At 42.2% G+C, this 53,719-nt stretch overlaps 1 protein-coding gene across 1 annotated transcript; it reads left to right on the top strand.

The window, feature by feature from the left end:
* The first annotated feature begins 8,171 nt into the window (after positions 1 to 8,171).
* LOC115799322 (NACHT, LRR and PYD domains-containing protein 14-like) lies at positions 8,172 to 47,273 on the top strand. The gene is made up of 9 exons (XM_030756421.1): positions 8,172 to 8,288; positions 15,401 to 15,611; positions 17,384 to 19,152; positions 22,034 to 22,210; positions 23,465 to 23,638; positions 27,234 to 27,407; positions 32,124 to 32,318; positions 37,611 to 37,787; positions 47,093 to 47,273. The coding sequence occupies exons 1-9, from the start codon at positions 8,227 to 8,229 to the stop codon at positions 47,271 to 47,273; spliced, it is 3,120 nt and encodes a 1,039-aa protein (XP_030612281.1). The 5' UTR covers positions 8,172 to 8,226.
* Positions 47,274 to 53,719: the final 6,446 nt, after the last annotated feature.

The raw sequence follows: 53,719 nt of genomic DNA, 5'->3' as shown, positions 1-53,719 counted from the left end.
CAACATCTGGATAACTTTCCTCTTAGTGGCTTTATACCCACATGACAGATGATCATGTTTCATGATCTCTGGGTCTCTGGTTTTGTGAGTTTTGAGATATGATTTAAGTTCTAGTTCCATACCTGGCCCTTTGCGTATATTATTTCCTGGTGCCTTTTCTTGGTTCCATGTTTTATGATGTTGGTTCTTTTTAATGTTCAGTCTGTTTGAGTCTCATCTCTGTGTTCTATCCTTTGTGCAGGGTTCATATGGGTGGTGGAAATCCTTGAACATGCTTGGATTTTAATATTGTGTATTAAAAGGTTTGAAAAGTGCTTGAATATTGGATATAGTGCTTGAAACTGCTTGAAATTCTTTTTTTTTTTTAAATTAAAAATAACTGATTGAATAGTTCCCTTATGAGACAGAGGAAGAAAAGGAGTCAGAAAGTCCAAAGCAAAAATTTCTCTGTCTGGCCTGCACGTCTGCATGTGACCAGTCAGTCTGGTTGTGACCCCAGCCCTTCCTTGAAGACGGAGTGTCGTTGTTTTAATGTGCTGGCTGGAAACCTGAAAATTTAAATTATGGATAAGTTGAGTATGGAATAATATTAAGGTCAAAAGTCAAAAGAAAAAAAAAATACATATCCCACACAAATGTCACTCCAGGAGTGCAGATTCATTCCTCACAAGTAAATTTAACAGTTCACATGTCTAAAACTTTGCAGCTGCGCACAAAGAAACATCATGTGTGCCCGTGTTGCTGCAGCTTCACGCTGTCGTGAGTAAACTTTACACAAAAAGCTTCACAAGCGTAGAGTAAACTGTACACTGACTTTTGACCGTTTGGGCGGAGCCTATGGAGCCTAATGCGATTCGTCACTTTGATGAATCGCTCAGAGTGAGTTACACCATGGCAGCAACATAAGAGCTGTTTTAAACTGGATTTGCTCACAATCTGGAGAATAAAGTTTCCAGAATTAACTATCAGTAGTTATTGTTTTCTGTCAAGTGATTTATTGCACGACACCATCTTTTTAATGTGATTAAAAAATGTAAAAATATCTAATATGTATATGTTTGTATAAATATGTATCCCAGTGTTAATGTGCTGGAAAAGTTTCAAAATAGACCTTGATACACCTCGGAAAAAGTGTATGAATCCTGTTTGTGTCTCCTGTGTGAAGTCAGTTTTGTCTCTGTTTAACTTTCTGTGTCTGTGTCACGTTCAGATGTTTCAGTCTGTATCTCAGTGTTGGTTTCTTCCTGTCTTTTTTTTCTTGTGTGCTTTGGGTTTGGTCTCTTTATCTGTTATTAGTTCCAGCTGCTCTTCTACCTGTTGCCTGTTCCCTCATTATCCTGTGAATGTATTACCTCTGTTTCCTGTTGGTTTTTTTAGCACGAGAGCACCCTGTCTGAGTGTTAGTTTTGGAAATATTTGCTCTAGACCTGTTTGTTTGTTTGGATTAAGACCTCAGCCTTAAAGCTGCTCTTCAAGTTTAAACCTTTTCCCAGTCCTACATTGTGAGTCCATCTCCTGCCTGCCACACTGCCTGTCCCTGACACCATGATGCTCGATAGAACATATATACTTTATATATGTTGATTTTAGCATCCTGGCCTCATTGTGCTGGACATGAATTGTGTAAGAAAAAAGCTGCACAGAATCTGAAGGAGAAACTGAGGGGTCACACCGAAGCAAGGACGGGCTGTTCTGCCTATCATGGATATTGTACCTGTCTGATGCACCAGTTCATGTGAATTAAGCCTGTCTGATAAAATGTGTGCACTTCTGTGTTATAAAGGCTCTGTGTAAATGTTATATTCTGAGCATTTGCACTGCAGGTTCTCTGCATGTCACTGCTCCCTTGCCAACAAGTAATTAAAATTTCCTGCTCTTTGAGTCTTAGATGTTTTCTGTGTCTTTTATAGTCATTTTTTCCAACTATTTGGTCCTTTGAGCTGATTCTCAAAAGCCTCTCCACCACCCAGTGGGACCTGAAACCGTGCACTGTGGAGTCTGGGACTCTTCCAGGAAAGACCTCAGTAAAAGGAGTCCAGCTGCTGGGATCTGGAAGGGGACGACATACAAGAAACACGGGCTGTCTGAATCATCAGGTAGGATAAAAAAATGTAAGTTTGATGGCAAACATAGTGGGACCTCAATAAAAGGGTCTGGGACCCAAAAGAGACCTCAGGCTATGTGAGAAACTTTCAGGATTAAATAATAAAAATACAGTATGATTAAAAAAATACAAATAAAGTTGCAACAAAGAAAACATAAACCAAAAAAACAGAGTTAGGAACATTTTCTGGAAACGTGGTGAGAGGGGTAACCTCACAGTGTCAACACTCTGAACAGTCACAACACATCCACAGGACCACGCTTCTCTGAACTTGACAAACTGTTTGGCCATAAGTAAGAAATTTTAAACAAAAATACTAAAGTTGAGGATTAATGTTCAAGAGAGATCTTAATACCATCAAATATTTAAAAAATATGGGAAAGAAAATACTGATTTGAAGAGAAATGTGACTAAAGATTTAGTAGAAAGGAAATGAAAGGAAATGAAAAATCACACAAATGGCTGTCAGCAAAAACGAGACAAGAAGGAATGAAGAAATGTAACGAGAGAAAGAAAGCAGAAGCAGGTGCTGAAACAAAGACATTAGCTCTGACTGACAAAGAGGATGACGACACTGGCAGGCACAGACACACACACACACAGCAGATCCTCCACCCCACCCTGATGGTAAAACTGTAACTGACTTAGGCCAAATAGAACAAACTGGCCCAACAACTCCCCCAGAGCCAACACGCCCAGCTGCACCCACACTCATTCCAAAAAGGTGAAGGGTAAACCAAGCAGAAGAATGAAGATACTCTAGCCTGAAAGAACTCCTTGACAGCCACACAGTAGAGTTAATCCTCCTGAAAACAGGAATGATAATCCATATGAACAACAGCTTAAAAACTGTTATGGAAATCTGAAATAAATCAATCTGCACAAACAGGATGTCAAACAGCAGTCTGCATGGTTTTTGACAAAGAATAGTTAAAGCATAGAATCATTCATAGGAACCAGTTTTCTCCCTGCCATGGTCACAGAACACCAACAAAACATGCTTTGGAAAGGAAAACTTGAACAGATGAATATATCTTATAATAGAGGAGGCGAAACATGATACTGTGCAGCCTTCCATTCAGTCGGGTCAGCTCAAGACAGAGAACAGCAGAAGCTTAATATTTCCATCACATCCTCCCATTTTGATCATCTATTGATCACACAGGTGTAAACATCTGACCTAAAGATATAACCAGGTTCGACCAAGGCCCTCACTGTGTCATACAAAAAGCATGTCACATGTTCTTCAAAGCACAGACAACCCTGGGTGTACAGGAATCAATAAGGAAAACTCAAATTAAAATCATAAATCAATTTAATAGTGAACATTTTTTCTTAAAATCAAAAGAAGGTAGAATCCAACCAGGGGTTGAGGACCTGTCACTCTGAGGCTGTCGCTTGGGGTCAGATGCACTCTGAACCAACTGACCCAAAAGAGAACAGTCAGTCAGTCGTGATACTACACAACAGAGAAAAAAAGCCAAAATCATGAGAACAATTAACACTGGAGCAAAGCAGTAACGAATTTTCTCTACACCGCAGGTCACAATAAAATTCCTGTAAAGGGAATCAATTTATTTTCTGCACAGCTGCCATGTTAGTCACAGAGTTGATATAATTACTGACAGTATGAAACACAAGCAGACCCTAATAAGGAGCAATACATGTGCTACTGAGGCAGCTGTTTGGTAAATGAATTAACTGGTACAATAGACTTATTTCTTCAGACCTGAACCATCCAATCCAAAAAACGACACCAAACAAGAGTCAGTGGCAGAATCAGCTGTTGGGCATTGGCCAAGAATCTTTGGTAAGTTTATCGTGGGCGCAACCCACATACTCAACTCTGCTGCTCAACCCACAGATGCATTTTCCGTACAAATATGGCTCCATTTAAGAGGAAATAAGCAGGCTTTCCAATAGTATAAGAAGAATTGTTACACCAAAGAAAAAACAGACCAGACACAAACTTCCTTTTTTTTTAAAAAAAAAATTAAAACTAAGCTACAAACTAACAAATGATTTTGGAAAACTAACTAATGCTTTTAGATTGCCCGATGAGCCTCTGATGCACATGAGACTTTAGATGTCTACAAGTTTTGAGTCAGCTGTTGCATTTATAATTACTGCACAAAGTATCTTAAATCTTGCCTGTGGGGTATGCCCTCCATAAAACAGCAATTTACAAGACTAAAACTAAACATTTTCAAACCGACTGAAACTAAATTGAATTTGCACAGAAACAATAAAGTCATCAATCATGACTTTATCAGAGATGGGTTGGGGCAGCGGCATGCCTCGCCCAGAATTATGTTTCTCAAACAAGGTGTGACTGGAAAAAGCTTTGTGCATACTGTCAGTAGTGAACCAGCTCCGCTGTATCATGGGGGAAAAAATGTTCCAGCAAACATAGCAGTGGGTGAGGCTGGTATACGAGTGTAAGCAGAGAGGTGTGTGTGTGTGTGTGTGTTCCCACTCAACTGCTACCCAAGCAGGTGCAGCCGCTCTGGCACTCCCTGTAGCAGCTGGGTCAGGGTTGTTAGTGTGGGCTTTTGTCAGCAGGACAGGATCTGGCAGCACAGCCGTTTTGTCATGATGCAAATAGGTTTACCATCAGATTTCCATAACGCACCAAAATCATGTACAATGTTAAAAGTGTACATATAATCAGTGTAAGTATTTTTTTCCAGCCAAGTTACAGTCTTCAGTGAGTGTAACTGGGTAAAGAAGGGCAGAGATAGTATTGCAATCCGAGGGGAAAACTGGTGTAGATTAGATTAGATTCAACTCATTGTCATTGTGCGCACAAGACACACAACGAAATGATCGTTCCAGATCACTCATCCAGAGATGAGCATCTGCGGTCATGCAGCCAGAGACCGGCGCACACACAGGTGAATTGTCACATGGAACAATTAATCCTGCTGCCCTCAAAGACTTAAAACAGGAATAACACCAGCAATGGCTTCCTGAATTAATGGGTATTTCTGTTGGTGAGGCCTATAATCAGATTTGGAGGTGATCACCACTAGTTAAAGATTTTTTAACCTACACACTGGGAGTAGAGTTAGACACATCAAGCATGTTACATTATTAGGAGTTCAAGTGCTGTACATTTGTGATTTGACCAGAAAAAGTGTGTGTGTGTGTGTGTGTGTGTGTGTTGGAAATTCCCCCACCCTTTACTAAAGAGTGTGTAGCAAATTGCTTTTCAACACAAAAGGTAATAAGTTCACTCTTCAACTCACAGACATCTGGAAGAAAAATGCCAGTCTGGCTCGTTCTGGTTCACTTTAACTCTTGAGTATAGGGCTATAAATGATGCATAAATATTAATTATTGAAACAAAGTGGTTGGTTTTGTTTCTTTCATCTCTTTTTATGTGATAAGCCCCAGTGATGGAGGATCCACTGATACGATCATCTTTTATGAGTTATTGTTCCTCCATTTAGGCTCAGATGGTTTGAAGCGCAGTGATGGGAACTAAACTTAAAGTAACGAGTCTGTTCAGAAATGTAAGGAGTTCAAAGTACAAATATTTGTGTAAAAAATTAGGGAGTAAAAATAAAAAGTAATCAGAAAAATAAATTCTCAAGTAAAGTACTGATACCTGAAAATTCTACCTCAGTACAGTAATGAAGTATTTGTACTTTGTTACTTCCCACCTCTACCAACAGTTGCAGTACCACACACGTTACTGAATGAATTAAAGCCTGAAAATAAATATTTTACTGTCTGCAACATTGGTGATGCATTTTCCTTCACTCCAATGAAGAGGTAAACTTACAGGAACAACTCAGACAGTACAAATGCCACAGGATTCACCGTAGTAACACAAAATACGACACTTATGGCTAAAGCATTACCTAAACAATCTGCACGAGCAGCAGAGTTGGTAGCATTACAGAAGCATGTAAGTTAGCAGAAGGAAAAACTGCTGTGGATGTACACGTTTACAAAATTCTGTTCAACATGTGAAGTCTGGTCAAAACATAATCCAAGACTCAAGACTCGTGATTAAAAGTTCAAAGGTTTGTTTACAATTAGGATAATCAATAACTGCACAGGGTGAGTGTTCAAGAGGACGAGGAACAGGTAAGTCCAAAACACACATCATACTCTCTCTTCTCTCTCTAAGACACAGACAGGAAAGAATACAGACTGGCTGGCAGACCATGACATTAAGACCAAAAAGGGGACAATTTCTAAATTTCTACCAAAATGCCCATTTCAACACTCCTGTATGGATTTTATTGAACTGAATATATATGAAGGAAAGAATATTTCCTTGTGTGCATCCAAATGCCAAACAGTTGCAAAAGCCTTGGTTAAATAAAAAATAATTCACTTATTTCTTATTTAATATTAAATAAGAGCACTGCTGAGAGGGAGCCAACGGGTGTTTTGGATTCATAAAGGGGGAGAGTGAAGTTTGATGGGTCTGGCATGAACAGCACGCATCTATGGTGTGAATATGAAGACCACATCGTTATCATTAATGCCAGCGTTAAAGCTTTTGTGGAACAGCTGTTGAAGAAACTGTTCTTGAGTCTGTTTGTTCTGGCTTTGATGCACCTGTAGCGCCTGCCAGAGGGCAGCAGGTCAAACAGGTCAAAGCCAGGGTGTGAGCTGTCCTTGATGATGTTCCTGGCTCTGCTGATGCAGCGGGAGGTGTAGATGTCCATCAGGGAGGGGAGAGGGCAGCCAACGATTCTTTGTGCTGTCTTGACTACCCTCTGAAGCCTCACCCTGTCTGCCATATCATACTGTGATACAGTACGTCAGCAGGCTCTCAATGGATGAGCGGTAGGTCATCAGGTCAGCAGCAAGTTTGAGTCCAAGTTGTTCTTCCTGAGGACCCTCAGGAACTGAAGTTGCTGCTGAGCCTTCTTGATAACAGCTGTGATGTTATCTGACCAAGAGAGATCAGCAGAGATGAGGACACCAAGAAACCTGAAGGTGTGGACCCTCTCCACACGTTCGCCGTTGATGTAGAGGGGGGCTGGGTCAGTCCTGTGCTTCCTGAAGTCGATGATAATCTCTTTGATTTTCATGGTGTTCAGTGCAGGTTGTTCTCTGAACACCAGGCTGTCAACTTCAGGACCTCCTCTCTGTAAGCTGCCTCATCTGCCCTTGACATGAGTCCGACCACTGTGGTGTCATCAGCAAATTTGACGATGAGGTTGTTATTGTGGGCCGGACTGCAGTCATGGGTGTAGAGGCAGTACAGGAGGGGGCTCAGCACACAGCCCTGTGGGGAGCCAGCGCTCAGTGTGCGGGTGGAGGAGGGATGGAAGATGTGAAATTTAAAAGTGAGGTCAGAGGTCAAATGTGCCAAATGTGCCAAAAAATAATAATAATTATACTCTAAATTATGTTGTGTATATTCAAAAGCATTTCTGCAGGGACAACATAAACCTGCATTTTGCACTTGTTTCTACTGCACTATAAAATTCTTTAAAAGAACAAAGAAAAAGAGAATATATACAAAATCCAATACTATTCCCTTTGAAGGAAATACTGCCCAGAGAGTGAGCTGCCTTTGCAGAGATTTGGCTTCTCTGAGTGCTTTATTTCTTTAATAAAGATCCTGTGTGTGGTGGTTAAACTCTAAATCATTTGATGGCTGGTTTTCTAAAATGTGGAACCCTTTTAAACAAATAGTGGTCTGCTCTTTGGGGACAAGATGTTGTTCCCCTAACTCTATGACATCACAACGATCCAAGAGTAGAGAAAACTGTGGAAAACTGAGTTTTAAATAGCAGGCTGCAGCCTGAGCTTCAGCTCACAGTTATTACTTTTAAATAAACTGATTATTTGACCACTCATGAGCACTTTATTAGTGATGGAAAACCTAATGTAGCAGTAGCTCAGCCAGGAGTTGTACTGTTACGCAACACCTGTGCTCACGCTCATATTGAGGTTGTAGTTTGTGGTGAGAGTGTTTTATCCTCCTGTTAACTGACCTGAGAATATAAGAAATACCTCTCAGTGCAGTGCGCGTTGAGTACTAACTGAATGCTTGTGGTTTTACCTCCCAGATCAATCATAACCCAGACATCAAGATGAATGTGGAAAAAGAGGAGGATAGACCAGGGTCTCCAGGATCCAGCTGTCCATCTATGAGGAGTGACGAATCCAAAGACAGACCTCAACAATTCAGTAATAGACCTGGACCAACAGTGTAAGAGAATTACATTTAGTCATGTTTAAAAATGAATCCTGCCAATGTCAGAATTTATTCTTGATGGTCGCTTCCGGCGCCGCGCGAGCAGGCAGCCAGTTTCAGCAGCTCCGCACTAATTCCGTGTTTTTTCTCATTTTGTTTAGTATTAGATGTGTTTTTGTGTTTCTGTATCTTCTGCTCTTTTTCCTCATGATGGAGCAGACTTTTTTCTGGAAAACTTTGTTTTTATTTACCCTTTTTATGGTGTTTATGTTTGGAGACTGCGAGAGTGGCCAGGCTCCTATTGTTTACTCTCGGGACCAGCTGATCTCCATCGGGAGCTCCGCTGTGCCTACTCCTGCAGAACGACTCGATATTCCCCGCGAACTGAGAAGGAAGAGACGCGGGAGACGTGCGGGCATAGGTCGTCGTTGCCAGGGGAGAAGGTACAGGCCCGTCATCCCGTCCATCATCATGGGAAACGTGAGATCTCTTCCCAACAAAGTGGACGAGCTGGCGGCGCTAACGCGACATCAAAGGAGCTACCGGGAGAGCAGCCTCATGTGCCTGACGGAGACGTGGCTAACCGAGCTAACCCCGGACTCACACATAAACATGGACGGCTTTCATTTGATCCGTGCCGACAGAACCAAGGAGAGTGGTAAGAAGAGGGGCGGGGGTCTGGCTGTGTTTGTGAACGATAGATGGTGCAACTCCAGACATCTAACCATCAAAGAGATGCTCTGCAGTAAGGACATTGAACTGCTCGCTGTTAGTATGAGGCCGCACTATCTTCCTCGGGAGTTTTCACATGTTATTGTGATAACTGTGTATGTGCCGCCCTCTGCTAACGCTGCTGCAGCCTGCGATGTCCTCCATGCTACTACCAGCAGACTCCAAACACAGCACCCACAGGCCCTCTTTCTGATCTCAGGGGACTTTAACCACGTCTCCCTGTCCTCCACTCTCCCCACCTTCACCCAGTATGTCACCTGCCACACCAGGAATACCAACACACTGGATCTACTGTATGCCAACATCAAGGAGGCATACAGCTCATCACCTCTGCCTCCCCTGGGGGGCTCAGATCACAACCTGGTTCATCTCCAGCCTGTGTACAAACCCTTGGTACACAGAGAACCAGTTGTGACACACACAGTGAAGAAATGGTCTGAGGAGACTGAAGAAGCTCTGAGAGACTGCTTTAGCTCCACTGTGTGGGAAGAGCTTTGTGCCCCTCATGGGGAGGACATCGACAGCATCACGGACTGCATCACTGATTACATCAATTTCTGCGTGGAAAACACTGTGCCCACCAGGAGGGTACGGTGTTTTTCAAACAACAAACCCTCGATCAACTCTGAAATAAAGGCTCTCCTGAAGGAGAAGAAGAGAGCCTTTAGATCAGGAAATAAGGAGGAGCTGAGAGCCGTGCAGAAGGATCTGAGAAGGAAAATCAGGGATGGAAAAAACATCTACAGGAAGAAGATGGAGGACCAGCTACAGCAGAGCAACATCAGTGGGGTTTGGAGGAGTTTGAACTCAATTTCAGGCCACAAACCAAGCCCTAGGGTTGTGGGAGACTTAGAATGGGTGAACAACCTGAACCAGTTCTTTAACAGGTTTGACCAGCCACCCACCCCTCCCCCAGCCCAGTCCCCCCTGCTGTCAGCCCCACCATCTTTAATGACTGCCAACCTTTCTTCTTCTTGGGACCTCACACCTCTCAGCTCTCAGCCATCACCCACCCCCTTCACTTCTGAGGACTCCATCTCACAACCCCCATCCCCCCCCTCCATCTTGTCCCTCTCAACTCATCATGTGAGGAAGGAGCTACGTAAGATCAAGGTGCGAAAGGCTGCTGGTCCAGACGGCATCAGCTCCAGGCTCCTGAGGTGCTGCGCAGATCAGCTGTGTGGCATCATGGGATACATGTTCAACCTGAGCTTGAAGCTGGGGAAAGTACCACAACTGTGGAAGACCTCCTGTGTGGTACCGGTACCAAAGACCAAACATCCAAAGGATCTTAGCAGCTACAGGCCGGTAGCCCTGACATCGCATCTAATGAAGACCCTCGAGAGGCTGGTCCTCAACCATCTACGCCTCATGGTGTCGTCTTCGTTGGACCCGCTGCAGTTCGCCTACCGGCCTGGCATCGGGGTGGATGACGCCATCATCTACCTCCTGCACCGAGCTCTGACCCACCTGGAGAAGCCTGGAAGCACTGTGAGGATCATGTTCTTTGATTTCTCCAGTGCTTTTAACACCATCCAACCAGGACTTCTGAGAGACAAGCTGGAACTGTCAGGAGTGGACCACCACCTCTCCGAGTGGATACTGGACTACCTCACTGACCGCCCACAGTACGTGAGGACACAGGGCTGTGTCTCTGACAGGCTGGTCTGCAGTACGGGGGCCCCACAGGGAACTGTGCTGGCACCGTTCCTCTTCACCCTCTACACTGCAGACTTCTCCATCAACTCCCCACGCTGCCATCTGCAGAAGTTCTCTGACGACTCTGCCATAGTTGGCCTCATCACAGGTGAGGATGACTCAGAGTACAGACAGTGGACTCAGGACTTTGTGGACTGGTGCCAGCGGAACCACCTCCTGATCAACGCCGCTAAAACCAAGGAGCTGGTGGTGGATTTCCGCAGGCGCAGACCCACCACACGGACACCGGTGAACATCCAGGGAGTGGACATTGAGATAGTGGACTCTTATAAGTACCTGGGTGTTCACCTAAACAATAAATTGGACTGGACTCATAACACTGATGCGCTCTACAGGAAGGGTCAGAGCAGACTCTACCTGCTGAGAAGGCTGAGGTCTTTTGGAGTGCAGGGGACACTCCTGAAGACCTTCTATGACTCTGTGGTGGCATCAGCCATCTTCTATGCAGCAGTATGTTGGAGCAGCAGCTTGTCTACAGCTGAGAGGAAGAGGATAGACAAGCTCATCAGGAGAGCCAGCTCTGTCCTAGGATGTCCTCTCGACTCAGTGCAGGTGGTGGGAGACAGAAGGACTCTGACCAAAATAACATCACTGATGGACAAAGTCTCCCATCCCATGCATGAAACTGTTGCTGAGCTGGAGAGCTCCTTCAGTGACAGACTGCTGCATCCTAAATGCACAAAGGAGTGTTACCGCAGATCCTTCCTCCCAGCGGCTGTAAGACTTTATAACCATCACTGCTCCCAACAAAAACCACAATAACCTACACAATGTAGGATAATATATAATATACTGTAAATAGTCCGGCCTGTTAAGGTTCAACACACAGGCACATCATGTACATTGTATATAGTGTTATTATTAGTAGTATTAAGGTTAATCTTGTTTGTTGATTTTATATATATTCTTTTCTTAATAGTGTAAATTATTATATCTTTATTTATATTTATAATAACTGCGGCTGCTGTTACACCCAAATTTCCCCTCTGTGGGACAATAAAGGCTGTTTCTTCTTCTTCTTTGATGTAAAGCTTCACTAACAGGCTGATTTTTAGCTCCATGTTGAATTCAAACTGTTTTCATAGCCTTAGCGCCATGACCGGAGAACAATTTAACTTTGACTGGTCAAATCCACACCATAGATGTATCTACTAAAATTCTCATGAGTTTGAAGCTCAATGACCTTGACTTAAGGGTAAAGGTCAGAGGTCAAGTTCCAGAAAAACTTTAATGTTGGCCATAGCTCAAGAACGATGCCACCGAGGATGTTCAAATTCAGACCACAGCTGCATCTTTTTTAAGCTAGTCCCATCAGACTTTGAACACATGCTCACTGACTTTACTAACAGCACTTTGACTAACCTCTCCTATTTCCCCCATTACAAATCTTTTTATGTATTTTATTTTTTGTCTGGCTGATTCAGATTTTTTATTCTTTTATTCAGTTCTGTAATATAAAAGAAGTTTATTTGACAGCATATAAAATCTTTTTTAAGTTTACTTTAAGTAAAATAAAGGCAGAATTAGAATTAGAACTAGAATTAGAGCGAAGAGCTGGGTCATGTCTTGGTAAAAATTATCCAAATGCAGGACTCACAAGGCAGACTTGAAAAAAAAATGGAAACTAACCATTAATAGGGGTCAATGCAGAAGTCGAAGAAAGTAAAAATCCAAAAGAATTCATGAATGAAACAGCATACTTTAGGAATTACATACATTAGAAACAGATATAGCAAACTGCAGGCAGACAGGAAGAGCAGTGTCATGAGGTCATGTGTGGCAGGCGGGATGGGACTCATTATGCAGGACCTAACAGGCATAGAGAGAAATGGATTATAGTTTATTCAAAACTTGAGACAGAAAAATATTCAATTCAATTCAAATCACTTTTATTTATATAGCACCAAACCACAACAAACAGTCGCCTAAAGGCGCTTTGTTTTGTGGGTAAAGACCCTACAATAATACAGAGAAAACCCAACAGTTAAAACAACCCCCCAAGTGAGCAGCACTTGGCGACAGTGGAAAGGAAAGACTCCCTTTTAACAGGAAGAAACCTCCAGCAGAACCAGGCTCAGGGAGGGGGGGTCATCTGCTGAGGGGGGAGAGACAGGACAAAAGACATACTGTGGAAGAGAGACAGATATTAATAATAACTAATGATTAAATACAGAGTGGAGTATAAACAAAGTAAATAAGATGAATGAAAAGAAACAGTGTATTATGGGAACCCCCCAGCAGCCTAGGCCTATAGCAGCTTAACTAAGGGTCACCTGATCCAGCTCTAACTATAAACTTGATCAAAAAGGAAAGTTTTAAGCCTAATCTTAAAAATAGAGAGGGTGTCTGTCTCCTGAATCCAAGCTGGGAGCTGGTTCCACAGAAGAGGGGCCTGAAAGCCGAAGGCTCTGCCTCCCATTCTTGTTGTGTAGTTCTTTTTATTATGGTTTCTGTGTCTTCCTGTGCTTATGTGTTGTCCCTAGGTGTTAGTCTGCGTGTACAATGTTAGGTTCCTTCCTGTTTTATTTTGGTAGGTCTTTGGTCTGTGGGCTTTGGGTTTAGTTTGTTTCCTGTGTTTCTCTCCCTGCTGTTTCCTATTTTGTCCATTATCTCCTGTGTATATAAGCCTTGTGTTTTCTATGCCTGTGGTCATGTCATTGGTTGTTCCCCGCTGTTTCTCATGTATGTCTAGTTGAGTTAGGTCAAGCCGAGTTAAGTCAAGTCAGATTCACGTCTCTCCCCCATCAGGTGTATTCTAGGGAGAGCTCATGTTTATTTTTGTAAGACTGTGTAAATAAAGCGTGTGAGTGAATTCCACCCGTCCTGGAGTTCTGCATTTTGGGGTCCTCCTTCCTGCCTGCACAGCGGTGAGCCGTGACACAAGTAGCTTTGACTCAGAAATGCCTTTTTGTTTAGAACTTTGGGGAAGGAAAAAATATATCGTATATATATCGTTATCGCCATTCAGCTTGAAAATATCGTTTTGGTCCATATCGCCCAGCCCTACAGTGCATTATGGGAACCCCCCAGCAGACTAGGCCTATAGCAGCATAACTAAGGGAGGGTTCAGGGTCACCTGATCCAGCCCTAACTATAGGCTTGATCAAAAAGGAAAGTTTTAAGCCTAATCTTAAAAATAGAGAGGGTGTCTGTCTCCTGAATCCAAGCTGGGAGCTGGTTCCACAGAAGAGGCGCCTGAAAGCTGAAGGCTCTGCCTCCCATTCTACTCTTAAGTATCCTAGGAACCACAAGTAAGCCAGCAGTCTGAGAGCGAAGTGCTCTGTTGGGGTGATATGGTACTATGAGGTCTTTGAGATAAGATGGTGCCTGATTATTCAAGACCTTGTATGTGAGGAGAAGATTTTAAACTCTATTCTAGATTTAACAGGGAGCCAATGAAGAGAAGCCAATATGGGAGAAATCTGCTCTCTCTTTCTAGTCCCTGTCATTACTCTAGCTGCAGCATTTTGGATCAGCTGAAGGCTTTTCAGGGAGCTTTTAGGACAGCCTGATAATAATGAATTACAATAGTCCAGCCTAGAAGTAATAAATGCATGAATGAGCTTTTCAGCATCACTCTGAGAAAGGATGTTTCTAATTTTAGAAATATTACACAAATGCAAAAAAGCGGCCATACACATTTGTTTAATATGTGCATTGAAGGACATATTCTGGTCAAAAATGACTCCAAGATTTCTCACAGTGTTACTGGAGGCCAAAGTAATGCCATCCAGAGTAAGTATCTGGTTTGACGCCATGTTTCTAAGATTTGTGCAAGTACAAGAACTTCACTTTGATCTGAATTTAGAAGCAGGAAATTAGAGGTCATCCGGGCCTTAATGTCTTTAAGACATTCCTGCAGTTTAACTAATTGATGTGTGTCATCTGGCTTCATCGGTAGATAAAGCTGAGTATCATCTGCATAACAATGAAAATTGCAATGCTTTCTAATAATACTGCCTAAGGGAATGTAAACAGAATTGGTCCTAGCACAGAACCCTGTGGAACTCCATAATTAACCTTAGTGTATGAAGAAGACTCCCCATTTACATGAACAAATTGGAGTCTATTAGATAAATATGATTCAAACCACTGCAGTGGTTTGAATCTTTAATACCTATAATATGCTCTAATCTCTGTAATAAAATGTTATGGTCAACAGTATCAACAGTATCTGTGCTTGTCCTGTTGGACAAGCACAGAGATGAGTCCACTGTCAGAGGCTGTAAGAAGATCATTTGTAACCTTCACTAATGCTGTTTCTGTACTGTGATGAATTCTGAAACCTGACTGAAACTCTTCAAATAAACCGTTCCTCTGCAGATGATCAGTTAGCTGTTTTACAACATACTCTTTCAAGGATCTTTGAGAGAAAAGGAAGGTTGGAGATTGGCCTATAATTAGCTAAGACAGCTGGGTCAGTGATGGCTTTTTAAGGAGTGGTTTAATTACAGCCAACTTGAAGCCTGAATGCTGGATTCAAACAGAAAAATATCTCCAGTTTTTCTGTTCTCTGTGACCATCAGAGCTTCTGGACAGTGTTGCCACATTTCATTTCAGTTCAGTTCAATTTCATTTATATAGCACCAAATCACAACAAACAGTCACTTCAAGGCGCTTTAATCTTTTTCAGCAAGTCAGCAAATGGTTTTAGTGATAAAGAAATGTGTTCACAGAGAGAGAAAGAGGAGCGGTGTCTGTGTGGAGGAGCAGCCGTCCTGCTGTGCTTCGTGTCAGGACGTCCTGAAGGATCCGGTCTCTACCAGCTGTGGACACTGGTTCTGCAGACAGTGCATCTCCTCACACTGGGACCAGTCTGCTTCATCAGGAGACTCCTCCTGTCCCCAGTGTGGAAAAAGATCCAGAATCAGAGCTGGACTGCAGACAGCCAGTCAGAGCAGCTGTGGACAAAGTAAGACTGAACATCTGTCTGCTGATGGACTCATTTGTGAAAACTGGACTTCTTTTTGTGTTGGTCCCACATTTAAGAGTTTTCTCTGGAGCCTGAAAAAAGTTACTGGACTTAAGTTTCTTGAAGACATTTCACCTCCCATCTGAAAGGCTTCTTTAGTTCTAAAACCAATTAGTACAGAGTCCCAAGTACTGGACCACTTAACATCAGGCCATTGCAAGGATACAGTACACCTGTCTTTAACAGCCATTAACACTGAGTGCATCACTGCCAACACATCTGTGTAAGCGCTCTTGGAATTACACAACTGTTTGTCCTATGGGACAAATTCAAATGGTTCCTGAAAGCTGAGAAATTGTGCCTCACATCAAAAGGAAGGTTATAATGGTAATCATTGCCAGAAGTCCACGAACGGTGGGACACGATGACATTTTCTGTGTCAAAGGATTAAACCCCAGTGAATGAATTCCCCTGGAGGTGTTCGTTGACCCAGCAACAGTAACCTATTGTCCTTGGCATCCTCCCTGGTAAAACTTATGTTTATATCCCTTGAGTTGATTTAGTTAGTGATGAATTCTAGTTCTTGGGTTTTGATTTTGACCCAGGTATCATCCACACATCTGCACCAGTGGCTAGGTACTATCCTTTTTAAGGAACTAAGAGCTTTATTTTCCAGTTCCATCAGCAGTATAAACTCAGCCACCTACAACGTTTCTGAGCACTTTGCCACCAGCTTATCTCCGCTTGTGGGCAACATATCCCATCACATTGAAAATGCCACAGATTTTACCAACAAGGGCTGAATCCAGATTAAACCATACTCTCCTTTGATGTGCTTTTACTTTTCACTTACATACCTACAACTGAGGCTGTGGAGACTGTCAAAAAATGACTACAGCAAGACAGTTCTTTACAAAACAGAACCAGCTTTACCCTCGATAAGATTTGCACACTGTTAGACCTCTGCCTTACCACAACATATTTCAAATGCAAAGATGGTTTCTACAGACAGAAGTATGGATGCACCATGGGCTCCCCAGTGTCACCCACCACAGCCTTTGCATGGAAGAAGTGTAAAGTAAAACTCTTGGCTAGAAAAGCCACCACAAAAAGCAGGACAGGACTCAGCTAAACATCTGCACCTAGAGGAGGATAGCATCCTCAAAGAGTGCCCTCTGTAAACATTTTGAACTGGGAAGACAGATGTTTGAAAGAAGAATTAAAGAAGCCATCTTTGTCCACTGTGAACAATCATCTATGAGCAGAGGTGGTGGATTATGACACCAACTGTGCCCCATTTATATTGCAGTTCTGAGCTCCTATCACAGATGCCTCCACCAGCACTCACACCTATCTTCAGGTGACCACAATAGGTCACTTGATAGGGTGGGGTGAAGTCTCACAGTGGTTCCACCCAAGCCTGCTAAGTGTAATGACCCAGGTCTATTTTCACACCTTGGTGCACGTGATTAGGCACATAAACAATAGTGGGCCAATGGACATGTCCAGGGGACAAACCCCACCGCGGTTTAAGTACCTGGGACTCTCCATCAATTGGTTTTAGAACTGAAGCCTTTTGGATAAGAGGTGAATCATATTCAAGAAACTTAAAGAAGTACTGTTGCTTTTTTTCAAGCTCCAGAGACTGCCATGACCTGAATGACTGAGAACCTCACAAAAAAATTTAAGATTAATTTTCTCTTTGGTCTCAGTGTTTTTCTGTCTTTCAGTGGATTCTGGTCTGCAGGACGTTTTAGAGGAACATAAGATCAGTCTGAGGATGAGATGTGAACATGTGACTGAAGGAAGTGATCAAACAGGAAGTGGAACCCTCTTCAAGATTTACACTGAGTTCTACATCACAGAGAGACAGAGTGAACAGGTTCATTCACAACATGAGGTGAGGCAGCTGGAGACAGCTTCCAAGATAGACGCCCTCCATGACAGTCCAATCAGGTGCCACGACATCTTTAAAGCCTTCCCTGACCAACAGAGACCCATCAGAGTGGTTCTGACCAACGGCGTCGCTGGCGTTGGAAAAACCTTCTCAGTGCAGAAGTTCAGTCTGGACTGGGCAGAGGGCTTGGAGAACCAACATGTCAGTGTGGTGATGCTGCTTTCATTCAGGGAGCTGAACCTGATCAGAGATCAGCAGTACAGTCTTCTGGAGCTGCTCCATGTTTTCCATCCAACATTACAGAAGGTCCCAGCAGAGAAGCTCGCTGTCTGGAAGCTTCTGTTCATCTTTGACGGCCTGGATGAAAGCAGACTTTCATTGGATTTCACCAACAGGAAGCTTGTGTCTGATGTCACACAGAAGTCATCAGTCAGCGAGCTGCTGACAAACCTCATCGAGGGGAAGCTGCTTCCCTCGGCTCTCGTCTGGATAACTTCCCGACCTGCAGCAGCCAATCAGATCCCTCCTAGATGTGTTGACAGGCTGACAGAAGTTCGAGGCTTCACTGACGCCCAGAAGGAGGAGTACTTCAGGAGGAGATTCAGTGATGAAGAGCTGTCCAGCAGAATCATCTCCCACATGAAGATATCCAGGAGCCTCCACATCATGTGCAGAATCCCAGTCTTCTGCTGGATCACTGCTACAGTTCTGGAGCACATGTTGACCTCAGAGAGGAGAGGAGAGCTGCCCAAGACCCTGACTGACATGTACTCACACTTCCTGCTGGTTCAGACAAAGAGGAAGAAGAACAAGTACCATGAGGGACATGAGACGAGTCCACAGGAGCTGACGGAGGCTGACAGGGAAGTTCTTCTGAAGCTGGGGAAGCTGGCGTTTGAACATCTGGAGAAAGGAAACATCATGTTCTACCAAGAAGACCTGGAGCAGTGTGGTCTGGATGTGACAGAGGCCTTGGTGTACTCAGGAGTTTGTACAGAGATCTTCAAAAGAGAGAGTGTGATCTTCCAGAAACCAGTCTACAGCTTTGTTCATCTGAGCATTCAGGAGTTTCTGGCTGCAGTCTACATGTTCCACTGTTACACCAGCAGGAAGACAAAGGTGATAGAGGACTTCTTGGGGAAAGAACACAAAGAGACTCCTCTGCATGTTTTTTTGAAGGAAACAGTGATAAAATCATTCAAGAACGAAAATGGCTGTCTCGACTTGTTTGTTCGCTTCCTTCATGGTCTCTCTTTGGAGTCCAATCCGACGCTCTTAGGAGGCTTCATCGGCCAGACAGAGATCAGTCCAGAAATCATCCAGAGAGCCAAAGAGAATCTGAAGAGCAGGAAGATGAAAGCATCTCCCGACAGATGCATTAGCCTCTTCCACTGTCTGATGGAGATGAAAGATCACTCAGTACATCAGGAGATCCAAGAGTTCCTGAAATCAGAGAACAGATCAGAGAAGGAACTCTCTGAGATCCACTGCTCAGCTCTGGCCTACATGCTGCAGATGTCAGAGGAGGTTCTGGATGAGTTTGATCTGAAGAAGTACAAAACATCACAGATGGGACGACTGAGACTGATCCCAGCTGTGATGAACTGCAGAAAGGCTCAGTGAGTATTAGTTTCCTGTCTCTTCAGTGGCTAAAAATGCATTAAAAAAATCTACAATATAGTATATAGAGTATAGTGTATAGTGTGAATTACTTATTTTTATTTTTATTCTTCTTATTTATATGTGTGTATATATGGTTGCAGGTACAAAATACATTTCACTGTGCATTGTACTGTGTATAACTGTGCATGTGACAAATAAATACTATCTTAAATCTTAATCTTAACAATATTAGTTGTTTATAGCGAAGTTGTATGAAGTACCTTCTGCTCCTGCTTAGTTCATGGAAAGTTCTGGAGCAGCTTTGTGTGTGTGCGTGTGTGTGTGTGTGTGGTTCACACATTTGCTTGAGAAGGAAAGACTTCTGGGAACAGTCATCTTCATTCACTGCAGAAACACGTTACATACCGTCACACTGTCAGTATCCTCAACAACATAAATATCCATCCATCCATCCATCCATCCATCCATCCATCCATCCATCCATCCATCATGGGGTTAGGTTAAGTAATGTTTCTAAATTGCCTGAAGGTATGAATGTGAGTGTGAATGGTTGTCTGTCTCTCTGTGTTAGCCGTGTGACTGGCTGGTGACCTGTGTAGTTTGTATCGTGCCTCTTTCCCTAGAAAGAGGCACGATACCCTTACAGGGTAGAAAGAAAATAGATGAATGGATGGACGATGCTTTAATACAAAAGAAATTTTAACAATGCTATCTGTCAAAATCAGGCCTTATTTTATTTATTACAGTGTTTTGTATATTAAGAAGCTTAATTAGAACTGGCATATCAAATGAGAGTCACACAATAGAAAATAGAAAAAAAAATACCTTGTTCCAGTATGAAGAAATGCCAGTTTGTGCAGCTAGAACACAATAGAAAGAAGAAAAAAATGTAACCGTAGAACAGATAAAGTTTATCATTTCACGCTGCTCTGGACGCTGATCTATCTACAGTCTACCAGCTGCTACATTAATGATAACAGATGACTACGAGCTCTTATCAGAACTGTTAGCTGAGGAGGGGAGTTTGAGTCAGCCCCACAGTAGCCCAATCCCAACCCAGAGCGCAAACTCCATACAGAAAGGCCCCAGCCAGCTGCTGGATTCAAACCCAGGACTCCTCTTATTTGTTCTCAGCAAACTTCAGTAAATGGTTGAGGTGATGTCCAGGCGATTGTGTGATCACTGTCAGCTTGTTTAACTGAAGCATTTTGAAGTAAATTGATCCTAAAGGCATCATATGATACTGAGATTAAAAGGGAAGGGTTACTAGATGGTAGTGAGACTTATCATGATGTATGGTTTGGAGATGGTGGCTCTGACAAAAACACACAAGGCCAAGCTTAAGGAGTGACCAAGATGGACAGGATTAGGAATGAGTCCATCAGAGGGACAGCTCAGGGTGAGGAGTTTGGAGAAAAAGTCAGAGAGGCAAGGGTGAGACAGTTTGGACATGTGCTGAGGAGGGAGAGTGGATTGGACAAAGGATGCTGGAGATTGAGCTCCCAGATGGGAGGAATAGAGGCAGACCTTAGAGGAATGATAAATGGACTAGTTCTTATATAGCACTTTTCTACTCTGTCTGAGCACTCAAAGCGCTTATACAACATGTTTATATTTTTACCCCATTCATACAAGCACTTCCATGATTAACTAAGCTAAGTACTTTTATTATCTAACATTCACACACACTCAATGCTTGCATTGGAGAGCAAGGATATCTTGCCCATGCAGCCTGGAGTAGCCAGGAATCGAATCGCTGACCTTCCGATCAGTAGGTGACCTGCTCTACCTGCTGAGCTACTGCCACTACAGATTTGTGGATGTATTGAAGGAAGACATGCGGAGGGTTGGTGTGACAGGAGGATGCTGGAATTGGGGGAGATGGAGGCAGATGATCTGCTTTTGGCGCCCCCTAAACAACTGTGGGCAACTAAATGGTTCTGGTTCTCAGTAGAGAAGACAAACATGGTGAAATTCACCAGAAAGCACATAGGAGAGGATCATTTTATTAGTGTGAACAGGGGAAACAGAAAGGGTGGAGTCACAGACATTATTATTGATGCAATTTGAGTCCAAACAAACTTGGGTGCGGCAAATAAATCAAGCTGGGGAAAAATGTCAAGACATTTGAAATATAATGAGTTACCTGGTGGAAGCACAAAGGGCACACTGAATATATGAATAATCCTAAGAACTGATAAAAGAGGGAGGAAACACTGATGGAGAAACACAGGGAGAACAAAACTCCGAGGCCACTGGGAAAATAAAGAACCAGTTAAGCAGGGGTGTAGAATTAGGTAGGGGCTGTATCAAACCAATATCAAGTGATTGCTGTTATGTCCCTACCAATCATGGGGTATGATTAATTACATATAGTAGGGAGATGTCCTTACTAAGGTCTAAAGATGGCAGTTATATTCCTACCAATATTTATGAATTACCGCCCCTGGATGTACCAAACCTACACTTTTGCAACTAAATGTACATAAGGAAAACACATGAAACAATATAAAATGCCAATAACCAAACATGACTAGGAGGAAACTAATGCACTAAGGAATACATGAAAGGAATAAATATTTAATTAGCTGGGAATCACATCAGAGGAGGCACAGAAAAGCACAACTTTTTCAAGTGTTTTTAGTTTTTTATTATTATAAATGTATGACTTTAATCTTAAAAATTCTGAGATGAGATTTTTTTTTTCTGAATTTTCTCAGTTGTGTTTGTCTGAAGCTGCATCCTGTTGGCTTCAGCTGTTTGGATCTAAATTTCTAGAGTCTGAACCTTCTTCAGCTCGGAAGAGATTATGAAACACTGAATGATTTCAAGCACAAACTTTGTCTAATAAACTCACATCTTTGATTCTTTATACAGACTGGGGGACTGTAGTTTGTCCGAGATCAGCTGTGATTATCTGGCAGCAGCTCTGAAGTCCAACCCCTCCCATCTGAGAGAGCTGGACCTGAGCTCCAACATCGAGCTGCAAGATTCAGGAGTGAAGCATCTGTGTGGTTTTCTGGAGAGCCCACGATGTGTTCTTGAAACTCTGAGGTCAGTCTCCATGTTTTAGTTGTGCTGAGATGAATCTGATGTGAAACACTAAACTGCAGACATAAGGCTGATATTATACTGATCCACACTGAGGATCTTCATGGTAAAGTCTGTGTTCTTCTTCTCTGCTTTAGTCCAAGAGAGAAAAAACATCTTTGGAGAGACAAAAAGTAAAGAAAAAACACCCTAAATATGTTTAGAACTACAAATGAAGTTTATGAAATCGCTTAATAACTTTAATGCTTTGCCTAGACCCACATTACATAGATCAATTTTGTCCCATATTGTTTAATGTTAGAATATCAAATTTGATTAAAACACTTTAAAACATGTGGGGTGCGACTGCTAGCTACGTTTAACCCTCCTCCTTTATCTGGGCCGCTGTTGCTAACTTGTGTATGAAAATTGCTCTCACCTGTCTCAAAGGTTGATAAAGGCCGAAGATCCGAGGATGGGAGCAAAGGGAGCGGGTTGGCAGGCTCTGTGTTTAAGTGAGGTCCGGGGGTTGGAGGATGGAGTCGAAGCAAGGTCTGGGTGAAGCGTATGAACGGATGCAGTAAGAAAGCTTTCCAGTCTATCTCCAAAAGTCGCCGACGTCAATGTAAAAAGTCGCTAAATTTGTCGCTTGTTGCTTTTTGGAGGGAAAAAAAAAAAGTCGCTACGGGGGTCTGAAAAGCTGCTATGTTGGCAACACTGAGCCCAGCCAAGTTCCAGTTGTTTTTCTGGGTTTGTTCCCACTGTCGGCACTAACCTCACGAGAACTGCCACCCAGGCAGAGGGGTAAAATATGGGAATTCGCGGCCGAAACGGGAGACTTGACAGATATGCCTCTGCCTTGCTTGCCACAGCCAACCCTGACATATAGTCCAGCATGGAAGTAATAATTTGCTTGAATCAGCTTTTCAGCATTACTCTGAGACAGTATGTTTCTAATTTTAGAAACATTGCACAAATGCAAAAAAAACAAAACAAAAACAAAGAGGCCTACATATTTTTTTAATGTGCATTGAAGGATATATCCTGGTCAAAAATGACTCCAAGATTCACATTTTGGACTCTCATATCATCATTGCAGCCACTAGGTGGCAGTTATACTTCTTTATGTTGGCTGTCAGCCGCTGAACAAGAAGACAAAGAAGAAGAAGTCATTTTCCAAATTTCTACATTCTGAACCTTCTTCAGCTCTAATTATAAAAGACTGAATGATTTCAAGCACAAACTTTGTCTAATAAATAAAAGTTATTGTTTATACAGATTGAAGAACTGTTGTTTGTCAGAGATCAGCTGTGATTATCTGGCAGCAGCTCTGAAGTCCAACCCCTCCCATCTGAGACATCTGGACCTGAGAGATAACAAGCTGCAGGATTCAGGAGTGAAGCATCTGTGTGGTTTTCTGGAGAGTCCACAATGTGTTCTTGAAACTCTGAGGTCAGTCTCCATGTTTTAGTTGTGCTGAGATGAATCTGATGTGAAACACTAAACTGCAGACATAAGGCTGATATTATACTGATCCACACTGAGGATCTTCATGGTAAAGTCTGTGTTCTTCTTCTCTGCTTTAGTCCATTGACTGTAGCAGAACAATGTTGACATTTCAAAGCTTCAAAGAAGAAGAAAAATCCTCCACTGGATAATTCACTGTGAAACTCTCAAACACTTCATTCCACCTTAAAGTCTGTCTGACACTGAAATCCAAACCAAAATGGCCGTTTGCTTTACAGACAGCAGTCCAACACAAAACAGACACACAACATCCAAAACACAGTCCAACATCCAAATGTCCTCCACTGCCACCATTGATGATGGCAAAGAGAAGGAGGAACACTCTGACATTCAGGGTTGGAATGAGAGAATTATTGTTACCTTATGGGACTTTTTTGTGTAATGAAGGTTACAGTAGGCTATAAAATGCTTACCACTAGGTTTACATTAAAGATTGTAATTTTTCTGTCCATCCTGTTCAGGGTCGTCAGGGAGCTGGAGCCTATCCCAGCTGTCACAGGGCAAGAGGCAGGGTGTACCCTGGACAGGTCTCCAGCCTGTCACAGGGCTAACACAGAAGAACAGACATCCATTCACAATCAAATTCACACCTACAGGCAATTTAGACTCACCAATTGACCTAACCTCACTAACTGCATGTCTTTGGATTGTGGGAGGAAACCGGAGTACATGGAGAAAATGTAGGATACATTTTAAGGGTCTCCATGTTCCTTTTTGACCGCAAATTAAAACCCAATTAAAACCATAGTTACCAACAAATCACAGGGTTGAGCAGGTTCTGATGCAGGCTGTTTATTAGACATCTTAGTAGCACACAAATAGTTAAAAAGACATAGACAGTAGCATAGTGAAGACTGAGACACACACACACAGAGTAACAGACAAGAAGAAAGAACCTGTTGATCATGCCCCGGCTTCCTCATCACTCCCTCAGACCGAGGAGAGCCTGTGCAGAGATTAAGTATGAGTCCAAATAAAATCAAACTGTCCAAATGATCCATGGCGATGAGCAAGCTCTGTTGCAAAAAGTTACTAGTACTTAGAAATATACAAACACAAAAAACAAAGGATAAAAAGCAAAAAGTAAAAGCAGGAAACCCTTCCGGGAGGTTGTGCCTTAGTAGTTGCTGGAAAAACGGACAACACGGACAAAGACAGTCACTCCATCTTCTCTCCTCTTCTAACCGTGGTATTTATACTCTTTCCCTTTCTTTGTCTAAGATTTGTGCTGAGTCTGCACTTTGTAAGCATACATTAGAAACTGTCATTAATTCTACTGACATTATCTAAAAAGGCACAAACATCCCAGAGCATCTTCAATACATCAACAAGACAGTAAGAAAAATTCATCACAATAAATGTCAGAAACAACCTCCTTGTGGCCATCCTATGGTACTCCTGGAGAAGGATTTACAGCTGCTCACACTGACACAGACCAGATATGAGGGAGAAAGTGGGGCCCAATTTGCCCCTAGACTTGTTTCTTAGACAGATTTACACTTTCTTGATTTGCATTTCCAAAATCTTTGCCTGTGCTACATAAGCAAGGTAGCCTATGGTTAGGTCCACTGGACAGATTTATCCCTATTACCAGTATAAATCGAGAAATGGGCAAACAGGATGACTGGTGTCCTATACACGAACCCAAAAAGGGCAGTTTTATGAGCTGAGACCCCTAAGCATGAATTTGAATGAGCAACAGGTTCAACACGGGGCTAGAGCAGAAGATGAGTATGCTTTGAGTATGATCTGAGATGGCCTGCTGGGCCACAGCAGACTGTTAGGGAGGGGTAGCAGAGCTTCTGGGGCCTGAACACAAATAAGATCAATTCAAACAGGCCTCAAATCTTCCTACTACTTTTAGACACACAATATGCATTTATTACAGTGTAGAAAGCAGTTTAGTTGGAAATAAACAGAAGTAGGAATAATACATTTAAATGTCAGCATTGGGTGATAAAAATATTTCCCAACAAAAACCCAGGGAGAGACACACGGAGAACACAAATCTCCACACATAAAGGCCTCAGCCAACATGGAGTCAACCCTAGGACCTTCTTGCTGTGAGGTAGCAGTGCTAACCACTACACCACTGTGCTGCAGTTGTAATTTGTATATGAAAAGAAATCCCCAGTGCTCTGGCTCAGCAGGGATCAACTTTCAGTTATAATAAAATTGCTGGATGTGTTTAGAATTTCATAGCAATCTACCAAACTGTTAACTGGGGAATTTCAAGCCATGTATAAATAATTTTTGGGAACTCTTTATTCCGCTTAGTCTCACAGGGCTGGAGCTCGTGCCCTAGCTGTTATAGGGCATACCTGAACAGGTAAGCAGTCCATCACAGGGCCAACAGAGAGAGACAGAAGCACAAACCCTCACATCCATGCCTGCATCCAATTTAGAAGCACCAGTGAACCTAAGCAGCATTTCATTGGACTGTAGGAGAGCATCCAAACTTCACAAAGACCCAGCTGACCAAGAAGCTTCAAACTACAACCTTCTTTGCTTTAAGGCAATAGTGCCAACCACTTTTCCCAATTTCAGGACAAATCCTGCATTTTCTTGTTCCTGCCTACAGGGCAGCTACACTAACACTTTCTCAGAGGTGATCCGAAAATGTGACATCAAAGAATAGCATGTCACTGATTGGCCAGGGAGTGTTGTCACTAGCTGAGTCATGAGAGCAACTCCTTCACCAGAATCAACCGTGCCATTTTTAAAACCCGACAGCACACAAACCAACACCGTGGTCTAATGAGGAGGTGCAGATGTTTCTGAGTCATGTCGAGTCATCCTAAGAAGGTACTAGTGGAAAAGAGGCATAGGAGATTTACACACGAACACCTCATGAGTTTGAAGCTTAGAGCCTACCACTCCTTTCTTAAAGTGAGAAAGCTCTTTAGTGAAATCAATTAGGTCAAAGCTGAAATTAAATGAGTCTGACTCTGCTGGTGACTCAGCATCAGCTTTATCAGGAAAAAAAAATACCCTTTTGTGCTTTTTCTGCATCGCCATCATGGACTTCATTCCTTTCCAAGCCAGCCATGAGTGTCCTTTAATCCAATGCTTTCCTTTTAGACCTGATTTTATCTATTTATCTCTTTGAACAAGCTTATGTGCCTTTTTATTCTCTCCCTCATACCAAGACAGCTTCTTCTGAATTCAGTGATTTACTAATCCAGGGCTCATTATTGAGGAAAATAGTTCATGTTTTCAAAGGAATCCCCATTTTTCACCAAAAGAAATGGAAGTAGAAATAGATGATCTGAGTCAGAACATGAGCCTTTAAACAGTCCCAGTGGGTGCAGTCAGAGCAGTCCCTCAGTTCCAGTATAGAGTCTTTGGTCCAGACTGGAACAACTGTGTGCTCAGTTTGACCTCTCTTCAGTACTGAGATCTGACAGAGCCAGACTTCCACATTCTGAACTTTCTTCAGCTTTGGACAGATTATGAAGGACTCACTGATTTCAAGCAAAAACTTTCTCTAATAAACTCACATCTTTGACTCTTTATACAGATTGAAGAACTGTGGTTTGTCAGAGATCAGCTGTGATTATCTGGCAGCAGCTCTGAAGTCCAACCCCTCCCATCTGAGAAAGCTGGACCTCAGACACAACAACCTGCAGGATTCAGGAGTGGAGCATCTGTGTGGTTTTCTGGAGAGTCCACAATGTGTTCTTGAAACTCTGAGGTCAGTCTCCATGTTTTAGTTGTGCTGAGATGAATCTGATGTGAAACACTAAACTGCAGACATAAGGTTGAGGATCTTCATGGTAAAGTCTGTGTTCTTCTTCTCTGCTTTAGTCCATTGACTGTAGCAGAACAATGTTGACATTTCAAAGCTTCAAAGGAGAAGAAAAATCCTCCACTGGATAATTCACTGTGAAACTCTCAAACACTTCATTCCACCTTAAAGTCTGTCTGACACTGAAATCCAAACCAAAACGTCTGTTTGCTTTACAGACAGCAGTCTAACACAAAACAGACACACAACATCCAAAACACAGTCCAACATCCAAATGTCCTCCACTGCCACCATGAATGATGGCAAAGAGAAGGAGGAACACTCTGACATTCAGGGTTAGAATGAGGTTCATAAAGCAGACTGTGAAGATCAAAGCTGCATTAGAGAGCTGACATTCATCAAGTGGACAGATATCATCTGAAGCACTTCAAACGCTTTAAATCAGCACATTTCTCTGCATTCTTTCTTCTTTCGAACTTTATTGTTACTTAACAATATTTGATTGGAACTTTATTTATTTTATGTATTTTCTTTCTAACAAATGTCACAGTAGGCTAATAAGATGTTTGCCAATAGGATCATGCCTAATATACTCCATTCCTTTGTGACTGCTCAAAGAAGTCTTACCATTAATTAATTGTTCAACCAATGATCTTCTCAGCTGCTATCCTGATGCACTAGAGGGTCCTGCAGCAAGATGCTGAGCAAGCACCATACTACACTGCAGTGGCGGATGCTGGTCTTTCAAGGAGGGGAAGCTCAATTTTGGCCTACATCATAAAATGTGTCGGTTTATTTATTCTACCCTCCGTTCCTTTTCAAGAAAATGATCTGTGACCCTGTCTACCAACAAGGCCTCTTTTCCAGGGACTTGACTAGTGTCTTCTCAATGGCCAGCAGAGGTAGGCTGCTTAAACGGCCTTGGCCCATGGTGTTGTGGGTGTAAGACTTGAGGAGAAGCTCCTCTCTACACCTGCAGATGTAGCTCCAATCGTTGCCACTAATGACAATAGTTTGTACACCTGAGGCATTGCACTGTCCAACTCCGGTCCACAACATTCAAACTGTCTGCCATTATGTGCAGCTTGCTACCTAGCTATCTTGCTAGCTGGGACTGGCGCGAGGCTAGTGTGAAGTGTGTCCGCCTGTGAGTGCTTTGTGACGGTGGAGGGGCTCAGCAGCACCCGCTGGACAGAAACTGCGATAGAAGTAAGAAAGAGTGACAGAAGTCAGTCTCCAAACACAAGCAGCTACAAAAAAACCACCAGAAATAGAAGCTCGATTTGTCGCTAGTCGTTTTTAACAAAGAAAATGACGCTAAGAGGTTTAGGAAAGTCTCCGGTTCAACTCGGAACAGAATGAAAATTTAAAAATGCTCCCACGGATGTTTACACCAAAAGATCGCTGATTCGCTCATTTCGCTGTCAATCAAAAAGGTATTCAGCCTCAGACAGATCATCCAATCATCATGCAGAAGCTGAGCGTCCGGGCCAGCCGAGGCCAGCCCACTGCCCCACAGACCCCCAGAGACGCTGAGCGTCCGATGGGCGGGACAAAGCCCAGCATTTATCCAATGACTCGTCTCGTTTCGCTGCACTCTTTGCTTTGCTATTGAACTCTGCGGACGCTCAGTGTCCACACTGTTTAAAGCACTGTGAAGCTGCAGGAATGAGTGAGAGGAAAGCCGTGTCGTTACCAGTGATAAGAAGCTGATTCTGAACAAAAGTTGAGGGCATTGTAGCGCATATTTAGTCAATGACATGTACGCACAACAGTATATGTTTGATCACTTATTTTTTGACATTTTAGGGGAAGCTGAGCTTCCCTTGCAGTCTTAGAGCAATCGCCTCTGCTACACTGTGATACAGCTGGTCACAGTGATCTTGACCGTGCCTCTGGTGAGCCTTCTTGGCCAGCGGTGGCATTGAGAATCCAGGAGAGGCTCTTTGTGACATGCACATCTAGGAACTTGATGGTGCTCACCCTCTCCACAGCAGCACTGTTGATGGTCAGGGGGGAGTGCTGGGGGCATGCTCTCCTGAAGTCTACAGCCATCTCCTTTGCCTTCTTTGTTTGTTTTTGTTTTTATTTTTGTCTCTTTGTTTAGCAAAACATTGTTGTGGCTGCACCACAAGGCTAGATGCGTCACCTCTCTCCTTTAGTTTGTCTCATCATTGTTCTTGATGAGACCCATAACAGTTGTGTCAACCGCAAACTTGACGAAGATGTTAGAGCTTTGCAACAGAATGCAGTCATGGGTCAAAAGTGTGAAGAGGAAGGGCCAAGCACACATCCTTGGGGGACCCCATGCTCAGAGTGATGGTGTGTTTCTGCCAACCTTGTGGTCTCTCGGTCAGGAAGTCCAGCAGCCAGTTGCACAGGGAGGTGTTCAAGCCCAGCCAGTCCAGTTTGAGAATGAGCTGCTGAGTGATAATTGTGTTAAATGCTGAAGCAAAGTCAATAAACAGCATTCTGACATAGCAGTCTTGGGGGTGTAAGGGCAGTCTTGAGATGTTGCATGACGAGTCATTCGAGCATTTCATGAGGATAGAGGTGGGGGCAAGTAGTGACAGTAGTCACTGAAACAGGTGGGTGACAGGAATGATGGTGGTGGTTTTGAGGCATGTTGGGACAACAGCCTGACTCAGGGAGATGTTGAAAATGTCTGTGAAGACATCAGGAAGATCCCCTGCACAGTCCCTTAGCACAAAACCTGGTGCATTGTCAGGACCCGGAGCTTTGCAGACTTTTATCCTGTTTAATGTTCTCCTCACCCTGTCTGGGGACAGCCACAACACCTGGTTTTCAGGAGGGGAACATCTGAGCAGGTTGTTGTGCACCTCAGACTGAGCAAAACATTGTTTTGGCTCATTCAACAATAAGGTGGAGCCACAAGTCTTCAGTGGTGAGTTGTATGTATCCCCTGCCACAAGCACCATGAGTTACTGCTATCACTGAAGTGATGGACTAGCTTCCTGATTCTGTGGGACAAGTTGGCCTTAACTGTCCTCAGGCCTAACTAGTCTTCTGCTCTAAAATCAGCATTTCAGGCGTTCATGAGCCTTTAAACCTCCCCTGTCAGCTATGGCTTCTGGTTGACCCTAACATTTATGGTTTTGAGGTCTGTCACTTCATCAATGCAACTGGTGAAGTAGGCAATCACTGTGTCAGTGTACTCCTGAATGTCAATTATTCCTAAAATCAGCAAGCTATTCATTGAAATCAGTGATATCAAAGCTGGAATCAAATGAGTTTATGTGCCTCAATCTTTTTATTCTCTACCTTATAAAAAGAGAGCTTCTTTTACTAATCCAGGGCTTCTCACTGGGGAAAATAGTTCGTGTTTTTGAAATAGATCGTGCAAGTCAAAACATGAGCCTTTAAACAGTCTCAGTGGGGACAATTTAAGGCAGTCCCTCAGTTCCAGTATCCACAGTATTCCTGACTTTGCACCATTACCCCTAATTCATAGCGGAAGCCGGTAGTTTACTTCCGTTTGCGCTGTTGTTTACGGTTATGGGCTTACACACTTGCCGTTCATTTAAACATTATGACACTGCAGTTTCTTTTACCTGGCCTAAATGGTACCACATCAGAGGTGGATATATTGCAACGTTATTTTCCTTAAAGCAGATGTAGAGCCAAGCCAGAGCATCGGCCAACAGAAAGTCATGCTAAAGGAAAGTGGAGTGGTGGAGACAGTCAGCTGTTCCTGTATCGCCCGATTAGGGAAATCACGTAGTGATGCGGCAGCTATCCTGTGGAAGGTATGTCACTTATCTGGATATCAGAGTGTTCAGATCACTGAAACAGAAACACTAGACTGGCCGAAGGCTGTGATCGAGGAGACACGCAGCTGTCATCTTGCTAACTGCTACATGTTTACACGAAGGCAGGCATTGTTTAAGCTTTGTGTAGGCTGTATGCTGTAGTGTCACACTATAAATAAAATAATGTAAAAAAATAAGAGGCTGTACATTAATAAAGGAAAACTTAAAACATAAGGAAAAAATACAGTAATAGGATGTGCAACTGGGTAGTATAATTTTGGGGAAAAAGAACAAATTTACAGAATAAAATATTTTCAAAAAATGTACAGACTGATGTAGTGACAACCGACAACAGCACAAGTTGAACCCGAGCTCAAGTTCCAACTAATAAAGCCGCCTGTTACAGCACAAAGTAACTGAATTTTGTCATTTACTCTGGCTCTGAGTTTGGGTAACCGGAATTATAAAACCGTACAGCGGAAGTAGCAGTCTGAAACCTGTGGATAGAGTCTTTGGTCCAGACTGAAACAACTGTGTGCTCAGTTTGACCTCTCTTCAGTACTGTGATCTGAGAGAGCCAGATGGGCTATCACACATGTAAGTCACACAGGAGCCAGAACACATTTCCAATATTGAGTCTGTCTTGTTGGACAAACTAGAAGAAATTATTCAATGACTTAGTCCTAGAACAGAGATTCAGATCTCCAAAAACAAAGTGGCTGCATCGGTAGTCTGAAAACTCTGCACAGTTTGGATTCCTGTTTGAAGCTGCATCCTGTTGGCTTCAGCTGTTTGGAGTTTCCATTTTCTAAACTTCTACATTCTGAACCTTCTTCAGCTCTGAACAGATTATGAAACACTGAATGACTCACATCTTTGATTCTTTATACAGATTCAGGGACTGTGGTTTGTCAGAGATCAGCTGTGATTATCTGGCAGCAGCTCTGAAGTCCAACCCCTCCCATCTGAGAGAGCTGGATCTGGGTAACGACTCTTTGCTCTCAACTAACAACGACCTGCAGGATTCAGGAGTGAAGCAGCTGTGTGAGTTTCTGGAGAATTCACAATGTGGACTTGAAATTCTGAGGTCAGTCACCATATTTTGTTGTGCTGAGATGAATATGATGCAAAATTTATGCTGACACTATACTGCAGACATAAGGCTGATATTATACTGATCCACACTGAGGATCTTGATGGTAGAGTTTTTTTTTTATCTCTGGTTTATACCATTGACTGCAACTGAACAATGTTCACATTTCAAAGCTTGGTCTTGGTGATCAGCACATTTTTGGTGCAGAAGGCTATGTAAGACAAAAGACAGGAGCACTATTCCTCTAAGTCTAACCCCACAACTCCCAGTGTGTATTTTCAAAACAGTCCTGTAGCATTGAAATTCAGCTCTCATTCCAGACCTGCATGATTCTAACAGTTGGTTTCAGTCTATATACATGAGGCTTGTAGGATGGAGTCATGTTCAGAGAGATGTGATCAGATGAATTCAGGTGTGGCGATGGAGCAGCCTTATATGCTGCCAGGATGTTGGTGTAAACCTGATCAAGATGTTATTTTCTCAGTTTGGGAAATACACATTTTCATATAATATGGGCAGCACAGTCTTTAAATCTGCACAATTAATGTAATCTGCCACAATCACAGCTCCCTCTGCATGTGTATTCAACTGACTGCTAATGATGTTGCAGCTCCTCTAGTGCTAGCTAAACATTAGTGATAGGTTCAGATCATTTTAAAAACTCAGAGGACAAACACACAACTCTTGCGCAAACTTGCGCAAGGAGGAGAGATCCGTTCCTTGAACTCAGCTCTCAGCTGAGCGGAAGTTATCTGTCCTGGCGAACTGCTTCCTGCGCAGCGCTTTTATTCGGATTTTCACAATAAGATCACGTGGGTTACATCAAACACAGTTTACAACATGTAATAAACAACATTCTTGGCTTTTTCCTTACCATATATGGTCGTAAGCATACTGTGACATGTGCGCATGTAACATGGCGTATACGAGACACGTATCCTATATGTGTTCTCTGCAGGCCGAGAGCAGCCTGCAAGTAACTACAACTTCCTTTGTAAAAATTGTTACCACGTGTTCCCATTTCAAACATAAAAACAACAGTATCATATGCACATAAAACAACTTATAGAAAATATACAAACAGAAGATATGATAATTTATAATAAACAGAATGGAATTTATACCATAACTCCAACAATTAGCCCAGGGTGGAATGTGAAGCTCTGTTATGAGGATGGCTGTGAGCTCTCTTGGGAGGTAGCATGGTCTACATTTCAATGCCAGCTACTCGATGTCTGGGCAGCAGTGTGGCTATATAATGTCCGTGGATGTGCACCAAGCAGACAGAGTAGCCGACTAGTAACTAATAGCTCAATGGTTGCATTGGGAATATTGTCATCCAACCGGGCCTTTGTAATCACCATCACACAGCTTTCCATGCAACTGGATGTTATTCTCGGTCATATCTCATTCATTTTGTTGACAAAAGACTGGGTATTGGAAAGGAAGCCTTATGAACTGATAGAGACACTAAAGCGATCTCAAGGCGTTAGTGTGTGTAGTTGTGCATGAACAAGCTTTTCTACTCTTGTTGAGTATGGAAGTGGGCGGACGGGAGCTGAGGAGGGCTTTAGCGTTAAACTCATTCGACTTATGGATCACATTTAATTGGAAATGTATTACACTGGGAGAAGATTTTTTCATCCAAGGTAGGTGAAATCTGACTGATTTAGGTGATAATTTTTTTGGAATTAATGTCAGGAAAAATTTAGACCTGCAGAAGCCATCAGACTAAAGTGAAAATCCGATTTCTGCGACTTCGACTGAGGCAATTTTTACTGTATAAAGCGCATGAAAAATACAACTCACCATAACGCTGAATCAGTGTGAGGCCTGAGCTTGTTTCTCTGGTGCTCATTTTTGCTAGCTTGTGGGTTGGCTGGGTTTGGCCAGCACACACCAATACAAGCTTTGATTTCACATGGAGAGTGGCTGCAGAGCCGCTGTGCTGTGCGCCGGAGAGCCAGCTTGATGGCTGGGTCCGCCTCACTGCGATCCCTGTGTTGCTAAATAAAAATGGTAACTGGACTAGTTCATATATGGTGCTTTTCTACTCTTGTTGAGCACTCAAATATTTAAATGAGTGTAACGTATGTCAACCAACCTATTTCGTTAGACAGGTGCGGGAACTAGCGAAGCTTGTGGGTTTAATTTTAGCGGTGACTATCACGTGACCGAGACAAGCGGCTTGACACACGTCAAGAGAGAGTCATAGACGGATGTAATGGAGAGGATCCGCCAATTTTTCAAAATAAAACATCATTCAGTCTCAGATAACTAAAACGGAAATAATGTAAGTTATTTAGTCTTGCGCGGACCGGTACCAAATGACCCACGGCCTGGTAACGGTACGGGGCCCGGGGGTTGGGGACCTCTGGACTAGACCACAAACAGAGATGCTTACTTTTTACACTGTTGTGTAGATTGGTTTTTAGTAACCTTCAATCTGTGATGGCGAGGCCAGTCCATGGTGACTGTGGATGGTGAGACAGTGTAGCCAGCCGGACTCAACCATCCCTAGGTGAACCTGAACTGGACAGTGTCCAGGGGATTACAGATAAGATGCATCTACATACACTACCTGGGTAATGACGGAAAACCCAAACTCTGAACAATATACAAAGGAAACTCTTTCTTTCTGGAAACTAGAACTCTCATTTCATTTTGTTTTATGTATTTTATTTAACAGTGCTGTACAATTGTCTCTATGTTGATGAGAGGTGAGATAATAAACTGTTGTTTGTTCATCCATTCAACAATTTGTGGTGATCAATTAAGTTCAACTACTCCTAGTACCAAGCCTAGTAGATGTCTAGTGCCTGAGCTTACACTGGTCCACGTTGAGGGCGCTAAAAATACATGTGCATGACATTACCTCATTAGGCCTGAAGAAGGGCATGTTGATCCGAAACATCACATTTTTGAAGGTTTGCTTAGATTAAAATCTTTTCCAGGAGTGCTCTGGTGTGCGGCCTTCTTTGGTTCTCTCTCTTCCAAGTCCCTGTTAGTAAATGATATAAATGTTTTTAAATGGTTTAATAATTGATAAACGTATTGATTTATTCTGCCTTACAGAAACCTGGATACAGCAGGATGAATATGTTAAATGAATCAGCACCCCTGAGTCACACTAACTGTCAGAATGCTCGAAGCACAGGTTGAGGAGGAGGAGTAGCAGCAATCTTCCATTCCAGCTTATTAATTAATCAAAGACCCAGACAAAGTTTTAATTCTTTTGAAAGCCTGACTCTTAGTCTTGTCCACCATAATTGGGAAATTCAAAAACCTGTTTTATTTGTTATTGTCTAAAGAGTTTGTTGCTCTATGAAAAAAAGCCCTCTGTAAATCTAGGACATCTTACTATTCATCATTAATTGAAGAAAATAAGAACAACCCCAGGTTTGTTTTCAGCACTGTAGCCAGGCTGACAAAGAGTCAGAGCTCTGTAGAGCCGAGTATTCCTTTCACTTTAACTGGTAATGACTTAATGAATTTCTTTACAAATAAAATTTTAAAAAGAGAAAAAATTATTCATAACCATCTTAAAGATTTATCTTAGTCTTCAGCTGCTTTCAGCACTACTGGTATTTGTTTAGACTCTTTGGCTCCAGTTGGTCTTTCAGAGTTAACTTCAATAGTTACTTCCTCCAAACCAGCAACATGTTTGTTAGATCCCATTCCTACTAGACTGTTCAAAGAAGTCTTTCCAATTATTGATGCTTCAATCTTAAAAATGATCAATCAGTCTTTATTAGTTGGCTATGTACCACAGACCTTCAAGGTGGCTGTAATTAAACCTCTACTTAAAAAGCCATCAGTGACCCAGCTGTCTTAGCTAATTATAGGCCAATCTCCAACCTTCCTTTTCTCTCAAAGATTCTTGAAAGAGTAGTTGTAAAACAGCTAACTGATCATCTGCAGAGGAACGGTTTATTTGAAGAGTTTCAGTCAGGTTTCAGAATTCATCACAGTACAGAAACAGCATTAGTGAAGGTTACAAATGATCTTCTTACAGCCTCTGACAGTGGACTCATCTCTGTTCTTGTCCTGTTGGACCTCAGTGCAGCTTTTCATACTGTTGACCATAACATTTTATTACAGAGATTAGAGCATACTATAGGTATTAAAGGTACTGCACTGCAGTGGTTTGAATCATATTTATCTAATAGACTCCAATTTGTTCATGTAAATGGGGAGTCTTCTTCACACACTAAGGTTAATTATGGAGTTCCACAGGGTTCTGTGCTAGGACCAATTCTATTTACATTATACATGCTTCCCTTAGGCATTATTATTAGAAAGCATTGCATACATTTTCATTGTTATTCAGATGATACTCAGCTTTCTCTATTAATGAAGCCAGATGACGCACATCAATTAGTTAAACTGCAGGAATGTCTTAAAGACATTAGGGCCTGGATGACCTCTAATTTCCTGCTTCTAAATTCAAATCAAACTGAAATTCTTGTACTCGGCCCCACAAATCTTAGAAACATGGTCTCTAACCAGATACTTACTCTGGATGGCATTACTTTGGGCTCTAGTAATGCTGTGAGAAATCTCAGAGTCATCTTTGACCAGGAAATGTCCTTCAATGCACATATTAAACAAATATGTAGGATGGATTTTTTGTACACAGATAACAAAAAGACAAAATAAAACATGACGCAAGATAAAGAGACATGGACATGGACTTGACACAACACACCTCGTAAAACTCTGCAGAACATAACTAAATAACCAAGAACATGATTCAACTGACCGAAGTAAGACCTGAAAATACAAACTGCAGACCCCATAAAAAATGCAAACAAAAGCAAGATAAGATACACAACACAGAGAGAAAATTAAACAATAAGAGAACTTCAATAACAAAAACAAAAAGCACTGGCCAAAAGGCCCAGGACCATGACCTCTCTTCAGTACTGTGACCTGACAGAGCCAGAGGGGTCATCACATTAGATTTAGAAGCTCCCCTAATGGAGCCAGAACACATGTCCAATACCGAGTCTGTCTTGTTGAACAAACTGGAAGAAGTTATTCAAGGACTTAGTGCTAGAACAGAGATTCAAATCTCCAAAATCAAAGTGGCTGCATCGGTAGTCTGAAAACTCTGCACAGTTTGGATTCTTGTTTGAAGCTGCATCCTGTTGGCTTCAGCTGTTTGGAGTTTCCATTTTCTAAACTTCTACATTCTGAACCTTCTTCAGCTCTGATTATGAAACACTGAATGATTTCAAGCACAAATTCTGTCTAATAAACTCACATCTTTTATTTTTTATACAGATTGGAGGATTGTGGTTTGTCCGAGATCAGCTGTGATTATCTGGCAGCAGCTCTGAAGTCCAACCCCTCCCATCTGAAAGAGCTGCACCTGAGCTACAACAATGACCTGCCGGATTCAGGAGTGAAGCATCTGTGTGGTTTTCTGGAGAGTCCACGATGTGTTCTTGAAACTCTGAGGTCAGTCTCCATGTTTTAGTTGTGCTGAGATGAATCTGATGTGAAACACTAAACTGTTCATGGTAAAGTCTGTTTTCTTCTTCTCTGCTTTAGTCCATTGACTGTAGCAGAACAATGTTGACATTTCAAAGCTTCAAAGGAGAAGAAAAATCCTCCACTGGATAATTCACTGTGAAACTCTCAAACACTTCATTCCACCTTAAAGTCTGTCTGACACTGAAATCCAAACCAAAATGGCCGTTTGCTTTACAGACAGCAGTCCAACACAAAACAGACACACAACATCCAAAACACAGTCCAACATCCAAATGTCCTCCACTGCCACCATGAATGATGGCAAAGAGAAGGAGGAACACTCTGACATTCAGGGTTAGAATGAGGTTCATAAAGCAGACTGTGAAGATCAAAGCTGCATTAGAGAGCTTACGTTCATCAATTAGTGGACACAAGTGGACAGATATCATCTGAAGCAGTTCTTTAGAGGCTTTAAAGGAGACATATCATACAAAATCCACTTTTCGAGTCCTTAAATAAATTTTTTGTGCACTTTAAGTGTGTAGGGGGGCAGAAAATTTAAATTTATCATCTCACAGTGCTGCAGAGATATCTTTATATTGTTTTTGGGTCATATTTTTCAGGCTGTTCAGTTTTCTCTATTCCCTATTACATTTTCTTGTCTGTTACGTCACAGTATTTTCTGTGGAACTGCTAAACAAGGTCATGGACTTCTGGCTTACCAATTTCATGAAACTGCCATTTTTTTCTCACAGCAATTTTTTAGTCCAAGAACAGTTATGCTAAAGTTGCATGTAGCCAAGTCAAAATGTTTGGTTGTTGGGTGTGTTAACCCACACTATTACATAGCCCCCCGGTATCAGACCCTCTATGAAGTACCTGTTTCTCTTCTGGTAGATAATCATATCGCTGCTATCAAACCTGGAGAGGGGCGGGGCGTGAAATGTCCCATTCACATTTAAAGAGACCGCACCAAAACGAGAAACTCTAAGACAGGGGTCTCAAACTCAATGACATGGGGGCCACTGTTGCTTCTGTCATCGCAGCGGGGGGGGGGGGGGGGGGGGGGGGGGCACTGTGTTATGTACTAACACAAGCACTTGTACTAATATATATACTATCCTATATATACACTTGTACTTATATATATATATATAAATAATGTAAAAAAAAAATTCCAAGCTCGCCCCTACGGGCGGTCTATTTTGCCCTCCAAGCTTGAGTCCTCTACCAGAGGCCTGGGAGCTTGAGGGTCCTGCGCAGTATCTTAGCTGTTCCCAGTATTGCCCTCTTCTGGACAGAGATCTTGGATGTTGTTCCAGGAATCTGCTGGAGCCACTCTCCCAGTTTGAGGGTCACTGCCCCGAGTGTTCTGATTATCACGGGGACCACTGTTACCTTCATCTTCCACATCCCTTCCAGATCCTCTCTGAGCCCTTGGTATTTGTCAAGCTTCTCGTGTTCCTTCTTCTTGATGTTGCTGTTACTTGGTATTGCAACGTCTATCACCACGACCTTCTTCCTTTGTTTGTCCACCACTACGATGTCCGGTTGGTTAGCCACCACAAGTTTGTCTGTCTGTATCTGGAAATCCCACAGGATCTCAGCTCTGTTGTTCGCAACCACCCTTGGGGGCGTGTCCCATTTTGACCTTGGGACTTCCAGGTCATACTCGGCACAGATGTTCCTGTATGCTATGCTGGCCACTTGGTTATGATGTTCCATGTATGCCCTGCCTGCTAGCATCTGTTGTTATGTGCTGAATTGTCTCAGGAGCATCTCTGCACAGCCTGCACCTGGGGTCCTGCCTGGTGTGGTACACCCCAGCCTCTATTGACCTCGTACTTAGAGCTTGCTCTTGTGCTGCCATGATTAGTGCCTCTGTGCTGTCTGTCAGTCCAGCCTTGTCCAGCCATTGGTAGGATTTCTCTATGTCAGCCACTTCTTCTATCTACCGGTGGTACATGCCGTGCAGAGGCCTGTCCTTCCATGATGGTTCCTGTTCTTCATCCTCTTCTTTCTCAGGTTTCTGCTGCCTGAGGAACTCACTAAGCACATGATCCTTTGTGACCATCTTCCTGATGTATTCATGGATCTTCACTGTTTCGTCTAGGACAGTGGTTCTGACACTCACTAGTCCTCGGCCACCTTCCTTCCGCTTAGCGTACAGTCTCAGGGTGCTGCATTTGGGGTGAAACCTTCCATGCATGGTAAGGAGCTTTCTTGTCTTAACATCAGTGGCTTCCATCTCCTCCTTTGGCCAGCTTATTATCCCAGCAGGGTATTTGACAACTGGCAGGGCGTAGATGTTGATAGATCTTGTTCTTCCCATTCAGCTGACTCTTGAGGACTTGCCTTACTCTCTGCAGGTACTTGGAGGTTGCAGCTTTCCTAGCGGCCTCTTCATGGTTCCCATTTGCCTGTGGGATTCCAAGGTACTTGTAGTTGTCCTCAATGTCTGCAATGTTGCCTTCTGGTAGTGTAATCCCCTCAGTTCTGACTACTTTTCCTCTCTTAGTTACCATCCGACTACACTTCTCCAGTCCGAATGACATGCCGATATCATTGCTGTAGATCCTGGTGGCGTGGATCAGTGAATCGATATCTCATTCACTCTTAGCATACAGCTTGATGTCATCCATGTACAGGAGGTGGCTGATATTTGCTCCATTCCGTAGTCAGTATCCATAGCCAGTCTTGTTAATGATCTGGCTGAGGGGATTCAGGCCTATGCAGAACAGCAGTGGGGACAGAGCATCTCCTTGGTAAATCCCACACTTGATGTTGACTTGTGCCATGGGCTTGAATTTGGCCTCTAGTGTTGTTCTCCACATACCCATTGAGTTCTTGATGAAGGCTCTTAGGGTCCTGTTGATCTTATACAGTTCTAGGCATTCCAGGATCCATGTGTGCAGCATCGAGTCATAGGCTTTCTTGTAGTCAATCCAGGCGGTGCACAGGTTGGTCAGTCGGGTCTTACAGTCTCGAGTGACTGCTCTATCTACTAGTAGCTGGTGTTTTGCTCTCCTGGTCTCTCGGCCCATCCCTTTCTGGGTCTCGCTCATGTACTGAGCCACATGCCTACTCATCTTAGCTGCTATGATGCCTGACAGGAGTTTCCATGCTGTACTGAGGCAGGTTATGGGCCGGTTGTTGGATGGGACTGGTCCCTTCTGGGGGTCATTGGGGATCAGGACCGTCCAGCCCTCAGTCAGCCATTCTGGGTGTGTCTTATCCTCTAGCAGCTGGTTCATTTGTGCTGCCAGGTGCTCATTGAGTACAGTTAGCTTCTTTAGCCAGTAGGTGTGAATCATATCAGGGCCTGGTGCTGTCCAGCTCTTCATTTGTGAGACTCTTTCTTGGATGTCTGCCACTGTGATGGTTACTGGGGCCTGTTCTGGGAGGTTGCTGTGGTCTGCTCTTAGATCCACTAGCCACTGAGCATTGGTATTGTGTGACGCATCCTTCTCCCATATGCTCTTCCAGTATTGCTCCGTCTCCAGCCTTGTTGGGGGTGCTATTCTCATATTGTTCCCCTGCCACTGAGAGTATACCTTGGATGGTTTGGTGGAGAACATCCGGTTTATTTTCCTGGCTTCTATCTCTCTGGTATACCTCTTCAGGCGGTTAGCTTTGCTTGGCAGTTTCTAAGGCCTCAGGTATGGACAGCCTGTTGTACTTCTTAGGCACTGCTTTCTTCTTCATCCCACGTTTCTGCAACTCTGAGAGCTGGCTAACTTCCCTCCGTGCTGCCTTGATCTTAGCCTCCAATCGTCGTTTCCATGGAGGGTACTGCTCCTTAGTGCTGTTCATCTTATAGCCAAGCATCTCAAGGATCGCTGCTGCTGTGTTATACATCAACTGATTGGTTTCAGTGATGGTACTGGGAGGGATTGTCCATAGTGCTGCATCTTCTAGTAGGTCGTCAGAGAGTACTTCACGTAGTCTTGGTAGTCGGCGTCGAGGGGTCCAGTTTGCCTTCTTAGCCATGATCTTATCTTTCAGGTCAGCTGCTCTGGTATTCAGTGTACTTGTTGTTATTATTATTGGGGCTTGGTACCCAATCTCGGAGTGTGGGGATGATGAAATCTCCTCCCTGACCTGTCGTCCTGGCTCCCCCTTGCCGTAGCATTTGTGTTGTACCTCATCAATCTCTAGCTGCGATAGCAGCTGCTTCCTTTGTATGTTGGAACACTGAGCCACAAGTTGTTTCGCCATCAGTGTGGATGCTGGGTTTCGAAGAATCCATAGGTCCCACATCCTCTTCATGTAACCCCTCTCACTGGGATTACATTTATAGTAGCATTCCAATATATAAATATATATATATATATTAGGGGTGGGACTCGATTAAAAAAATTAATCAAATTAATTACAAGCTTTGTAATTAATTAATCAAAATTAATCGCATTTTAATCGCATTTCAATATTTGACATGAGAAATATTAATTTAAGTTTAGTTGATGAATAAATCAATATACATAAGCTTAAACTTCAAAATTTTGTTTATTTTCCCACCAGTCTACTACACAGACCAATGAAGGGTGGAAGTGCTCCTGTGATAAGCAAACACCTGAAATTAAAGTTAAGCATCATAACTGGATAGTTTTATTCAACATTAATGTCTCACTTAATATAGTTGGAAATTAATCATTCGCTCAGTTGTATTCCTTGATGTTGAAATGTGTTATGCTTGTTTTAACAGCTTATTTTGAATTAAAGACTTAAAAGTAAACCACAAAAAGGAGAAAAAGTTCGTTCTCCGTTTAACCAGCTGTTTTTACACAGCTGTGCTTCGCACTCACGGTTGCTAGGCGACATGAGCTACGCAGAGGTGATGGCAGGTGACGCTGATATGAAGGCTAGCTGCTCACTTCCGGCCTTTGTGGTCTTCGTGGGCTGTGAAAGACGTGGGCCGGGTCCTTCGCAGGATGCGGCCCCTAATTTGGACATTGTGCGTCTATATAATCTGTATGCCGGGAACTTGCGCAGTGAGAAACGTTCCACGGTGCAAAGTGCGATTAAAATGCGTTAAAATTTTTAACGCGTTAATTTCCCCGTAATTAATTAATCGAAATTAACGTGTTAAAGTCCCACCCCTAATATATATATATATATATATATATATATATATATATATATATATATATATATATATATATATATATAGCGGCTCGTTTGCCCCAGCACTGAGGAGCTGACTGCTGAATTTTTTTCTATTTGTCAAAACATTTTGGATACTGTTGCTCCCCTGAAGGTCAGGTGGCCAAATGTCAAGTCTGAGCCCTGGCTTAATGACGTCACTCGTGCTGCTCGAAGAGCGTGCAGAAAAGCAGAACGGAAATGGAAAAAAGACAAGCTTCAGGTGTCTTATGATATTTTAAAGCATAGCTGGCGTAAATATCAAAAAACTGTTGGGAACCAGAAATCGGCATATTTTGCAAGTGTGATCAATAACAACAGTCACAAGCCTCGTGTCTTATTTAGCATATTAAACTCTGTTCTTAACCCTCCACAATCCAGCTGCTTGGAAGCTTCAGATGAAAAGTGTGAAGCTTTTCTAAACTTTTTCATTGACAAGATTTTGACTATCAAAGCATGTATTTCACCCCTTCCTATGACCCTTCCATTGTCACCACTCCACCTGCAGTTTTTTGCCATTTTGAACCTGTGTCTCTATCACATCTGGGGAAAATTGTTACACAAATTAAATCAGGCTCTCCTAATGATATTCTCCCCCCTCAGTTTTTAAAGAGGTTTGGGACACTATTGGACCTTATATTCAAAGGCTTATAAACAGCAGTCTGACCTTGGGTGAAGTACCGTTATCCTTTAAACAGGCAGTGGTACAGCCTTTACTGAAACAACCTGGCCTGGATGCTTCTTTGTTATCCAATTTTAGACCAATTTCAGAGCTTCCTGTTGTGTCAAAAATCTTGGAAAAAGTAGTGGCCTCACAGTTGCAATCTTTCTTAAATACTCACACTATTTTTGAAACATTTCAGTCAGCATTTAAAGCATTTCATAGCACAGAATCTGCACTCTTGAGAGTTTTTAATGATATTTTAATAACTGCTGACTCAGGAGACTCAGTCATACTTGTGCTTCTAGATCTAACAGCGGCTTTTGACACAGTAGCTCATGACATTTTAATTTCTCTGTCATGTGGTGTTCCCCAAGGTTCCATCCTTGGGCCCCTTCTTTTTAGCATTTATTTACTTCCCCTTGGCTCCATTATCAGAAAACATAATGTGTCATTTCATTTTTATGCAGATGATTGTCAGATCTACTTACCACTCAAGCGTAAAGACCCTAACTCTTTTAGACCTTTGTTAGAATGGCCCAGGTGTTCCACCATCTGACCTGGGTCCGCTTACATCCTGTGTAAAAACAGTTGGGGTAAAAATCGATACAGCTTTTAAAATGGACAAACAGATAAACGCAGTGGTGAGAAATGGCTTTTTTCAGCTGAGACAGCTTTCCAAAATTAAGTCGTTTATATCTTTTCGAGACTTAGAGAGGGTTTTACATGCATTTGTGACCACTCGTCTTGATTATTGTAATGCACTTTATGTCGGTATTGACCAAGCTTCACTGTCGCGCTTACAAATGGTCCAAAATGCTGCTGCTCGTCTATTGACAAGGACACGTAAATGCGAGCACATCACCCCTGTTCTTGCTTCTCTACACTGGCTGCCTGTCTATTTTAGAATTAATTTGAAAATTTTATTGTTTGCTTTTAAAGTTTTAAGTGGCGTGGCCCCCACATACCTAACAGACCTCTTACACATATACACCCCACAAAGGTCCCTCAGGTCAGCTGACCAGCTTCTCCTTGCTGTCCCCAAGTCGAGACTGAAACACCGGGGCAACCGAGCTTTTTCTGTGGTGGCGCCTAAACTATGGAATGAGTTGCCTCTCTATGTTAGGCTGGCCCCAACACTACAGGTCTTTAAATCTCGCCTAAAAACACACCTTTTCTCTGAGGCATTTCATAATAATACTCTCTAGTTAGTTTGAGTCATTTTGGGAACTGTTTTTATATTTTTATTTAGTACTCCTTTTATGGTTTATCCTTTTAAATTATTTTTTTTATGTGTTTGTGCTGTATTGTATTGCTGTCTTTTATCTGGGAAGTGCTTTGTTCAACTTTGTTGTCTTTTAAAGCGCTCTATAAATAAAGTTGGATTGGATTGGATTGGATACCTCCCTGAGTCTCGTTAGTGTTATTCTGTTCACCTGTTACCCCAGCTGTTTCCACTCACCCCTCGTTTCCTCTGTGTATTTATTGTCTGAGTTTTGCCCTGGTCAGATGTCAGAGTCTTGTTGTCCTGTGGCTGTGTTTCCCTGTGTTCTCCAGACCTCCTTAGTTATTTTCCAGTGTAGGTTTTTTGTTTTTTTTGCTGCTCCAGTTTATTTTGCTATTCCCTTTTTCTGTTGCCATAATAAAGGCTCATTTTGGTTCACACCATCTCCTGCGTCCTGCTTTTAGGTCTTCACTCTTTCCACGCCACACGGCCTGCACCCCCAAATCGTTATATACTTACTCAGTGCAAGCGCTTGTGTACGTGTTTATTTGTACTTTTAAAAAAAAGTACAGGCTCTGAAATATACTCAAAGTAAGAAAGTGAAAGTAGCAGGTTGCATAAATGAATAATGGTTGCATAATGAATTCAGTGAATGATTCTCAGCATCAGCAGCTTTGATTCAAACTCATTTCTGGTCAGTGATGTAACCTGTAACTCTGACCATGAACACAGACACTGTGCACCAGTCCAACACAGAGCTTTACTGTAAATACAGTACAGCAAACTAACCTGTTTTCATACAATCTTTGAATTACACAAAGTTAGCATACCTCAGTTTGTTTTGCCAGTCGTTACCTTTAAATCTAACCTCTCTTCTTTGTCTCCTGTCCTCTTTCTTACATCTTTCTCCATCTCTGAGTGAACTTGTCTGTCTTTTCTCTCCCTGAAAATACAGCAGCTCTTCTTTTAGCTAGCAGACACACTGTGTAACATTGTATTATATTACTGTACTTTGTATTTATTTTACTGTTCCTACATCACTGTTTATTCAGTGTATGGGTGCACATTTTCCTCTATACGCTCACATGTTGCTAAATGCAGCGATTTGATTGGTCAGATGTTTGTTTGCTTGTGAAAGTCAGAAAAATCAAACTTGATCCAAAAAAATAAATGCCCAAAATTCATCCTATGAAATGAGCAGTCGGTCTGAACGGCTGCATTGAAAACAGGTGAGTCTGAAAAATATTTTTGACGCACGAAACATTCGCACAAAATTTACGCATCCAGTGTGTAAAGGCCTTCCCACAGGTACGGGAACCAGTGAAGATTGTGGCTTTAATTTTAGCAGCAACGTATCATGTGACCGAGACAAGGTTGTGACACACGTCAAGAGTGAGTCACAGACGGATCTAATGGAGAGAATCCACCCATTTTTCAAAATAAAATGGATACTGGCATGCAGCCCAGCGCAGCCGACCTTCCAATCAGTAGGTGACCTACTCTACGTCCTGAGCTACAGCCAGCCAAAGTATCGCAGTTCTACTTTATATAGACCACAAGTGAATGATTTACATACGAAAAGGAAGGATTTAAAAGCCTGATATGTGCCCTATAAATCAAACCATTTCTCTGCATTCTTTCTTCATTTGAACTTTATAAGTTTGATTAAATGAACAAAATGGTACACCTGAACAGGTGAGTAGTCCATCACAGAGAAGCACACACTCTCACATCTACACCTACAGCCAATTTAGAAGCACCAATGAACCGAAGCAGCATTTCATTGGATTGGAGAACATTGAAAGTCCACAGAAAGGCCCAGCTGACCAAGAAGCTCCAACCTAGAACCTTCTTTGCTTTAAGGCCATAGTGCTAACCACATTTCCCAATTTCAGGCCAAATCCTGCATTTTCTTCTTTCTGCCTACAGGGCAGCTACACTAACACTTTCTCATCAAAAACTGCCACCTAGTGGAGGAAGTTTCACTGCAATCTGAACATTACAATTTGTTTCTTTAACAATGAGGTGGAGGTGGTGGGGGCCACAGGGTGGTGTTGGTGGGAGTTAGGTCCAGACTATTTATCCAGAGTCATCAGCATCCTGAAGGACCAATCCTGATCTCTAATTGCTCTCATAGTTATTCATAGAACAATCTGCTAAATCTAAACTTCTACATTGTGAACCTTCTTCAGCTCTGATTATGAAACACTGAATGATTTCAAACTTTGTCTAATAAACTCACATCTTTGATTTTTTATACAGATTGGAGGATTGTGGTTTGTCGGAGATCAGCTGTGATTATCTGGCAGCAGCTCTGAAGTCCAACCCCTCCCATCTGACAGAGCTGGACCTGAGACTAAACAACCTGGAGGATGAAGCAGGTGTGGAGCAGCTGTCTGATCTTAAGGAGAGTCCACACTGCAGACTGCAGAAATTGCAGTAAGTAGAGGGTTGGAGTGAGTCCATGCTGCTCTCAGCAGTATTGTACTAAACACAGTTAGTATGAAAGCAAAGATCCAGTGTTTCCTGTAAAGCTGCAGCCTTCTCAGTGGCTGCTTTCCTCAGTGAAGCTGTGAGAGGAGGATGGTGACAGGCTTCAGTATTGGACACAAACACTTCCTGTTTGGGCCTTTTTGCTCTAACAAACACTGGCTGACTCTGGGAGCTTTTAGCTCACCATAGTAACGGCTCCTGGAAAGCTCACATGCTCTGATACAGCATCAGTTCATTGTCAGCAGCCAATCAGCTCTCTGAACAAAGCAGCATGCAGACATTTTCCCAACATGGACCAATGACTGCATTCATTTTCCAGTTTAAAGGAGTGAAGGAAACAGTCTGTAGGTGATGAAGAACTTTGTGAGAGCAGATGTTTGGATGGAGTTCCTCCAGTTAACAGCTGGAACCATTACATGAGGGACTGAAACATCTCCTATGAATTGTTGGGGTTGTTGTTGGGGTTCCTAAAGAGCTCAGAGTGGACAGACCAAGGTTATTAGAGTTCATGAGACTCCAAACTAAAACTAGGAGGGAAAAACATTTGGATGAACTTCAATCCAAATCCAAAGTGAAACAACAATGAGTACTAGTACAGTCCCAGGACTGAAGGCCCTGCTGCTCTTTATACTGGATGTGCTGCATCACTGACTGACAGCTGATGAAGAGCCTCTGGAAACACTCATTTATCTCCTCTGCTCTTTCTTCTTCTCTCTGCAGGTGGTGAGGATGGTAAACAGGACAGGAAAATCAGGATTCAGAGAGCATGTTTGAGAGGTTTTGTACTTTGTATCCTGCTGACTGTTAGCATTTGTGTTGTGGTACAGCTGATGGTAGAAGCAGAGGGAAGGTGGATTCAATGAAACTGAAAACACGGTTTAAAATGTGACGTCACCTCTGAAAACATGATCTGAGACTAAATGGGGAATTATACTAAATACTAAAAGTTTAATCAAACTGCATTCTGGATGTTACTACACTCATCCTCTCTTACAGTATTAACATATACTAATAACACAAATTCATAGTAACTGATGACAACTAGTTGATTTCCATATTTCAGTTGGGTAATAAAAAGCACACCTCATCTCCTGATGGATTTACCTGCACAGGTGTGTCTGACTCTCTGTGAGGATTGAGCCTGAAGACTCTTCACTGAGATTACACCCTGATCCTGAGACTCATCTGCCCAAGTGTTTCAAGCTTTGTAATTTTAATAAAACAAATATTAAGTGCTCAGCTCTTTGTTTGTTTGTAAAGAAAAATCTGCTCTTGAATATGATTTATTATTTGTTGCTGTTTCAATCCATAGCTGAAATTTTTCTTTCATAAATGGATATTTTTCTCCTCTTGGTGTTGGTGGGATAAGTTTAGCTGTAACCTCTGACCTCACGGTGAGTGCAGTGTCCTCATACAGCACAGCACAAAGCAGCACAAACTGTATGCAAGGAGAAGGTGAAGGACACACAAATGATTAATTTTTCCTTGTTTATTAGAGATTTGCATAATTTCACTGTGGTAACAAACTGCATGTTCAAAATCAGAATATACGTAAGTGTGTTTGTGAAGTAAAATGAATAAATACGCATTAAAACCACTTATGCATGAGTCCCTTTATTCATCTATACACATATGTTATGAATCGATTCTCTTCTGTTTATTTTATTCAGGGCAGCACAGTGCATTGGTGGCTAGCACTGTTGCCTCACAACAATTGATTCCACCTTGGCCCAGGTCTTTTTTTTTTTTTTCTTTCTTTTTTTACATCTGCCCCTGAACACGTAACAGGAATGAGAGGGAAGAAAATGAAAATGGATACATTGAAGGTACCGTATTCAGGTGCCCCAGGTGAAAATCACACACACACAAAAATAATTTGACAATAATATGCATTAACCAAATCAGTAACTGACAGGCAGGTTAACTCATTAACTTTGTGTACTGGAATGCAGTTTCACATCATGCCCATTTTAACCCCTAGACATACTAATAGTATGAACCAGGGTTATTATAGTTAACGAAAACGAACGAAATAACGAAAACTGAAATTGAAAAAACATTGTCGTTAACTGAAATAAATAAAAACTAAAATTAAAAGGAAGAAACGACAACTAACTAAAACTGAATTGTGAGTTTACAAAACTAACTAAAACTAACTGAAATTATAGATATTGTTATTTTTTCAAAAGTCTTGTGGATTGATATGAAATCATTTTTTTCCTCTCTCCGAGTTTAAGCTCGGAACGCCGTCGGGCAAATGGGTGCGCATGTGCGTGCGTGCGCACACCGCGCTGCTCCTCAGAGAGTCCCATGTGGTGTGTTTTTTTTTTTTTTTTTTTTTTACTATGATAGCACAGATAGCAGCGAGTGTCTTGTTGTGGATGATGTTGTGGATGATGTACGGAACACTTCTTAGTCAGGAAAAAAAAACACCAACATCAAAGTAGACCTGAGAAGCGCACACAAGGCAGCTACGGAAACCGCTCTCATCCTACAAGGCAACCCGGCCTGCACCTCCAGAGAAACGTGACTACTCGTCGGGTCAACGCAGCCCACAACGTTGTGTTTAGTCCTTGTGCGTTTCCGGCTACTTTATCAGTCAGATAATAACAATCAGGACTAATAATCAAAGCATCAATATAAGGACTCACAAATGTCAGCAAATTCCTGGAGGGAGCTGCTGAAACTGGGAATGGACGTGAAGAAATGAAGAAAGTGAAAAAACAGGGACAAATATGTTTGCACCCTAAAAACTGAGCACAAAGAGCAAGGACCAAAAAACCCCCAGCACACAACCACAAGGTAATTAACACACGCAATCCAGCTATACATGCATAAATGCGGACATGAGGTCGGACACTTCCGTAGGCTACATAGGACGCAAACACCCTGCGAGTCTAATCAGCGAGCATCTAACCAAGCTAGCTCCAAAACAGAAGCAGCATCAGGTGGAGAGAACATCAGGATGCAGCTGGATTTGAGCTTTGACTCCTTCAAGGAGTTTGTTTTTGTCAAACACCACATGTAGCTGTTGTTAATCTGCTGCACTGAGGCTGAACTGTATTGGGAGTTTATTGTAGAATTTATCGAGTTTTGGAGTTCATATTGTTAGCAGTTTCTCCCTGTTGATGTTCATGAGTGTCCTTAATATTACACACATTTAGCATGTAGTTCTGCTGTCTGTGAACAGTTGGTTGCTGAATTTATTTCTTTAAAGGGTATCTTTAAAGCGTACCTGATTAAGTATGAAAATACTAAAACTAATACTGAAACTAACTAAAACTAAGCATAAAACCAAAAATAAAAACTAATAAAAACGAGCAAAACCACTCTGAAAACTAATTACAAATAACTGAATTAGAGAAAAAAAAGTAAAAACTAACTAAAACTAAACTATAATGTAAAATCCAAAACAATTATAACCCTGGTATGAACAATAACTAGCTTAATACTGACTGGGGATGGAATGCAGCCATGACAGGACATCTTTTGTCTGTTGATATATTGCTTAATCCACAAAGAGTAGTAAACCTCAGAGTAGCAGCATCAGATTTCAATTGACCAATTGAAGTACTGGAGCTAAACTGTAATTAATTTCTAAGTTGTACTTTTCACCAAGCTGTAGCTGCAGTTTTTGAATTTATCAGTGAGAGAATAATTGCTATCTCATTATCATTATCAAATCTTTTATTTAAACAGGTAGTCTCATTGAAATCAAGAGCTTTTTTTCAAGAGAACTGTGTACATGATGTTCAAGAGTAATTCCAAATAAACAGCTACATTCTTTTAAAAAGTTTGAGTGAAACCAAAGAAAGCAGTCTCATAGTTTTGTGTAGCTCATTCCAAGGGCCTTGATGCAACTGTTGTGATTTAAGGCAATGCAAATAAGATTGAATTGAATTCAAAGTATTTGAATTCAGTTTTCCTAAGTTCAGCTTGAACAAGAGGCATCAACACGTTTATTAGATTCCACAGACTGTTAAAATAAGTCTTTTCATTAATTGATGCTCCAGTCTTAAATATGATCAATCTATCTTTATGAGTTAGTGAAGAAACCTGCTACCAGCTTATTCCCCCCAGGTTACAGCGTGTTCATTTATTGAACAGCAATAAGACAACACAACAGAATACGAAGTCCAATTATTAAATTTAATCAAGCCATTTCAAACTGCTTTACAGATTAATCTGGGTCAGGACTGCATGCCATGCACTTAGGTATGACATGAAGTGCTGGCACATTCTTTTTCAGCTTACAGTTTCATATAGTCACAGCTTATCAATCTTGGTTACATCACATATGAAACAAGAAATGTGCAAGACAGAGAGAAAGGATTCCACAGCTGCTTCTCCCTCGAAGTTTGTTTATCATCTGTTTAGTCTCGTTGACCACTCCACTCATGAGTCCTTGCTTCTGTTATTGATAAAATGGCGACATAGCAGAAATATGTACTTCTGATGACTACTTCTGTGTCATTGTTCAGTTATGTTTATTTTCCAGTCTAAGACAAATTTCTCAGGCAAGTAAATGTACATAAGGTAAGGGGACACATATACCATGAACTTCATGAAACTCATTTGTTTCATTAGCTATGTACCACAGGCCTTCAAGGTGGCTGTAATTAAACTGCTACTTAAAAAGCCATCACTGACCCAGCTGTCTTAGCTAAATATAGGCCAATCTCCAACCTTCCTTTTCTCTCAAAGATCCTTGAAAGAGTAGTTGTAAAACAGCTAACTGATCATCTGCAGAGGAACGGTTTATTTGAAGAGTTTCAGTCAGGTTTCAGAATTCATCACAGTACAGAAACAGCATTAGTGAAGGTTACAAATGATCTTCTTAGAGCCTCTGACAGTGGACTCATCTCTGTTCTTGTCCTGTTGGACCTCAGTACAGCTTTGATACTGTTGACCAGAGATTAGAGCTTGCTATAGGTATTAAAGGTACTGCACTGCAGTGGTTTGAATTATATTTATTGAATATACTCCAATTTGTTCATGTAAATGGGGAGTCTTCTTCACACACTAAGGTTAATTATGGAGTTCCACAGGGTTCTGTGCTAGGACCAATTCTATTTACATTATACATGCTTCCCTTAGGCAGTATTATTAGAAAGCATTCCATCAATTTTCATTGTTATGCAGATGATACTCAGCTTTACCTACCAATGAAGCCAGATGACACACATCAATTAGTTAAACTGCAGGAATGTCTTAAAGCCATAAAGGCCTGGATGGCCTCTAATTTCCTGCTTCTAAATTAAAATAAAATTGAAGTTCTTGTACTCGGCCACACAAATCTTAGAAACATGGAGTCTAACCAGATACTTACTCTGGATGGCATTACTTTGGCCTCCAGTAACACTGTGAGAAATCTTGGAGTCATTTTTGAGCAGGATATGTCCTTCAATGCACATATTAAACAAATATGTAGGACCGCTTTTTTGCATTTGCGCAATATTTCTAAAATTAGAAACATCCTTTCTCAGAGTGATGCTGAAAAGCTCATTCATGCATTTATTACTTCTAGGCTGGACTATTGTAATTCATTATTATCGGGCTGTCCTAAAAGCTCCCTGAAAAGCCTTCAGCTGATCCAAAATGCTGCAGCTAGAGTACTGACAGGGACTAGAAAGAGAGAGCATATTTCTCCCATATTGGCTTCTCTTCATTGGCTCCCTGTTAAATCTAGAATAGAATTTAAAATCCTTCTCCTCACATACAAGGTCTTGAATAATCAGGCCCCATCTTATCTCAAAGACCTCATAGTTCCATATCACCCACTTCGCTCTCAGACTGCTGGCTTACTTGTTGTTCCTAGGATACTTAAGAGTAGAATGGGAGGCAGAGCCTTCAGCTTTCAGGCGCCTCTTCTGTGGAACCAGCTTCCAGCTTGGATTCGGGAGACAGACACCCTCTCTATTTTTAAGATTAGGCTTAAAACTTTCCTTTTTGATCAAGCCTATAGTTAGGGCTGGATCAGGTGACCCTGAACCATCCCTTAGTTATGCTGCTATAGGCCTAGGCTGCTGGGGGGTTCCCATAATGCATTGTAGGGCTGGGCGATATGGACCAAAACGATATTTTCAAGCTGAATGGCGATAACGATATATATACAATATATTTTTTCCTTCCCCAAAGTTCTAAACAAAAAGGCACTTCTGAGTCAAAGCTACTTGTGTCACGGCTCACCGCTGTGCAGGCAGGAAGGAGGACCCCAAAATGCAGAACTCCAGGACGGGTGGAATTCACTCACACGCTTTATTTACACAGTCTTACAAAAATAAACATGAGCTCTCCCTAGAATACACCTGATGGGGGAGAGACGTGAATCTGACTTGACTTAACTCAGCTTGACCTAACTCAACTAGACATACATGAGAAACAGCGGGGAACAAC

Source organism: Archocentrus centrarchus, chromosome 20 (genome assembly GCF_007364275.1).
Source record: "Archocentrus centrarchus isolate MPI-CPG fArcCen1 chromosome 20, fArcCen1, whole genome shotgun sequence".
NCBI classification, from domain to species: Eukaryota; Metazoa; Chordata; class Actinopteri; order Cichliformes; family Cichlidae; genus Archocentrus; species Archocentrus centrarchus.
Note: the sequence above shows the minus strand (reverse complement) of the source record. Positions and strands in the feature narration are given on the sequence as shown.

Coding starts and splice junctions, on each gene's coding strand:
- LOC115799322 (XM_030756421.1), top strand. CDS start 8,227: ATGAGGAGTGACGAATCCAAAGACAGACCTCAACAATTCAGTAATAGA. Junction 19,153..22,033: donor ATGAACTGCAGAAAGGCTCA/GTGAGTATTAGT, acceptor TTCTTTATACAG/ACTGGGGGACTGTAGTTTGT. Junction 37,788..47,092: donor TGTGTTCTTGAAACTCTGAG/GTCAGTCTCCAT, acceptor TTTTTTATACAG/ATTGGAGGATTGTGGTTTGT.